Source organism: Dromaius novaehollandiae, chromosome 1 (assembly GCF_036370855.1).
Source record: "Dromaius novaehollandiae isolate bDroNov1 chromosome 1, bDroNov1.hap1, whole genome shotgun sequence".
Classification (NCBI taxonomy): Eukaryota; Metazoa; Chordata; class Aves; order Casuariiformes; family Dromaiidae; genus Dromaius; species Dromaius novaehollandiae.
The window spans coordinates 172315257-172387345 of record NC_088098.1 but is presented as its reverse complement, the minus strand read 5'-3'; the positions used below and the strand labels follow the sequence as shown (position 1 = coordinate 172387345).

General features: G+C 36.0%; 1 protein-coding gene across 3 annotated transcripts; it reads right to left on the bottom strand.

Annotated features, from left to right (window-relative positions):
• Positions 1-12900: 12900 nt before the first annotated feature.
• On the bottom strand, positions 12901-69834 carry RBM26 (RNA binding motif protein 26). 3 transcript variants are annotated; one of them, XM_026120885.2, is made up of 22 exons: positions 69294-69834; positions 54602-54720; positions 53933-54069; positions 52934-53022; positions 51985-52196; positions 50225-50485; positions 48027-48266; positions 46508-46675; positions 46009-46149; positions 44875-44986; positions 43935-44094; positions 42387-42551; positions 40264-40395; positions 38627-38698; positions 35339-35467; positions 33049-33123; positions 32208-32378; positions 27234-27338; positions 24365-24574; positions 21925-22011; positions 18339-18452; positions 12901-13734 (listed from the first exon to the last, which is right to left on the bottom strand). In XM_026120885.2, the coding sequence occupies exons 1-22, from the start codon at positions 69362-69364 to the stop codon at positions 13645-13647; spliced, it is 3060 nt and encodes a 1019-aa protein (XP_025976670.1). In that variant the 5' UTR covers positions 69365-69834; the 3' UTR covers positions 12901-13644. The 3 variants fall into 3 exon arrangements, with proteins under 3 accessions (XP_025976670.1, XP_025976671.1, XP_025976672.1); XM_026120886.2 differs by having other exon boundaries at positions 46535-46675; XM_026120887.2 differs by lacking the exon at positions 35339-35467.
• Positions 69835-72089: the final 2255 nt, after the last annotated feature.

The window sequence follows — 72089 nt, the reverse complement described above, 5'->3', positions numbered from 1 at the left end:
AGTCTGTGTAGCCACAGCACTCACTTCAGTGTTTTTTTGCCTGCATGGTAGACCCAGAAAGCTGATTAAGCAGTTAAAGTATTCACACTACTTTGACAGATGGGCGTGTGGCTGATGAAATATAGGTACAGACACAGAATATTTCCACCGTGTACGTGCAAGTAATTTGGCAACAAAAAATATCTGGTCAATGAATTTTAAGCTGCAGAGGGTATAATAATTAAGGTGATGAATTGTACTAGAAAGCATACTTGAAGAGATATAGGACAAATTATCTGTGTATAAGCCCCCCCTTTGTCAGTTTATAGGAAACTGCAATATTACTGGTAGGTTTACAAGAAAAATATCACAGCACCAACGGGGCACCATTGCTTACAGCATTACATTTATGCTAGGTTAATTTTAAAGATGGCTGAAAATACTTAGAGGATAGTTCAAGAGGCCCCCAATGACAGGAAATTTTGAATACAATGTATTGTATTCAATGCAATTTCTATTTCAACTTTAAGGTTTTTATTCAGTTTCTTTAATGCGGTTTCTTCTAACCCTATACTCATGAGACCATCATGTATTTTACTCTTCTCATTAAATCCAACAGCTGCCTCCCTTCTATAGTTTATAAATTTTTGGTAGCTAATTGCCATTTGTATGTTAGCAAAAGCACCAGGAATTAAAAAAAAAAAAAAAAAAAAAAAAAAGTCAGTGGCAGTGCTTCGTTCATTGCTAGAGACCATGGATTTCTTGCAGAACAGTGTTGCCTATTGTCACTGCCTTTCCACAGAATAGACTTTCCTCAAGACCTCAGTCTACTTATGGAACTAGACCACATTACCTGCTACTGTTGGACAGCGCTTGGCTTTTGAAGATATTGTGCAACTGAGGCAACCTTTATTAGTAAAATAAGGAGGTCCAGCATATATTTCTGGGCACTGGAACTTCATTGCAAATACTGTTAAGCTGTTAGGCCCCAGCTCAGCTGAGACCTGGATCAGCTATCCCAAGCCACAGACCATTCCCAGTAGGGAATGTAGATGTGGTTGCCCTGTTTTGAAGCTTAATAGTGTGTATGAGAGTTGTTCCATGCCAGTTGGCTTCAGCATCAGAGAACATTGTAGTCCCAGCTATGTTTAATTTACTACTATTGATGTAGACTAAGAGGCTGAGTACCAACATTCAGACAGGGAACAAGACACTGAAATAACCTGTGTCTCCAGTGAGTTCTGCTAAAAGCAAAAGCTACAAAGACATGCTGAAATGTGATAGTGCAGGATAGGCAGCAGACTAAACCTCAGCATGACTGTATGACATTAAGGCATTCAGAAGTCGCTGCAATCTACCACCCTCCAAAATCAAGGTGCTGCATGCAGGAGCAGTTTGTGTTGTAAGAGCGTTGATTTTTTTTCTTACTTGATTCTCTCATTTGATTGTTGGGGTAGAAATGCAAGTTGTAAACAATCATTTGACCTTTGTCCTACAAACATTTGGTGTAAAATTCAGAAGGACTTCTGAATTTTACAGAATTCCTACAGAATTCCTAAATTTACAGATTCCTACATCAATTAAATTTTCACTCAGTATCTTTGTAAACACAATTACAGAAGTTATGCTGAGGAATCCTAATAGAGTCCCATATGTAGTAAGAGAGAAGACTACCCACTTTTTATTTGGACACTTACAAGGAAAGAGACTGCTGAGTTCTCCGAAATTCAGTGTTTATTTTTGCAGAGAACAGCACATATTACATTTGGTTAAGGCATCTGGATACACTTTTAAAGATTTAGGATACACTTTACTATAAGCTTTGAGATCTCTGCAGATTGAACAGTGGATCCATGGAGACAAGAAAGTAGAAGATAACTTACTCTCATTGTGATTTTTGGATTCCAGTAAAGATGTAAGATTTTAGTCCACCTTACCTTTCATATTAATATTTTCATTATATTTCATTTTGATTTTTATTTTTAATTATCTGATTTTGAAAAGGACTCATGAAAACAAGACTTCTCTCAGATAAAGACAGTACTTGGTATGGCTCCTAACACTTCAACTGCTCAGGTCAGTTCCCAATCTTTTCAGAGGAGGAAGGGTAAGAGAGGGCCATTGATTCTTCAGATAGCTGGAGAGATGTTTGAAAGGAGTTAGCCACTGAAATGCTTTGCACTGTGTTACCGAAGTGTCCAGTTCTAATGGTTCAATTGACATACACACTTACTAATATAATGATATCATTTTAGACTCACATCATCTTTCAGCCTCTGCTACAGCCATGATAACCAAAGAGTATCCCCAACTCCAATTTTACAGTAGCTCATCACCATTCATTTTCCAACCTGAAATTACGACCTGTCAGTTAAACTGCTCGTGTAACTGCTTCCTAATTTGTTCACTCAGTCAGCAGGGTTAAACAGCTTAATAACAGCAAAGACCTATTACTTGACCTGTTTAAATTAACCTATCTTGCTCTGACAAACAGGTGTGATCACACAAACACTATTAGATTAGAAGAGAGTAGTTGATCAAAACAGCAACCGAATGACAACACAGCATTCTCCATAGGGATTCAGAATAAGCAACACTCAATTCAACACTAAATTGAGATTCCTAAGCCATCCAGAAGGGAACATCAAACCAAGGTATATCTAGACTGTTAGGTATCTTGGATGCTATTTCAAAGCTCCAGCTGAGAGCTTCTGTGGAACCAGAACTCAATAACCAGTATTCCCTTGGCCTATTTTGTGGATTTGGCAGTATTTTCCAAATCTTTTATAGCAAGTCCTCTCTTCTGCAACAAGTTGGGCTGCCCCCCCAACACGGCAGACAGCGGATGGATTGTCTGAAAGAAAACATGCATAAAACCAATTGTTTGGCCTGCCCCAGAACTTGAAACCCCAGCTTCCATCTGCCTCAGTGCTTCCTTCTTCCAATTTAATATCGGCAGTTTATTTCACCTGCACCCAAAAAGTTTCAACAAAACCAGCCTTGACACTGTCCAACTTTATCATCCCCAAGTCCTATACCTCATGGTACATCTCTACATAATATATTCAGCTCTATTCCAACATACTTGGTTCCCCGATTGGCAAAAGTCCCTTTGCACTAGATGCCATCAGAATTGTCTGTGTTCCTCTCCAATGGTTTAGCTTGTCTACACAGATCCAGTAGAGGAAATTATCTCCTCCTGCTGCAGCCTAGCCTCAGGGCTGTTTTAGCCAGCTGGCAAGTCTGTGTTCTCCTAGGAAGTGAAAGCACATGCACTGTGGCCCATTCCTTCAGCTCAGCTTCCCACAGAAAACTGGTGATTCAGAGGAGGAAGCAGCTCATAAGTAGCTTGCTGCTACTGCATTAGCAAAGTCCTGCCATATGAGTCTCAGTTTTTGACACAAAACTGCTTTTCTCATGACAGGCAGAATGAAGATCCAAACGGTCTGATTAAATTCTCCCAAGGCTTCTCACACCTCCTTTGGGGGCTTTCCTTACCCCATGTCAGAGCCTGCCACTGCACTCTTCAGAACCACTGAATACAGTGAAAGAAGCCAGAGCTCCCACAACAGAACTCCCTGTCGCTAAGTTTATCAAGACTACCTTTTTACTGACTCTCAAATGGGCACAGAAGGTCAGCTCAAAGGTAGAGCCATGCAGCTTTCAATTTAGAAGGTTATTTTTGAACCATAGCATGCCTCGTATGTCTAAGGAACCTGTGCAAGTGCCACGCTTCTGTTCTCAGTTGGTCTTCTCAGCAATTGCTCTTCTGACCCACTGTGGAAGCTTCTCAGCTTCCATATTCTGCTTGCTAAATGCTTCGCTAAATGTTTTGTCCTGGATCCTGTAAATCAGGGAAAGAGAAGAGAAAAAACAAGAGCTGAAGCCAAACACAAGTAACCAAGAACCGCACAGTGATGCAAGGTTTGCAACTAGAAGTAGCTCAGGAAAGAAAGTTGAATCAGATTGTGAGAAGAACTCTACTGATCCCAGCTGCTCGTATCTGCTGCTGCATCCCCCACTACAAATATTTTTTTCAGCCACATGGTGAAGCAGATTAGGACAGTGATTCAGTTTAGACTATCTCATTTTTAAAAGCATGTCTTAGTTCCTCAACTGAAGTCACTATGTGATCACACAAATACATGTGTGCCAAGCACACAGGAGGGGCAGGCGTGATCATCCAGGCTCTTTTTAGATGGTGGTACAGAACAAGACTGTTTATGAGAACATTTTGTGCAATGTAGACCTGGCCATGAAAGTGTTACTTCTGTACTATCTAGAAAATGAGTTCTTGAAAACACTGTAAAGTTCAGTAGTAGGTAGAAATTATTTAAATTTCCAAAGCTAAAAGATAGCTCAGTATTTGTTAATTCAGAGTGACTCCAGAGAGTAATTCATAAGCTTCTAAATTAATATATTTAAGGAGGTCATAAAATGTGAACTTCAGTAACTGCTACAGCCAATCAAGCTACCATCAATTCTGGATTAGACTACTAAAACACTAGTAATTACCTACTGAAATTACTTTAAAAGTTTAACAAAAGCTTATCTACAGATAGTACTGTAGCATGATATATTGTCATGTTAAAAATGGTAGTGAAATGTTATTGGTTAATCTTTTTATTTTTTTCAGATTCCAGTTTTTGCAACTTATTCTCCTAACACAAAGCTAATTCTCTAGTATTTTCCTTTCCTAAAATGAGCAAGTAGTCTTCAAAAAATTCAAAATATAATAAATTTGCAGGCATGGCCCAGGACAACAGCAAACCCATCAGGAAACGTTGCAGTAAATGAGGACGGAAAAAGAAACACCATTTACACAGAATCACTTTAAAGGATGCTTAGAGATAGTTCAATACAGAAAAAGAAACATTAATACATTTAAAATGCTTTTAATATTAAGTTATCAAAATATATATTTAGTGAAGGAATACAAATAATATTGTGGGTTATTAATCAATACAAAATTGCAAATACAGACAATATTGACCTGTTACAAGTTAACAAACTGTAATGATTCTATAGTTCTTGATTATATACTGTCAGAAAAAAAGTGTTCAGTTTCATTCTGTTATACTGCCAATATCCTTACATGATTCTTATGCAAAAGTTATTTTGTAATTCAGGTCAGGAAATAAGTCACACCATGGCCACACACGTGGGCCAGCACAAGGCCCAACTCTCAGCTCCTTCCACCATAAAAGACAGAGGTACTTCTATTGCTCCTAGCTCTTTCATCTCACATTTTTCAGTAACAGAATACTCCCACACTTACATTTGGCTACATCACAATAACACATCTAAATATGCAATGTACAGGATGTTGATTCTGAAACAAACAAACAAATCCAAACTCTAAAATGAGAAAACACCTTTCTTGGCTTCCAGTAGCCAGTTTTGCAAAAGGACAGATAAAATTCTAGCACAGGAAAAAAAGCAACAGAACTAGTTTGTAGGAGCCCCAGTGTTCAGACCCCTGAATACTGGAAACATATTTACCGGTTATTCTCTTAGCATTTTAAAAGTAGGCAGATTTTTTCTGAAAGATATTGAATAAATATTCCTGGATATAACAGCAAAACAAGTTTTCCGCTCTGTATATGAAAAGATGAATTGATTCTGAAGGAGTACATAAGCAATTAGAGGCTCCATATCCACACCACTTACAGGAAAAACACATGGAAGCAAAGTTTTAAAGTATGACCAGATAATATTTCCCTTCACTCCAAAAATTTATTTGGAAGATGTTCACAAGTCCAATTACTGAGCTGTGGAAAGCCCATCTTTTTGCATATCCATACTATGCAGTTCTATACTGCAGCAGAGTTACCTGAACTTGCTCATTTGCAGCTTAGTTGGTTACTTCTAATTTTGTGTTCTTGGCAAAACCTTTTTGCCTTGTATATGAAAAAATGGTATTGCTGGGGTGGGTTAAAATAACAACAGCAATGAGAAAGGTTAAGATTGTAGAACTACGTAAACAAATAAATAGTATCCTATCATTTCTCTCTGTTCTCTAGGGTAAAATATTCTCCATGAACAATGGGGGGTGGAAAATACCATCAAAAATTGTATCAAAATATGTATGAGCACAGTATATCTCTTTGATTTGCTATCAAAATGGTAGAAATAGCATATAGGAATATATTATTTGAAATATTATCTAATGCCTCCCTGAGAACAGCAGTAGGAAAATGTTAAGCATCTATCAGATCTGGATAGTTATATGATTGTGATAAATAAAACCAAAGAATTTTCAAGTATTTCTTCTCCCACAGACCTGTTGGTACAGTAACGATTCCTTTTTTAAGTGGATTCAAAGATACTGACTTTTTAGTTTTCCAGGACTCAATGAAGTCTATCCACAGGTGATCATGAAAATGAAAAATGCATAATAACCTCCACATAATTGAATTTGTGGCTCAAACATAACAAAATTAGTGGTATCTCAGCACTTTCTGATATTGAACTCAACTAAAAGAGGTAAGAAAACACACAGAATGAGTCAAATGGACATCCTTTGTGTTGCTACCCCAAAAAGGACTTGTTTGCATAGATGTTGCATATTTAGAATTCCAATTGTAAAGATTCATGGGTTTCAAGTAGCTTCTGGACGCATTCAGGCAGGACAGTTACAGATAATATAACTCTATCAGAAGTACCACTATGAACAAGTATTCCATACTGTGATTGAAAAATTATTTCATGTAGTTACACTGCACCAGTTGGTGTAGTTATAGTAGTTAATTCCTTGATGTATTTAACATGAGTCTACCTTAAAACAAAGATAACTGGCTATGGTTGTGGAATTTCTTCACACCATGGTAACCCAGTGATTTCTTTTGTAGTTTATAAAAAAAGCATAGTGTCCTCTGCCACACACATTTTTCAGCTGGGAGTTAGTTTTCTGTTCACTACATATACTCTATTCTAGAGCATAAACATATGCTTAAAAGATTGATTTTTACAAAAAGCTTTGACAAACAGGATGTAGCTGTTTTCTGTTACCTCAGCTGTAATCTATGAAAAAATATTTCAACTCCCAGAGCAGAAAAGGAGATAGGTATATGTCTCTTGCAACACAGAAATGTTCTTCTATTTTATCCAGATTTAAACACTGGGAGTCATGTTTTATCATTGCTACCTAATTCCAAAGAGAGATAACTTGTATCAGTTCACAAAAAACAGAATTTCTGCTGACATGCTAGAGATGTATACAGGTTTCAGCAAGAAATGCAAATATTAGTATGAGAACTGAAACCTGGGAAAATATCACAGAAGTGTTGAAATGGGAGCAAATTATTTCCCGTTACTTCCAGTTTCACTTGTGTAGCCATAGTGCCCTCTAGCATTCAAAAGAGAAAATACAGGGCTTCAACTCAAAAACTCACAAACTCAGAACTGCCTTTTTTAAACAGAGAAAGGACAGTTTGCAAATGTGAGAAAGAACATTTGTTCATGTTAAAAACAAGCTGCTTTAATGGAAAGGATACTTTTTGCAGCTTTTAGGGAGCAAAGTCCTGCAGAGCCAAAGAGTTCTGTAAAATGAGAGCTCTTGTACACTAAAGGCATTTCTGTGCTTTTGTAGATCTCACCTACACCACATGCATTAGCAACATGCACACAATTTTGGCATAGGGATATGGATTTTTACATGCACAGGTCAACATAGTATTTGTCAAGTCTTTATTTTCTCTACTAGCAGGAAACATTTTGACTCAAACATCTGTATTACACAAAACTGTGCAAGATGAAGAACAAATTATGACCTTTAAAACCTAAGAAACTTTTCTCATTTCCCTAGAGAGCAAATTATTGTATAGAGAGGCTGCTTAGCATGTCTTGGAGCAGAAAAATCTTCTATCTAGTTGCAGATCATTAGGAAAACATCTCGGATAAGTTAGTGTTTCTTTTCACCTTTGCAGTTCAAAGAACGCTAAGCCTAAGAAGCAAAAGTTATTCTTTGTTAACTGAGAAATAGTCATTTGAGCTGTTCCAGTTTTGAGGTCTATAAATAAAAATACATATAATCGCTATAGCTTTTCAGGAGAAACTTTAAATAAATATATATATATTAAAAAAATATACGCTAGATGACATAAGAAGACATGTTTTTTAAAAGAAAACATTTACCATCAAGTTACTGTTCAAAATCTTACATGAAACTGCAACACAGAAGAGTAAAATATTATATACATACAGTTTTAAAAAGTTTGAATAAATTAAGTGATTGGGTCATGCTAACTTTAAAGAAGACTTTACCCTCTCTGTATCCAAAAGGCCAAAATAAACAAGCAGGTCTCCTGCGGATGTTTCTCAGAAAAGTGAATTTTGGAAAAGTGCCCCCAGTTTTTTTTTTCTTCCTCCAGTTGGTAGGCAGGAAATGTTAAAACTCAGTTCATCAACTAGCACAGACAGATTTGCTGAATGTAATTTTCTAGTCTTTGTCAGAGAAAGGTAAGAAACTGAAATAGTCTGTTGGGCTAAAAAAGCAGGTAAGATCCTGGAATGCAAGAATTCATCAAAATTGTCAAAAACATTGTAAAATACCATATGGTCAGATGAGATGATTTTCAAAGACATCAACTGGTCGCAGCATTACAAGCTTACTGTAACAAGAAGAAAAGAAGAAACCTTCACTCAGCTGGACAAAGTCAAAAGTATCGGCATTCAAGTAAGCTTTAACAATAACACATGCAGAAGGAATTTAAAAGTAATGATCCATTAAGAAAAAACAGAAAAATTCCTTGCACAGGATGTTCTTGAAATCTCTCTAATTAGTGATCCAATTAGGTCTAAAGAGAATTAAATACTGAAATCAGCAAAGTCCCTATTTTGTTACAGGCATTTTTGACATTACAGATTCACAACATGGTTCAGAATGAAAAGAAACATATTAAAATAAAAACTGAAAATAACTATTTTAGCAGAAAACAGTATTTAGGCAACTGTGTAACAAGCACACTAGAATGCTTGTAAAGATATTTATCAGTCCCCAAAAATATAAAGAGTTTGTTTTCACCAAGAACCAGTTTACAGATTTTTTCCTCAAAAGAAAACATAATTTTGTTTTAGAAATCTTGATCAAGAGATTTAAGAAATATTTAGCTTGTCTGACAGAAATTAGTTTGAAAGTAATTAAGTGCTGTTAGATCAACACAGTAAGAATCAGCCCTACTCCACTTAGAAACAGGATGATTTAAAAAAGTCAAAATTGTTCAGATTTTCAAAATTTAAAAAAGTAATCTAGGATTAGATCTGACATTACCTTTGGTAGCAACATTAAAACAATGCTGAACTACAATAAATGGGGCATGTCTTTGGAAGTTTATGCTTCTTTCTGTTACTTTGTGCATTGGCGCAGCAGTTGTGTATCCAGGGGGAAGATTCCCCCAGCTCCTCCCATCCCAAGTATATTTAGTGGCACCTACTAGTTCAGGGATTAATTAAAAAAATACAGGGGGACAGGAAATTTCTAATCAGAATCACTTCTTTGAGTCAAAAAGAAATTCCTGCACATCTGTTGGTGTCCTAGGCTCATTAGACAGCTGACAAGTACAAAACCAAGAACATATGAAATGCTTTTTCCCTCTTGGAAAAGATATGAAAAACTGAATTACAAAAGTCTATACTAAACTACCGTCTTACCTGAAGAAATATCTCCTTTTTCAATAATGTTAAAGTACATGAGCATGTCTGAAATGCTACATTTTGCTTAATGCTATACAGAGCATTAAGCCTCCCCACCTCCCCCCTAAATAGGTAAATCCTTAGGAAAGAACTTGAAGCAATTTCTTTCATAAAAACTGAGGTCAGGGAGAAATCCAGAAATATAAGAAACAAATAAAAGAATTAGGCAGTTTTCCTCAAAAAATACTTAGGGTGGGGTAGGGGGTGGGAACTGCGGCGATGGTTACATACAAATACAAATGATATTGTCCAGTCAATTTAGTATAATGACTGTGCCAACTCCACCCAAGAATCCTCAAATAAATATACAGTAATTAAAAGTTACCCAAGGGCTGACAATTACAGCACACTTTACTAGTTTGGGTACCTCTTCAGAGTAGATGCTCAACAACAGAACTGAATGTTTTACATTAGGTATGCTCGTAAGTACTCGTGCTAGGCTCTTCTCGAATACCTAAGTTACCTGGATAATGTTTTTGGATTCCTCATCTAATGAAGGATAGTTTTCAGAGAGTGGTTTAGAACAGCAGCATAATTTAAGTGTCTAAAGTTATATGAATACTTTCCAAAGGGTGCCTTTTATATTTAAGAAATAGTCTTGCTTGTAGAATAAGTCATGTACCTTGTTTCACTAATGAATAACTCATGTGTTTCTTCTCTCGGTTTTTTGATTTGAATTAAGTGAGTTTTAAGAGAAGAAAAAAATATTAACACCACTAGCTGTAAATACTGCTTGTAAGTGGTATGCCTGTTGTTTTACTGTTTTGTAGATAGACTGTAATATAGTTGCAATTACTGACTTCTGTTACTTAACACTTTTGGTAGTTTAGCCAATATGGTTTACTACAATATTGTCATTGCAGTACACATCAGATCACATCTTGTTCAAGTCATTTATTATCTACCTAGAAAAGAAAATACCTTCTTAAATGTTTACCTTTTTTTCCCCACAGAAATTTGGAAAAACTTTTTGGGGAAAAAAACAAGGTAACTCGTTCTCGGTGTTTCACACTATCGAAATCCATTTGCAGAACTGTTTAAAAAAATAGAATGATTTAGCTAATCATAGCGGAGACATACTTGAGGAATACATTCAGCGGGATCAACTAACAAGGGAATGAAGATCAGCAGGATGCTTGGTTGGTTCAAACAGGGGAGGACACTGCTCCAGATGACAGAGATTTCATTGAAGGAGATCTTAATAGGGCTCCAACTGAACTGAAACAACAGAGATGGTTAAGGTAGCAGCAAACAATGGGGAACACAGCTAGGCAAAGAACACAAGGACAGTGCAAGCCAAAAACAAACAAAAAAAATCTTATCAAGTCATTTGATAAGGACAGAAATACATACAGAATCAATTTAGACTGAGACAGGGAAAGGAATACTATCCAATCACAGATTGTTTTTGACTGAAAACTAAACATCTGGGTTTGCTTCTTAAAGTGAAAGTAAACCAAACCTTTCTGATCCTGGTGGTTTTCAATAATTCAAAATGACATAAGAAAATAGTAGGGGACAAAATACACGTGAGCAGGAACTCCCTCCCCTTTTTTTGGTGGTGGTGTGGGTGTGGAAAAGTACTTTAAAGGATTTATTCCCCTTACAGGTAGACTAGGATTCAGACAGTTATTAAGAAATGAAACTTGCATGGATGCATTACCAGTCTGAATTTAAAACAAGCAAGCAAACAAGGAACGATCATTCTGAAGTACGAAATCTCTAAAATACAGAAAGATTAAAGTAAATCATTACACACTAATATTCATCATCAGCTTAGATTATGGTTGATGGTCAGTGAAGAGGCAGGTTTGAGCAGCAAAGCATGCTATGCAATGACCTTAAGGCAGCATGCACAGTCCTCTCCCATGCTGTACCTGTTCTGCAAGACAAATAAAAAGCTTCCAGCTCCTGGCACCCTTCAGATGTACTAAGTTATTAAAAAAAAAAAGTAGGAAATCCTGTATTTAAGCCAGTGAACTAGAATAGCTCATTCAGAGCACTGGATAAAAGGGTTCTTAAAATATTTTATTTTGCCTGAAATTCAGTGTAAAAGGAAATCATTTTCCCAAATACAGCTCCTTATGGCAAGATTTAGAACTTACTGTAACAAGCATGGCAGTTGATTGTGAAATTTCAATGTGAAACTTGTACAAAAATCTTAAGTGCATAATGTGCAACAAGATATGCATAAACACAGGGACATTAAAACAAAAACAACCACAGGATCCAGGCCTCCAAAACCCCTTAAACAAGTAAAAAGCACAGAACAAAGAAAACACCTACCGGGGAAGTCCTATCTCTGGGATAATACTACTTCCTGCCATTTCTGTTTTGGAATTATAAAAGTGAATTTTTTTTTTTTTTTTAAAAAAATAAGTTTAAAGCCTAGCAGTCCCTGTTCCCACCCCCAAAAGGAAAAGAACAAGTCTTAACAAAAAATTACTATTAACTGAAGTACTGTCCTTGACATCTATTCAATAAATGAGACAGATTGTATTGTACTCATTAATGAGTTGATGGAAAAAACAGGAACTCTAATACCTAGTAAGTGGCCTTTCTGGTAAAAAAGCAGGAGCAGAATGCCACTTAAGGGAAAGAGAGACAAGTTCTTTGAGACGAGAGAGCTCCTTTACTGTAAAAGACTGGGGAGTTCCTCTTTCTAAGCAAAAGATGAACTTTGGATCTCACATAACAATATCCTCTCAGAAAGCACCAAATAAGTAAAACTATAAAGTCAGAACTGTACTAATACTTCGCATGTGTGCTTTAAAAAAATAATGAATATATACGACATAGCATGAACTGAGTATCTGCCACTTACTGCTTTTGAAATGGAAAAAGGTAATTACAGACATACAAGAATAGAAAAGATACAATAGCGTGTGTAGGCTTAAAGTTTTTAGACTAATACCTACCAAATATTTCACTTAATGCATTTTTAGACTACATTTCTGTAGTGCATGTATCTTTGTGGGATCAAACTTTCTTCTAGAGTTCCACAGTGTAAGTATACAGAATGAATTCCTTATTGTTGAAACATTATTCTATTTAGAGTTTGATTTAAGTCAGGTTTATAATTCAGATGACATGCAAAAGCTTTTATATGGCAGTAAAGTACACCTGTGTGTAATGGAAAGGAAACTTCTCTATTTCAAGTTTTATTTTTTTATAGTCAATGCTATGTTAATGTGAGAGATAGTGATTAGAGCTCCTTTTGTGAACATGGGGGTGGGGGTTGCCATTTGGAATGGTCTTTTTTCTTTTTTCTTTTTTTTTTCTTTTTTCTTTTTTCATTATGAAGGACCATTGCCTTAGCTTTTTTGGTTATTGCTTTTTTTTTTCTTTTTTCTTTTTTTTTTCTGAAGACCATTCCATTTCTTTATTTTTTTAACATCTTAAAGTCATAAGGACTTATATGCAAAGCAGTCATACACTTTATCATTAAAACCCATAGGTAAAATACGTACACAAATTCAACAAAAGGCTAGTACATAGTAAAGCCTAAGCATACTACTATGCAATATTATGAATACATAACTTTAGAGACTTCGGTTTAGTACTGTTATCTATTCATTTCTGAAAACATTCACAAAGATTTTAAATGCAAATTTTCATTCCGTATCTGGAATAAAACAAAAATTATCTATGTTATAACAACTTTTGGCCATTTGTGTTTGACCAGTTCGGTAAATTACAAAGAACCCAAAGAATTCTGTAACTTTCTGTAGAACTATGTAATAAAAACATTGCATATGTTCCTAGTATGATGTCTTTAGCAATCATTTACAGAAATGTAACTCAAACATCAATCTCTCAAAACATATAACTGATCAGCTGCTTTTTAGTCTATATCCGAATCCAACTTCACCACATTTACCAAAACCCTTCTTATTACAAAGATGCAGAAGTACATTAGGTAATACTAATGCAATGCAGGTGCAGTTCTAGCATTATCAGTGATCAGCTGAATCATCTTCTCCATGAACGAGATTCATTATCCTCTTCCTCTTCATCATCATCTTGAAGAAGAGAGTCATCTACCAGAGATTCCTCCTGAAACTTCAAGAAAAAAAAAAGTTACAGTCTCTATGTTAAGCCAGAATATGTAAGAGATCAAAAGGCAATATATTAACTTCTGATTCATGAGATTTAATAAAGAAAATGTGTTCATTCTTTAAAAGGTAAAAACACTGATGCTTTCAAAAAAGTATAGTGTGTATACATATATATGTACACACACACACACACACACACACACACACTTTCTTAATAGATGGCAAATGCAATTTGGTTTTGTTGTTTTAAGCAGACTTCAAAATGACCAGGAGGTATGTACCTTTCTGATTCTTCAGTATATCATCCATGCTCGAGCTGTTAATGTTGCCAGGAATTTAAGATGCTACACTGAAAACTAATGTTAGCTTTCCCATGTTTGTAATAACTTTGCCTCTTTTCACTCCTGAGGCGCAGGTAGATTAAGCTCTTAACAGCACAAAGTTTGACTCAGAGTCATTTTGATTTTGACAGCTTAATCAAGATCAAAACTGATCTTCCTAATCTTTATAGTATCAGGGGAAAAAGAGTCTTTACAGCAATTCAGACAAAATACATTAACAGATTTTCAATTTCTATACTGGCTTTCAGCAACAATAAAACATGTCATAGACTACACAAATACAGCTTTGGCTCACCAAACAGTTCAGGTCAAGAGTTACGGGTTTCAGAAAGGCAAAGTTAAAAAGAAGAGATGGACAGAGAGTTATGTTTCCATTTTTGTCTAATTATAGACACATAGCATCTATATGAACTATCCACTGTCTCAGAACTTTTTAAAGATTACACACTTTGCACCAGTTTATGCATTGGCTACAACAAAAGGACGAAAACACCAGGATTTGCTTCCTAGCAAAGTCTCCTATTAGGTTACAGTTATGCTCTTCCTTGCTTGTTCCTCCTGTCCCATGAACTGTAGCCTTTAGTACAGAATTTCCAAGATTCACAGGAGGAAGGCTGAGGAGTGAAGTTAGGAAACCTTCTAGAGAGATGTGAGGCTCTAGGATGAGAAAAGCCTTTTAAGCTTTTTTTTTTTTTTTTTTTTTTTTTTTTTTTAGATTATAACTAGCCTATAACTAAGCTCTTTTCAGTAGGCTTTTCTACAAGCGGGAGAAACTACTATCTTCTTTACCTTTGCTTATGGAAAGTTCATTTTAAAAAGGAGCTCTGTTTACATGTTGTCTGATCCTACCACCGTGTGCCAGGGATACTGTGGGCCAATCTAATACATAGCAGCCTTCTGAAGATTTAGTCTCCTCATGTGTCTAGATGTCCAGCAGGCTAAAATATAAGAGGCAAGGAACCACTCAGCACTGTCAAAAAGGAGCTCTGGGCTACTGTACAAGGCAGAACTTGAAGGTGCCCAAGAGAAGGGGACATCGAGGATGATCACAAGCATGGAAGTACTGCCCTATAGAGAAACAACTGAACAGACCAGGATTCTCTGGCCTGGAAAAAAAGTAACTTGGGGGAAGCATGACAGAAGTCTATAAAATATTAGGTGTCTTAGAGCTAAGGTGAAGAAGGAATGATTATTGGGGTTTTTTGATACAAGAGCAAGAGAGCATCAAAATTAAACATGAAGGTGGAAGTCCAATATAAAGGTAATTATACTCGGTATATAGAGTTAAACAGTAGCATTCCAGGACATTACAGATGCTAAATTTATTCAAGTTGCAAAGAAGCCCAACAAATTCATAGAATAGGTACCTATAACAGGCTTTTGACTACAGAGACACTCGCTCTTTCACTCAAGAGTTCCTTGAACTGCAAACTACTTACGATGAGAAGAGTATCTCTACAGTTGGGTCTCAAACTCTTTTTCCCAGGCATCTGCTGTTGACTCAGTATAGTCAACTCTTTTCTTAGGCACCCAAGAGTAGCAAGAAAGACGTAGCCAGTTTAGGTGCTTTCATAATTAAGTGGCTGCTCACCAGGAATTTTCTGGCTGCAGTTTGACTCTACGGCATCCAAGTCTAAAAAAGCCTTGCCTCAAATTTTCATAAGCAGAGGAGGAGGCCTGGTTTATTACTCTTCAAGAAAGTCATTCTGCTGAATGATCTAGCTTATTTTCTTTAACACCAAGGTATTTCTTAGTTTTACTCAGGTCTTAAGCCTGCTAACCCTATTTATCTTACTATTACTTAGGTGAACTAAAACCACAGTGTTTAGACATGGAAAAAAAGAAAGCAAGCTTTTTCTTGTGTGTATACAATAGCTGCTGTAAAACAAAGTTATATAAGTAGCATGATGAATTGCAAGTCCACATAAACTCAAGTCATTTTACATATTTAAACAATGCATGATTGAAATTCAGGCCACTAACTACAGAAAAAAAACACCCTGCTCTAATACTACATAAGTAAAAATTTTAAATTGTTGATGTTCTTGAACTGGTCCATCCAGGACCTTGCAATCATAACACTACACTTCAAATAGTAACTTCACCAAATGCTTGAAGCAATACAAAGGTCACTCAGGGAGAAAGAAGTGCAAAATTTCCCAATGATCAGTAAGTAAAAAGCCATTAAGTATAGAAATTTGGTGAAGGTTGGAGGGACTGATTCAGCTGGAGAGAGTTCAAATAAAATACAATCCTGTCAAGCAAACAAAGCAACATATACCTGGACCATTATGGAAAATGGAGGAGGGTCTAAGGTAAGTACTTAGATATATCAATCATGTTAAATAAGAAATCTGTAAACACCGGCCCAAGTAAGATTCCAGGAACACAGCTGACAAAAATATAGGTAAAATAGTATTTTTATATTAGACATTCAGTATTGCAAAGATTTCAGCAAGCACACAAAGGAAGCAATCATCTAGGGTTTTGATCCAAGATCAACTCTCATTCATTTTCCACAAAAATCATTAGCCAAGGGCTAACTGCAGAAATAATCCAGACACATACAGATGAAAACAGTTAAATCAAAAAAAAACAAAAACAAAAAACAAAATTAGATCTCAAGAAAAGTATTAAAAAAAAAGAACACCAGATAGCAAAGATCTACAATAAAGGTCAACATCCAAACCATGAAATTACACAAAGTTTTAGATGGGTCCAATAATTCATGAATTACAGAAAACAGTCTCATGCAAGTCTTATCCCTAAGTTTTCTTTCCATACTTGATGAGTCTTGTTGAGGTGGACGAACATCGCCTAAAACAGATGAATCCCACTACCAAAACCATTTTTCAACAGACAAGAGCTGTCAAATATCTAAGGCCTCAGGTCTTTTCAAGAGTGAATAAATCCACCCTCTCCTTTCACTAGGGTGGCTAGTGCGTATAGGCTTGTTACTCTCTTTCCCCCTTCCCCCACTTCCTACTACAACCAGGAAGCTTCCTTATGTTCAGAATCTCCAGGTCGGGTTAATAAATCTCACTGTATCTCACCTATCAATCAATTTGCACTTTCCTTTCTTTACTCTGCTGAAATGTTCATATATTCTTGAATGACCTTTCCTTTGTTAAGTAAAATAGAGAAGTCTCAGTGAAGTAGCTTCTCAACGAGACCTCTCAATAAAGTAGACTCCTTCTAGTAACAAACATTGCTGTCAAACTTCAGAAGCAAAATATCCCTGAAGGAGAACTGACAAAATACCTAAGATCCTCTGCAGATTCTCCAACACAGCCTCTTGCTCACTCACACCTTATTAAAAACTGAACACCACAAAGCGCAAAAACACTGACTGAACTTGGTCATATCGAAATTTAATCTTGTGAAACAGCTTCTTTGGTAGGTATGCCGAAACATCATACAGCAAACACGCAGACAAAATATTATCACAAAGTCAGTCAAGGTGTACTTCTATTACTTCAGCTACTCTACAGCTATCACGTAGATACAGTTAACTCACAGCAAATGAATTAAAAGGAAGATTGCTTAATTTTTTCCAAGTGGCATTTATTTTTTCACAGTTCACAACTATAGATATTTTGAACATAATGAGCTAAACACATCATGAGATCTTTCCCCACTATTTCTAGATTAATCCAGTAAGGCTGTTTGGTCAAAGTTTTAGTATCTTTCAGTCCAAGACCACAAAGCATCAACTTTCTTTTTTTTTTTTTTTTTTTTTTTTTTAAATCTATGTTGAATCCACTATGACTCCTTCATGTACTAAGACGAAGACTGCCACTCATTAGGGGTACTTTAGCTGTCTGAATGATGTTACCAAAAGCTCTAAAATTATTCCTTCACCTGTATCCCCCAAAAGATATCCATCTCTCTATAAAGATTCTGAACTTCAATCCTCTAAGAAATTCATGCCTAATGTAGATTGGACAAATAACCGGTTTTGCATAAAATCCTCAACTTTTTTCAGGCAAGTTCACACCCGTGCCTCCAATTTTCTAAACATACTCCCTAGAACTTTTTGTTGTGTAAAAGATGAAACATTGCTGCAAAGAAAAGTAAAATATCTGGACAGTCAACAGGCTAGAAAACAAGTAATATATCTAGTGATAAATCTATTTACTGATATCAAAAGATAAGAGTCAAATTCAGGAACAGAAGCATGAATCCAGACCATTTTCAGAAAAGAAAAAAAGAGACAGACATTATTTCACCTTAAATAATAAAAGGAAAAAAAAAAAAGCAAGCTTACTTCTTCTTCATCAGGTTCAGCTTCTTCTGTTTCAGCAGCCGACAGGTTAGCAACTGGTTTGTTCCATGCCAGCTTTAACTCCTGTCCTTTAAACCGAGATCCATGAATTGCGGCCTAAACCAAATTTAAATTTTTTAGTTTAATGTTTCTTAATAGAGGAATATAATTTTCAGTAAAGTTTCAATGCCAGAAATAAAGCAACGGTCTGGGGGTTTTTTTGAAGAAAATCTGAGTTTCAGTAAGTTCATAAACTCTTTTTGAACTACTACTAATAGGTTAGATTTGAACATATTTATTAACTACACAGAGAATTCACATATCCTTTCAGGAAAATGACCAAAATATAACCATAAGAAAATAAGCTTTCAAAATCATAAACCATTTGGTGATGTGGATAGCATTTTGAACTTAACATCTTCCTGCTTTTTAGTATTGTCTTTGTGGGTTCTTCACATTTCAAAGTCTGACACAAAAGACGAAAAAAGTTAATGCATTACTTACTGGAAAAAATAAAGCATCCCACAAATAAAAATGATTTGATATAAAAAAATACACTTTGTGATTACAACTTAATCTACTGGAAAATGTTCCACTTCTTGTAAAGCCTTTGTAATTGAAATGTAAAAATTTTTAACTTATGGGATATTCATGCCTTTCTAAGTACCAGATGCATTAAGTGGCTGCTTTGGAAATAGTATGTTCAAATTAAAGTAACATGAACTAGCATAAATCAGCGTTAGCAACATTTCGAAATAACCGTCACAGTCACAGAAGATTTATAGTACAATCTGAAAGTACAGCATAATGTGAAATGTAGAAACAATTACATGTTCAATGACATCTGAACATGAATTGTGTGATATTAAAGTCCCCAGGTATAAATTTTAAATCTGTACATATAAATTTATGATAAATTTAAAAGATTCTATGCCTATTAAAACGCAGCTCAGGAGCTTTTTGTCCATGGTCTCATCACAATGTCACACAACTAGAATTTTTAAAAGTACTTATATGTGACATTTAGGTCTAGAAACAACTTGTAATCTTTGGAAGAAATTACTACTACATAAAAATGCAACATTTTACAGTAGGGAATCCTCCTCTTCCTTCCAGGCTAAAACATATGTGGTCATAAAGCTTAAGCCTTTTTTCATTTAAGAAGGTAAAATATTAGCTACATTTACTTCACATTCAGCTTCAAAAGAAGTTTTAATGATTGCATTCTACTTTTATAACTTCTCTGATTACCAGTCGTAAAGTCTGTTTTACTAGAACATATAACTTCCAGACAAATATATTTAATATATTAGAATATCTTAGGTAAAATATAGAAGTTTACTGTATTTTATCAAGCACTTTTCACAGAATTTTAACCTAAAAATGATGGTGCAATTAGGCACAAACTCATAGGAACATGAAAAGTTTTAACACTATCTTTAACCGGAAGGTGAACGACATCACATATCAATCAGGAATTTTGACCCAGCTCAAATCTCTTTCTAAAGCATGTATTCAAAACTTCTCCTTGATACAGCTTGGCAACTTCCCCTATTCTATTTGAGAATGACTGAAGCAAAACATGCTGTAGTTCATATGGAGCAAAACAAATCACCAAAGAAAATGCACACAACGTTGACTTCCCCTTCTCCCCCAAACACGTCTCCCTTTCCCCTGCCAATACCTTTCTGCATGCCCTGCATTAACCCGTCTCTTTTTCAGGTGCTTCACATCTCTAGGCTTCCATGTTTACTTGCAAAGTACTCCTGTTCCCTGCTTTATTGGACACACAAATTTAGCTCTGTAGTGCTGATCTGAAGAAATTCTCCATACCAATTTTTAACAACAACAAAAAAAGTTGTAACAATAAAAAAACCTGTACTTTGTTGATAAAAAGTCATCTCAAGAAGAATTTTTGTTCATAGCAAATATCTGGTCAATCGTTGTGAATCATACTCAATCTAGCATCAGTAAAGACTTTATTTGGATGGTCTGTAACAATAAATTATTGTTCCAGGTCTCCTAGTTTTTTAAGGGGCAGTGTAAATAAGTTCCTCTCAATATTGAATATATTTCTTATGTAAGCAACAACTTGGAAGTTGCAAAACCTAGTATCCAAAGTTAGGAAGTGCCAAAATTAAAACTGCAACCTTAATTCAGTCTGCTTGTGCATACATTAATTATGACCACTTTTACCTGTGATGAGGTATTTCTCATTCTCCATAGAACTCATCTTGTTCACTGTCAAACTGCATTCCTTCAACAGACAGCTGTACAACTCTTTTTTCCCTTCATCATTCAGTGAGAACACATATATACTATGCACCACTAATTACATTTCCTTTTTTACAGAATAATTACAATCTCACTATAGTTAGTGCTCATCACTATGGCATCTATGAGCTTCACGAGCAGTGCTTCTACGCTTCCTTAATTCATCTTTGGGAGATGCCTCAAATTATTTCTCTAAATATGTAACCATTCTTCTGATGCTGTAAGCATTCAAACTACAGCTCCCATTGACTTGTATTATAAATACTGGTATTTCTGTAAATCAGGTCCCTGGTCTCTCAAGATACAGCATACAAGCAAATTTTGGCCAGATATGAAAATTCTTTTTGAGTAACTTTCACAAGAACAACCTCGTGGAAAATATAAACATAAAATGAAATCTTTCTATACAACCATACTACAAGCATGAATCCATTTTTACTTCCTTCTGGAGTCCCCATTACTTTCAGAATATTCTTTTCCAACAACGATGTAAGAATTTCATGGAAAACAGAGTATTTTGCAGAACAACTATGCTCTGGGCCAAATGTGTGTGTGTGTGCGTGTGTGCGTGTGTGTGTGTGTGTGTGTGTGTACACCCCCCCCAAGTGTGTGTATATACATGTATATTTAGGTATATATGTGTATGCGTATAATCATATGTAATCTATATAAATAATTTATATACATATAAAAATTAAAAAGTCCTAATGACCCATATGTAAGGATGCTGAATTACAACATACCTCAACTCTTGAACCTACCTATCAAATAATTCATTTTAGTCTCTAAAAGTTACTTCTTCCATTTCCTAAATTTTTAAGAAATATCCTAAAAAAGGAAAGTCCCATCATGTAAAATTACATATACACTATCATAGGTCTTCAAGAAAATGTAACTCTGATTCATCACAAACAGAATATATATAATATAACAGGATCACTCTGTAGGATGTCAGTTAAAACTTGAGGAAGATGGTGAGGTACAAAGTCTTCAGATGAAAACAACCGGCAATTAAATAAAGATAAACCAAGATATCCAGCCATGAATTCCTACATATTCTTCTTGACTTCTCTCTTGCATCCTGTACTTGATTGCTTCGTTATAAACTTCCTCATTTACTAAGAATTTCAGTAATATCCTGGTTTGACAGATTTGTTCTACATTGTTTAATCTAGAAAAAAACCTTTGTGTTAGACTTGTTTGAAAATACTCAGCAGCATTCAATTATTTTGTAATTACAGCAAATTACTATATTTGATTGAATTTAATACAGGCAATTATGTAAAAATATTTTTGTAGCAAAGACTATACTCACAGCTTCAGCTTCTGCTCTTGTCTTAAAGGTAATCACCGCATGGAGAGAAGAGTCATCTATCTGGCAATCTTCAATTTCACCATATTGCTTTTAATAAGAAAAAATTAAGCTTAGTGAAATAGTCCTCCCCCCTACAAATGTTGTCCTAAACACAGTACCCTAATAATCACTTAAAATTACAATAGCGTACCCTTTTACAGCCTTAATGCTGATCAGAGCAGTTATCTTTGCAAGGAATGCTATTATATTTATATGCATTGCTAAAACATGAAGTGCTGTAGCCCTTGAGATTCCTGATTGTAAATATACAGATATGAAGTAAAATTCTGACAGATAAAGAGGTTCTTCTGCTTCAATACTTCTGTTCAGATCAAAAATAATGGAGCCAGAGATGATTTCATCAATCTATCATGAGGTGCTTCCACAAAAGAGATTTATTAAATATGGCAAAATGAGGCAGAAGTTTCAAACCACCTGATTTCAGCATCTAAAGACCCTGTTTTGATTCTGTAACAGTCTCCATGGTGCTGCTACCTTTCTGCTACCATCACCAGAAGCTGCAATGCCCAATATAATTGCACAGGTGGAGTGCACTGTTGAAGTGCAGAGATGTGATACCATAACAGCTGCTTTAGAGCTTTACAAGAGAGAAGTGTATCTCAATGCATTTCCATGGAATTTGAAGTAGATTTAAAAAAATAGCAAATCTCCAGCTTTTGAAATGAAACAACTAACAAACTTTTCTCCGTGTTTAATTACAGTATCAATACATTTACATTAAGTGAAGCTACTAATTTTTTTGTTATTTAAGATTATTAAAGTCAGTAAATTTAATACTGCCTGCAATAAAACCACCTAAGTATAAGAAAACACCATATTATGAGCAAAATTATGACCATAAACTGATGCCACACAGCAAGTTTCTAACAGTGGCAGATTTTTGCTCTTCAGAGGATTTTTATATTTTTTGCAGTCAGTAAGAGAATACTATACAGTGAAATGCAAAATATGAATTGTGATGAGCAAAATTTAATTTAGCAGTATTCACCTGGCAGATTAAATCACAACATAAAGCTTTATATTAAAAAGCTTTTTTTCTGTCTTTTGCTCATTATTCAAACTGGCCTCACAAACATCCCATGGCTGACCAAGTAGATTCATTTTAATGTTTAATGCTCAAATGTTCAGTCTATCATTCATATCTGTAAGAAGCAGTCTGCTTCCCTTTAGTAGATCTCGTGTGTGTGTGTACACACGTACAGTCTGTTACTGGAAACATGACTCCTAAAAAAACCCAATATAATATCTGTATTTTTCAGTACAGCCAGCTCTTTTGTTGGCTCTTGATCTTTTTGAAAAGCTGTTTGCTTGGCTGCCAGACTGGAAATATTAAGTACAGTCACTGGAGTAGAATTTACTGAACTTACTGGCTCTTCCACACCTACCTTCAGAGAGGACCACTGCAATTAAATATTGGAAAAAAAGGAAGAGGGGAAAAAAACTCACCCATGATTTATGCCAATTCCATGATATTCTCAGCATTCATTCAGCAAAAACAAATTTCCTTTTATTGTAGAGTTTTGAGAGGACAAAGATCTTTTTTCCCTTCTGTTCAATTCTCACTTATTACATTTGCACATTAAAAAAAATTGCTAAATACTATGTCAATTTTTGAATTATCATTTTTTATAATTAAAAAAATAGAAAAAGACTGTAGAAAGAACTCTGAATTCTCAAGCTTATATAGATGAAGGGACAGAAATTTGTACCTGTCCTGGCAAGGTCTACCAATAGTTGCACAGTTCTCACCTTTAGTCTTAAATTCAGAAGGTTAGGCAAAAACACGGAAGATTTTCAAATCAACTTGATATCATAACAGATGAAAAAGGTATTTAAAAGATTACAGGTATCACGGAAAAAAGCACGAATACATGCAACTATGAGAATTATTTCTGTAAGTGCTTGTTAAGAAATTTTATGGAAGATAAATGGACTACAGGGTATTGAAGGCTGAGTCCCAAATTTTCCTTTGTTCACATGATCGCCTCAGTTATTTTATCTTTTTATGTCTAAAGACTGCTATAATTTTTACATATATACTATTCTGAATATTAGAAGTCATTATTTTATATCCCAAATTTTTCCCACTTTAAAAAAAAATAAACAAACAACCAGCAAACAAACCCCCCCAAACCCAAGGTTTGTAGATGGCATGCGGTTGCTACTATAACCAGTTGAACCAACAGTACAACTTCTCATTTTTTCACCTTTTTGTGATGCACCCTCTTTTTCATGAACAGGAAGACTAAGACATAGATTCATTTCTAAATAATATTACTAGATAAACTGAATCAAGAGAAAACAATTCATTGATCAAAATAATTCATTTAGCACTGAAGAACGTCATCCAAAGATCATAAAAAGTGAAAATACCACATACCGCAAAATGAGGAAGAAGATCTTCTCTATCACTCTCTGTAAATGCAGATATTTCTAATGCTCTAGGTCGATGATCCACCACTGCATGCACAGGAACTCCTCTGCCTCTACCCCGGCCTCGTATTCCTCTACCTCTGCTACGTGATGCACCTCGACCTCTTGCATGAACCCCTCTACCACGAACTGAAGAAAGAATCCCTCGTTTGGCAGCCTAAGATGTTTATACATAACATTGATATATTACAATTCATAATCTAAGTATTTAGTCAAAATTAATACAAACACATATTCTCTGTTTCCTAAAAAAGCCCCACATTCCCAAGCAAGCCTCAGAAAGACCAACTTACATATCTTAAAATAACAAAAGACGAACATATTAATAACATTAAAAAATAGCTAATACTGATAAATTATTAACAGACCAAAGATAGGATGGGAAAGGAAAAAAAGAACAAGGTAGAAAAATCAGTTGTCAAGAGTCCTTATGCGTGAGAACATGAGGAGATTGGAACTGCAGTCCAACATCTAAACTTCATTAACAAATTATTTTTGTTGTGGTAACAAACTACTCAATTTTTTTCCTAATTCTCTGCCAAGATTTTTAATCTCATAAGGACAGAAGCAGCGCAGTGGCTGTTGACCACAGAATTGTGAGATATAGAACAGAGGCTCTAAAGAGCACCTACAAGGACAGAGTATTCTCTAAAAATTCTGCCCTACATAGCCAATCACTTCAGTTCCCACAATACTTGTGTTTCCCTTCCAGAGAACAGGCAGGCAACTCTCTTTAAGAAAATTCATAAGGCCAATCACAATATCTGACAGTTTACTATTTTGTTTTCAATTTGTAAAAGTTACTTTAAGTTTTAAAAAGGCAATTTTAGAGATCTAATCTCATGCACTGCATAAAAATATATTTTTAAAACCAAATAGGTCTGATTTAGGAATCAAAATGTCAAACAAAATCACCACAACGATTCACCACCACAATTTTAGTATATATCCTACACAGTGTTTACAAATGAAACATTGATGGCAATATTCTAATGCACACAAATAATATTATCTACAAGCAGAACAATTTATTATGGCTTCTACATTCATGACATTATTCAGATAACTATATCATGTCAATAGTTCACACTTTTTGTAAAAGTAAACCTGTTAATCAACTATTTTCAAGGGTATGATAACTGGAAAAGTTAAAAAATTATGCTGCTTCAACAAATCCAAATGCATACTGTTTGCATTTTCTCACAATAAATTCAGGGACACCTGGAATAGAATAGTAAGTTATAAGCCACAGAAGCAATATGTAAATACTGTAGGATTTAAGGTCAAAAAGAGAATGCGTGGATAAAAGTAGTTCTAAAGAACTCATAGGGGCAATGAAGATTCAAACATGCATAAAATTAAAAAAAAAAAAAAAAGCAGAATCAATGCTCTTACAGATCATAAGAGGGATACATTTCATGTTATTCCTTGAAATGTACTGGTGTGCTTTACTTATAATCCTAATTTTTCTGCATCTGCTATGATCAATATAAGCTAAAAGGCCTCAGAATATTATTAGCAAGATTTTTTATGAAATAGCTACATTAATTCTTCTTCATAAGCAGAAGTATAAATAGACTCAATAAGAGATGGAGTAGGATTAGCCTGTCCAATTGGCATTTTCCTTTATCCTGTGTGATTATAGAAGTACTGATATATTCCAGATCAGTCATTTTGTATAATTTTTAAAATATGTTTCTTAAAAATAAACTTTTAGTGTATCTGTGAAATACTTATACAACATGTAGAGTACATATTATGTACGCTTTCGTGTCATCTCTATTCAATTGACTTGGCTTATTAGCAAAGATACTTTAACAATTACCCACGCTGCGTAACTACTGCAGTTTTAAAGCATGATGCAATCTACCATACGTATGTGCACTGTGCTCATAGGCACTCATAAAAAAAAAAAATCCTTTATATATTCTCTCTATATTCACTATTCTACAGAGAATCTCTCTCTCCCCTATAGACTAGACTACTTAACAGTAAGATTTCAAGGTAAAAGTTAGCTGGGGACTAATAATTATTACTGTCAATCTGAAAAGCTAGAAGACATGACCAAACTTCCTTAAGACAAGAGTAATTTAAGCAACAAAGCAGTCTGCTTAAGAGCAAAAAGAGGCAGAATATTGTGTAATTAAGTGGATACTGCACAATCATATAGGCAAAAAAGTGTAACATAACACAGAACAACCCTCAAAACCATTCAGAATTGATTAAGATAAGACACATCTGAAAAATCTTACACAGCCTTCTGATTTTTTTTAAGCAAGTCCTTTAACAGAAAGCATGGAGTTCTATATATTGAACACTTCTTAGGACAACATGTTTGCATGTTGCAAGTCTACCTTTTCTTGAAACTAATTCTATAATAATATTACTTTTGGGGGCTGTGACTATTTTGGTTAATAATAAGAGGATACTGACACTTAAAAATACAAGAATACAACACAATCAGGTAGTGTTTTATATCAAACACAGCACCACCTATAAGCAGTAATTTAAAAATACACCATGATCTTGAGAAAGTACTACTACCACAAATCTATAAAATCTCATGTCATCTAAACAACTACTGAATTTAAACTGATTAGTATTCAAAATTAAAGACACAATACTATTTCTCTACTTGAGAGGAATCCAGAAATTGGTATTGTAAAATATTCTTGTTAAATGCCTCCATCTGTAAGCAACTTAACATTGTGTTCTGGAAAAAAGACCCAGCTTACAATACACTACACGAGCTAAGAAAAATTATGTGAAGATGTGTGATTAAAAGGTAAGTGTTACAAAGTAAGAGACAAACATACTTCCAACTGCAGCTCTGTGTATTTTCGTCTTAATTCAGTAACTTCCTCCCCAGCTTGCATCTTCTTGTATAAATCCAGTTCAGTATCTAGTAACTCTTTCTGCATCTAAGAAATTGTTATGGTAAGTTATTAGTTATACAGTTCACATTCTCTAGTGAGGAAACAATTTTGTGATAAAACCCAAGAATCTATTGCTATACTCCTATCAGTAGACTATTACAGAAAAAATACAGGGTCTTAAGAATTGGCTACTGCTGGCCTCCATGTAAGGTAGAAGTCTGCCACAGCACTTCTGCCTGGAAAACAAATTCCTAGAAACACAGAAAGGGCACCTGAAAACTAGAAGATGGACTGAAATTTTAAACTTGGCTAAATTGCGCCTTATTAATTTAAATCACAGTAGGTATACTACTTGCTATGCTAGGTTTCCACCTTCAGAAACAAATCAAGCACAAGCTTAGAAGCTGTCTTGGCAAGACAAAACCTCTCGGTGTAATAGTATGCTTCTGAGATTGGTGATGTTAAAGTTTTTAATCTACCACACAAAGCCAAAGCCAAGGAATTTGCTCTGAGCTAGAGATACATAAAACAGAAAATGCAGAATTATATGGTAGCGATGATGAGATAAAAATGGATTCTACCAAAAAAAAAAAAAAAAAAAAGCAATACAATTATGGATAAAAATATAATCTACTCTTAGTAATGGCAAATAACTCCTAAGATTATCATACGTGCAAAAAGCACAAATGGTAGTTCTGTCCAGACCACAGTGGAACAAACAATGTGTAGTACAGTAACAAGACCTCTGCTAAGAAAAGGCTGGTCTCTGATGCACCTAGAATTACCTCCCAGCATACAATACCTTAAAAAAAATACAAAAAAGTGTAAAAACATACATGAAACTGAAAAGTGTCCCTGAATCTAAATTCAGACATGTTTACTGTAAAAACTGAGGTGCAGATGCTGGTGCAGGTGCAGGAAAGAGCTTAGCGTGACCATGAAAATTTTACTTGTAATTTTCTTCCAATTTGGAAACTTTTTTTTTTTTTTTAATGGAAAGAGCAGCAGCCAAATGTTCAAATGGTATCACAAATGAAGAAGAAAATTATAGATGATCGTGAAACACAGTTTTACATTTACACCTGTTGATTCAAAACCACAGCATGTAATGTATTCAAGGGCTGGTTGTCAAGAGATGAAGGTTTCGCAGTTGTGACAGTTGGAAACCAAGTATCACCAATGAATGATAGAGAAGGGGTTTTTTTGTTTCTTTGTTTTTTCCCCTGGAAGCTTTAAAAGAAAAAAAGCTGGATTATTCAACTGGCAACTTCAATCTGAGCCCATTTCAATCCCATTTTTTAGTTATCTACAGCAACCACAGAAAACATCATCCTCTCCTGCAATTAGTTTCAAAGTTTTCAAAATTGTGAAACTGTTTCTGTCAAATCCCATTGTGCTGCAATGCATCAATGACATGGCAAAACAACCACTTCTGAAATTTAATAATGACCAGTAATTAGAACTCACAAATCAGCCAGGGACTCTGGTGTTATAAGTGTCTAGACTTTGTGAGGTTTATTCCTGGTGCTCTTAGTGAAGACTTTCCTTTTATAGAGCTGTGCCAAGTCTCAAGAAAACGCCTCCTTCAAGATATACCAGGAGGCAGCAAGATTTCTATACTCAGAGAGAATATTTTGTAATCCGCATGAACTGCAACAAGATAAAAATAGGTAAAGGCAAAGGCACAGTCACATGGGTCCTACGTAACTAATGCTGTAAGTCTGCAGGGTCTTGTGAGCTGCCCAGGATTTGCATGAGAATCTAGAGCAAAGTCTTTCAGAAAGTTGTCAAAGTAGTAAATTTTAATTGAAGGATCTGTAATTCCTAACTTGCACAAAGGTCAGATAGGACAGATTCTTTTCTCCATCTCTTTCAAATGTTAACAAAACAATGCTTGCGGATGCACAATCTGCCTGAGAGGAAAGCTACCTGACAGACACTTCCAGGCATTTCGGTAAAATCAATTCTTCTACAATATGGATTTTTGCCCATGAAAGGCAGAAAATTTGGGAATAGGCCTTAGAGTGTTTCTTCCCTTTCCATATTTCAAGATAAATAGAAAACCAGTTCATGAATTGTATCAAAATTGTAATTCAAAGCATATCATCTTTCTTTATCAAGTATGATCAAGCAAGGAAGGTGGCAAGCAAGGGGTGATAGGAGTTGGAGAGATCCCACGATCAACAGAACAGGGCTGAAAGGGGACCACCTCAAGCACATGCATATCTAGTATACCAACAAGTGCGCACAAAACAGTATCAAGGGGTAAACTCTCATACCTTTTCTGAGAAATCAGTGCGACCGGGTGCCTCTCTGAAAAGCCTGTGGGCTAACACCCACAACTTGGGAAACAAACAGTATGAGTTAGAGCTCTGCACACTTGCAGGGCTGCGATCTCATTGGGATTTCAGAGATGTGGTGGGATAGCTCACATGACTGGAGGGCTGCAGTGGATGTATACAGGGATTTTAAGAAGGACAGGCCAGGATAGCGAGGAGCAGGGCAGTCACGCTTCATGCAAGAAAGCAGCGGGAATGCATGGAGCTCTGCCTAGGGATGGCTGATAAGCCAGCTGAGAGCTTCTGAATCAGAATTAGAGGGAAGATCAACATGGGCAACACAGCAGCGGGTGTCTGCTACAGACTGCCTGATCAGATAGACAAGGTCTTCTTCAGATGACTGAAAGCAGCTTCAGATTTGAAGACCCTGGTCTTCATGAGGGCCTTTAACCACCCTGGTATCTGCTAGAAGGGCAAAACACAAGCAATCCAGGAAGTTTCTGGAGCGCACTGATGACAACTTTCTGACACAGGTGATCAAGGAGCAGACAAAGAGAGGCACTCTGATGGACCTGATACTAACAAACAAGGGAGAACTTGTCAGTGATGTGAAAGGCAGCAGCAACCTTGGCTGCAGCAACTACGGTACGGTCGAGTGAACTGGACAGGGCCCCGAGCAACCTGCTCTGAGCCAGGGGGGCTGGACTAGATGATCCCCAGGGGTCTCTTCCAACCTCAAACATTCTGCACAATTTTATGTTATAGTCCTATTTGCTTGACCACTTCAAGAATTTACTGGACCACTCTCAGGACAAAATAATTATCATGGGCTAAAATGCTACATTTAAGATTTTCTAGTCAAGAATTCACCAAGCTTTAATGACACAACTTGTTTCTTCATTTCTATGAGTCTGATTTCTTTTCTTTGCATGTGACAAAGACACAACCAACTGCTACTCTTGAATCAAAACTGATATAAACTCATTTTACCAGTTCAAATTTATGAAAGTGTCCATCCATAGAAAAGAAGTATTTCTAAAAAACATCAGGCTTTTGCAGGTGTTCTCTACAACCAAATGAAGCATTGAAAATATAGTCAATTTCTGGGACTTCTGTAGTTTGAATTCCTGCTCCAAACAGAGATCTGCCCCTAAGACCTCTAAGAAACACTTCCTAACCAGACAGGGTTCAATATCTCTCAAAAACATCATAAATCTCTTTTCCAATCTCTAAAATGTAAAGAACAATTCAATCTTATTACAGAAGTGTATGAATTCTGGAATTATCAGCTCTAGTCCCCCCTCTAAAACGCAGTAGGGAAAATAATTTTATTTGCATTGCAATAAAGACATACCAACCCACTACCAGTAATTATGATCTATGCCCATTCTCAGGATAAAAAGTACGCAGCTTAAGCTTTTGGCTGACTGAGGAATTGTGTAAGAAGCCACACTCAATACATACAGGTCATTTTGATAGTCCTTTTTGACTGTAATTTATACTGCAGTTACTTTAAATGCCTGCATGTCTATTAAAAAAATGTAGAAATACAGCTTCAAAATGAAAGCTAACGATCCATTTAAACTACATCTGGTTTGTAGTGTTACACCAGCTTTTTAAAATAGTATCCCAAACATTAGAAAATTAAGCATTCTGAAGATTCAAGATCTGAATGAAAAAAAGGCACAAAAAGATCAAAAGTTGTTGTTTCCTACAGGAAAATACACTGTGCAAAAATCTGTTCTTTCATTAGTATGCATTTCCTTACTTGATAAAACAAGAAAAGGTTGTGATGTTTTTATTTAAAAGAACACTTGTAAAATCCTTAAAATGTTATTTCTTGAAGTCCTTGCTGAATTCTCAGTCACGCTATGATCTATTTAGGAACAAATACTTCTACAAAAAGCAAAATATTACGTTTAAAAAGGTGACACAATTGTGTGTTTAAGCAAAGGGCAGGAAAACTGATTATAGCTGTGCAAAAGACCAAAATAAGTTACCAAGTCTTTTATACTGACAAAACAGATAGCAGAGAATAGAAACTCCTCTCACAGGTACAGCCTAAATATGAGTAGATAAATCAAAAGAAAACTGACCGGTGTGATCGTGAACTTTAAAAGTTCAGAAAATTGAAAAATTTCACTGACATAAAGAAAAATTCTGTACCACTACAGTAGCCAACTAGTTTCATGAAGCAGTAAAGGTTTGTTTCACATCCTGAACCTAACCAGTAGATATCTGTGCTGAGTAATGATAACCCTTTTGCATAGGAAATACTAATTTCCTGACTTCCATTAAATATTTAAGTAAGCAATAGACTATACACAAAAGATTGGATAAAACAAACAAACAAAACAAACAAACAAAAACATAGTATTTTGTTTATATATCTTCCAGATATCATACCTCCTGTGTAACAGTGCATAAACCTTTCAGATGACACAATAGTTATTAAATTAACAACATGCCTTCAAAGTGAGGGCAAAGAAAGAAAAATCTTACTTCACAGAAGACTTCAAACTTAAAACAGCATGCTTCTCAAAACTTCTACAGTGGTTGTTTATTTTCATTTTTCATTCAACTGACATCAGCACGTAAATGAATCTTATCAAAAAGCTGACCAAAACTTGAGTACCTGAGCCTTGGTTTTCATGCTTTTTAGAGGGGGTGTTCCTCCTGATGATACACCTTTTAATTCATCCTTTAACTTGGTAATGCTATTAGTCAAAATTTCCAGGGTTTTCATGATTTCTGCTTTGTCTTCTGACTTCATGGCTTTATTCTTCTCCAGCTTTGAAATCAGCATCTGTCCAATTTAAAACAGTTTCTTTTTACTTTTCAGCTACAACAATATGTGTTTATGGATCTGTTTTCCAGTACTCATTACAACTAATGGAAAAATAGAATACTGCATTTCTTTCACCATGATTTTCAAACTCAGTATAGAGGGCTTTTAACAGTTTATATTCAAATAATGATTTTCATTTATTCTCTGATTAATTAAATTGCTAATAAACATCTGACATACCGATTTTTATTGGACACAGATTGTTCAACATACCTGAAGTACTTCAAAATCTGTATTCGGCCTTAATCACATTTTGGCCTTTTTTCCCCTCTTAAGTCTGAGCGCTCTCATGCATACTTTTCTACAACAATCTCACCTTCTGTTGTGAAGTAGGACTCTCTGGATTTCATTCCTCCCAAAAAAGTACACATTTTGCACTCAAATTAGGCAATCTCATCTAAAATTGTATCTAAATTGCAGAAGCCTGTAGTTTTGAAGTGAACTAGCAAGACAAGTTAGATTAAAACTCTAAGTTGAAAATAGTACAATAATATCATTTCTAAAGAAAACGGGATTATTTTATAGGTCAGTTATTATAATCTCATGCTTACAAATTCTGAAAGATTTTAATAATGTGAATGTAGATTTTGCAACTAAATTGCCCATTTCTTTAATGTTAACATTTTACCTTTTGTGTTTCAATGTGCTTCTCTAAGATTTCTTGTTTCTTTTTTCTCACATCTTGTTGAAGTCGTAATGCTTCCTAGAAGTATAAAAAACATTAGAGAAAGTTTCTGGATTTTGAAAACAATGTCAGAAGAATAATATACTATACAGCACTAACTGACTAGGATTTTTCTGATAACAGCAAAAAAAACCTCAGTATCAGAAACTCGAAGTACAAATAGGGAATATCTAAAACTGTATTTAGGAAAACAAAGCAACACCAAATTAGTGACAGATGTAATGATCTGTCTTAGCTACATCTGGGCTGGGAAACACTAAACCTCACTATTACTTATTTACAGAGTAATCCCTTATACAACTCCAATAAAGTTGAAAGGCAAAATAATATACTACCACAAGAGCTACAAGCATACTAATCACATACGAGGGTTCAAACATGCAAAGACAGTATCTTGAAAGCAACTGTACATCAAGCCCATTAATTAAACACAACCAACAGTACAGGCCCAGGCCAAAAAAAAAAAAAAGTTACCAATAGAAAATCATCTCTTTTGGATCTGACTAATTTAATACGGAAGTGACAAGTACTATCGCTCCAATTGCTACAACCAGAAACCTGACATGGCAACTGGCAAACAGAAATGAATTGTAACTGACAAATTTGTAACATTTTGCACTCAGAAGGGGAAGCAGATCATAGCTGCTGTGCGCAGCTCCTACTAATGCTGCTTGAGAGAGAGCAACTGCTTCTTGCTCTTGGATACAGAATGAAAAAGGTTTTAGATACCAAGATATTTGAAGAAAACAACAGAGTTTTGATACCAACATATTTGATAGGATAAAAGAGGAGAGGCTGAAGATGATTTTGCACTTCCAGATCACCATTCAGCTGGGATCAGATTGCAAGTGTAAGTACCTTACACAAGGAATGTGAATGCCCAATAACCATAAAAAGAAACAGTAATAATGCTTGTGTATGTGTCCTCCCAAATACTGAAAAGTTCTGCTAAGTGGAAAGTTAGTTTTGCAATATAGTGTGCAATCATTTTTTCTGATGGGAAAGGGAAGATAAGACAACGGGATGAATGCTAAGCAAAACCAGAGACAGAGGAGCAAAGAAGGGAATGAGTCCCACAAAACCATGTTTTTCCACAAGTACTTGTATATTATAATGGAAATCTTTAAAGACAGCAAAAGCCGCAAGAAAAAAAAGAACAAATCACATAGCAAGCCTTCAGTGTTTCCTCTCCAAAAAAACCCGTAACTGTAATAATGAGTCAGTAATTTTATTCCAAGTTTTTTTACCATGTTAAAAGCTTTTAGTTTCTTACTTGAAAAGTAAAGGCTCTAACTTCCGAAAAACATGTTTTAGGGGACAAACATGAAATGAAATCCCAAAATTAGAAGTGGTTTCTTGAAAGTCTTGCCCAATGCCACAACTGACATGCAGCTACAAACTGCTATTTCAAATTAAATTAGACATTAGTTAAAGAAGTTTACCATTGGGTTAAATTTTTTGTTTAATGGTTAAAATGCTCTCAATGCTTCTGTTTGAAGCTCAGATGATGTATTCAACTCTGTTTTGTAACTGGAAACCAGTAAGATAAACATGGTCCTATATTTAATTTTTCTAAATTATAAGAAACTAAAGAAATTTCAGTAAGAATTTTTTTAAAAAAGCTTAACTGGGCTCTTCTGAAAAATCTAGCTAAGCTAAACTACAACTAAGTGACCCTTTCAAAGAAGGCCAAATGCATTTTTTTGTTGTATTTCCTTTCTAGTATAAAAATTAAGGAGAAAATCTAGTCCTATGCAGGAATAAAAATGCATGGCGAAGAACCGCAGTTTGGAAATGATAAAATACAGAGTTATACAGTTCTCTCAAGCAAAGAAAGAATTTGGGTCACTGCAAATTCATAATATGATGAGAATAAAGGCCAGTTTCAGAAGGGCTTAACAGAGAAGGACAGGGATTTTACTATATTCCCTTCTCACTCATAACAGACAATTCATGCCTCAACATAGAGATTCTGTTTCCAGGAAAAATTCTTTCATATTCTGAACTTTTAGAGAATTGTAAGCATGCTTACACTGCCATAAAAAACACTAAAAAAAATAACAGAACCAACAGTGAATTTTCTTGTACTTTGAAAAGAAAGCATAACAGCAAAATTTAATCTTATTAACTAGTTCTATCTATGCTCTTAAGATGACTATACATAGTGCAGTATCTCTAGTGGTCAGAAATTCGCTATCTAGGTCCATTTTGTAAAGAAGTGTATTTAATTTACCTGTTTTTTCTTCTGTGCTTCATTAGAGTCTAGCACGGAAGTGGAAACAACAGGCAAAGATTTCTGTGCTGCCTTCAAAGCAGCAGGGTTGTACACAGTTTTTGTCAAGCCAGTAGAAGTAGATAAAACCTATAGAAGGAAATCATTTTACTTTTTGCCAGTGAATTTCAATTTTTTTAAAAAACATGAGTGCTTAAAAATATATAAGCATCTTTTGTCTGTTTTGATAATATGGAATATTAAAATTTGGTGCAATAAATATGTTTGGAATAGTTGATGTTAATTTTTTTAAAAGGTAACAATATCAGATATATAAGAATTATGAGCAGATTATAAATCCTTTATATTGAAATTTCATATGTACTTCAAAGTTTAAAATAAATAAAAACTTAAGTATTTGAGCATAATTAAGGAAACAGGAGACAGATTTGCCCAAGCATAACTGATTTTTTAAAAATATATTAAATTTAAAATGCAATTTCCATAGCTGCATGAATTTTTAAGCAAAATTTCAATGCAATTTTAGAGACTAAGGCCCAAAGTAGATAAAATATGAAAGCTGGTGCAAAGTAGATCTTGCACAGTCAAGAAGAATTACTTGAATATTGGGAAGTCTTTAACATCGTACAGCAAAGTAAGAGACTCCTATGTCTCTCTGCTATCTTTTCTATATTTATAACGAGGTATGGAAATTTCTTTCTAACTTATGGACAGCACAGTTGTTTCTGCTTTACAACCTCTCTAAAATATACTTCATATATCTCTACAATACTTGAGGATTTGGGCTTCTCTGTTTCTTATCAATTTCCTTAACGGCCATTTTGGCTACATTAGTATTGAAAAATCCACAGCTAACTGCTGCAGATGATACTGGCACAATCTTGTCTGCCTTGTTAGCAAATCACAGCAATTATACAATTGGTATCAAATTCTAGGAGTTTAAAAATACTTTATGCATAAAGTGAAAATTAAAAGATGCATGCAGAGTCTATTGGTCACCATGCACTCCATAAAATCGACAACAATGCCCAACAACAGGAGAAAAAAGGGACAGCCAAGAATCATTAGAAAAACAGAAAAGATTTAGAGATCAGAAGAATTTACAACAATAATGCTTCATACAAAACCTTTGCACTTCATTGTGCTATAGATACTAATTCTTCCAACAATATTTTCTAGAGTAGACAGTGCAGATAGTTTTTTTAAAAAAAAGGCAAAGCATGTTATGGGGTTATTATGGGCTATTAGAAAAGGAGATATCAAGTCCTTTAAAGCAGGCCATTAAAAAGGACATGAAGTAATTTTTTAAAATCTTTTTTAAAACACATCACCATACCAATATCCTAACCACCTAGCTGCTTTACAAAGTAGCTTTAGGACAGGCCACATCACAAAAAAGCAGAGGACCAAGTAAAGAACAAAAGTATTGACACACTCCCTTATCCCTGAACTCTCTGCACAGCACAGTGAACCAAGCTTATTCATTATCCCTTCTAATACAAGAAGCAGTGATGCCACAGCAGATGTACCTGCTTCCACTAATACAGAAGAGCAAGAAGCAAAATACCAACATCTTCTAAATGTCTTAATAGCATTCATGAGAAAGAATACTGTGAATCTCTTCACGAGTTCATAAATTGCAAGAAGAATCTCTATACAGATCTTAAAAGGCCTCACCATGACTGTTCCACCTTCCTTTCCTCCTGCTCCATGGGAGGCAAAGCCAATCAAAGCTAGCTACATTCTTAGTGGAAAGTTGTCATAATTCTCTGCACTCAGTCAGAAGCGGAGAAGCATCCATAACATGACATCTGTGATTTGTGACAGCTGTCATTATGTTCATTCCTAATCGTCATAGACCAGAGTCAATGCAAAATAAGCAGGGCATTCCCTTTAGAAGGGAAAACAGTAGCCAAAAACAGGTCAAAACAAATTTTAGAATCCTACTGAACATGCCAAGGAAAATGCTGCTTCACAATCAATCCATTAAAGAGCCCAGCAGCTAATCCCAGTCAGTCTCTCCTATAAGACAACACAGCAGAAAATCATTTCACCATGAATTTGCTCTGGTGTTTCAGGATAACTCAGCTCTTGTGGAAAGAGAAGAAACTATTCCTACTCGAACTGAAGCAAACATTATTATTGAAGTAACTATACAGTACACTGTAAAATGTAGTTCACGAATACACTTTAAAACGTTTATCTGCAACTAATTTAGGGCCACAAGAATGCAACTAATTAACTCAAAACAGAATACAGGAAAGAAGCCAAGATCAGTGTATTCAAGTGGACTGCTTGGCTCGACTTGGAATGAGTCAAAGAGACATCCTCTACATTTACAGCTGAACATTAAATACTGCTATCTTTGTGTGCAAAATAAGTACAGCACTGTACTTATGGAGTGAATTTTACTTATTACATTCCACTAAATGCATTAACTGGTACACTGCTGGGGAAAAAAATAAACAAAATGCAGAGGATGCTTGACTCACTTCAGATCAAGCCAATTCAGAAAAGAAAAGGTACATACCCAGGCAGAGAAATCTTGATACTGGGAAAAACTTGCTGCCTTTCTACCAAAAGTCTTCTCAAATTAATGCTATAAATACTGGAGAGACCTGACCCCCAAAGCACTAAATAGATCTGGAACATGCGTCATCAATTTTATTACTAAGGTAAACACATCAACAAGTCCATGTTCTGAAAATTGTGACCATCGGGCAAAATATATAATAACTCATAATCATCATTCAGATGCCTTTCCCACCTACCTCACCTTTCCCACCTACCTCTCTTTGTCTTTTGTATATTAATTTTCTCAAGTAAGTACTGCAAATTATAAGACCAACCAAACAAGAGGGTAAATGTTTACAGCATCACCTTTCAAGGGACATAAAACCCCCCAAATGTTTTTACAGAAAGGCTATGTCTATAAATTCATATGTAATATCAAAATTAATTTTTATTTAAAATTTACTTCTACTTTCTGTCAACAACTCAGGATCCTGGATATTCCTACACATTTTCATGACTGAACACATGAAATCTATTATATTAAAGCAAAAAACACAGAATAGCAGCTTCTGTCCTAGCATGCTTTATTCTTACTGTAATCATTTAGCCATTTGCTGAGTTTCGATATATCATGGTTTCTAAGATTAGGCATTAGCAAATAACTTTACTCATGCTTATGAAACAAACTGAATATTCATACAAGGGATTTTATAACAAAATACATTCTACTGAAAATTAAATGTGAGAGGAGGGGAATATGAGACAATCACTTACCTTTTCAGTTGTTGGAGTAACTGGTTTTGCCATAAAACCTAGTCTATCCTTCACAGATAATTTAGTCACATTCTAAGAAAACAAAGCAAAATTATCCTCCAAATATGTTTAACTTTACAAATATAATAATTTGTTTCCTGTATAGTTCCAAATGTTAATAATTTAGCAAAAGCGGATTTTAAAAATCAATGAGATAACAGACTTTTGGGCAACGATACAAGTAAAGTAATACTAAAGCATCTTACAGAATGTATTTTAGATATATAATTTCACTGATAACATACACCTGTATCTTGTAAATAGGTTGGCACAGACAAGGATATAGCCAGACATGGAATTAGAGACCAGGCCAGACATTTTTCTGGAAGAAGCCCATAACATGTTAAAAGGTAGAGGATTATCAGAACAGGCTCTTTTCAAAACATTTTTAAACTCCATTTACTGCATTTTTATAAGCTGTGATTTGGAGGCATCAACTGTAGGATGTCGCAGTTCGAATTTATGGAACAAACAGGTTGTAAAATGTGGCTTTCCTCCTTTTCAGAAGAAAAACACAAGTAGTGGTACAGTGCTGATAATCAGGTACTTCCAACAAAATCAAAATTTAAAGTCTATTTCAAATTGAAAGTAACATGCTAAATTATGTCATGATTCATACTGGTACTAAAGTTATGTTCGTCCTTGTTTTAAGAGAGATGTACAAATACTGAAAACTCTTCCAGATGCTGACCATTACATTAGTCTCCAATGGTTTTAGTTGCTTAACAGATACTAATGGAATTGTTGACTTCTGAGGAGTTCAGTTATCACAGTTTTTTTTTTAAGCAATTAGTAGATTTAACAAGCGATTATTGGAGTCATTTAGTTGCCAGCAATAGCATATACTGATAAAATGTTTGCATAAACAGGCATATTAACTTGCAATGCATTAGGTAGTTGAGAGGTTTTAATACAACATTTCTCAAAAAGAAATCACTCTAATGTTTTTGGTAAAATGTGGGAATTAGAAAGATAAAGTCTTTATACTATAAAAAGAATTGTTTTTTTCTTTAGTTTTGATAAAAATTCTACTGTAAAATCCAGAAGTGAGTAAGTTTGCCAAGTATTGTTTTTAATTATGTGGTTAGGGATTAACAAAGGGCAAGAAAAACTGGTGAGTCACGCTCAAAAGATTTACACTGACCAACAAGGCAACATATGGTGGGGGGGGAAGAAAAAAAAAAGGTATTTTAGTATCTAAGTTGGCCTTTAAAATCAGCTATGCTGGAATCTTGAAAGTCAATATGTAGCAATATATCCTTTAGATAACGAAAAGGACAGTTTTCACTTTATTTTAAAATCTGAAAAATGCAACTTAAATATTTTGGGTTTTTGTTTTTTAAACAAAATAAAAAGCTAGGACACTAAAAACCTGAATATTGCTGTTGGGTTCAAAAGCCAGATTTCATTGCGTTTAGAGAAAACTTTTTAATATAAAAAAAATATTCACAATCAAATTAGATGCACTTTGATGTGGTAAATGCCTATTTCTATCATATGAGTGACTGTGAGGAATACATTTCTTGGCATACATTTATACACTATAGAGCCCATTACAGAAAAAAAAAGTCTTCATTGCTTTGACTGAACATACATACCTGAGTGACTTCCGTATTGGCACTCTGTGTTTCTGCAGGTTCAATATTACTTGCAGGTACTGGACCTAATCGCTCCTTGACTGATTGTTTCATTACTGGTAAACTAGGTTGCTGAACTAAGGGTTGTATTACCTATAACAACCCCCACCCAAAAAAAAAGCAGATCATAACATTAACAACAGAAGGCTGCTACATATGCAGTTCAATAAATACATGGCAAGACTGCTACAATGGCATTTGGATTTACAATTCTTCCTTTCTACCATTCACAAGCTTTTTTGCCTGACAGCAAAAATAAACAGTTCATGAGATTTAGGATGCTGTGCTGTGTAGCGCGCATAGCAATAACATTTATTGTTGCATACACAGCTAACAGTAGTGATCAAAACTCTGGTCTATTTCCATTCATCATGTCCACTTAGCCTACCTGACTTTCTATCTCCTATAACTCAACAAAAAGCAATCACCAATCTTTCATCCGTGGTGTGTTTCAGTTGCACAAGCCAGAAAGAGGGGCAGAGAGAGACGCACACATGGCACTGAGGAGCTTTAGAATACAGAGCAGCTTACCTTCGCAGCCTGCTATAGATACAGCTATATATCTGTATCTCTCTATATATCTATATATCTATAGCATCCCGAGAGCTAACACCTTTGCCTTTTTCTTTGCCAAAATATTACAATTAAATACTAAGACCAAAAAAATGGTTCTGAACACACTTCCTGTCATTTTATGACAAAAACCAGAACTTGAAGAGACCCTCAGGAGGTGACCTAATTCACTCCTCCACTCCAGGGCAGTCAGCAATACCTAAGCTATTACTGACAGACATCTATCTGGTTCTTAAAAGATTTTCAGTGAAAAAGACTCTATTACTTGTTTAGGCAAAAGTATTTCACTATCTTTTAGAATTAGAAAAAAATTTTTTAATGTCTAATCTAAATCTTCTGTGCTACCTTTCAAGCCCGATACTTCTTGTCTTATCTACCAGAGACATGGAGAACAGATTATTTTCACTTCTTGGCAGAAGCCTTTTATTTATTTGATGTTTTATTATGGTTGACTCTCACCATCTTTACTAACTACCTCTGCTCCTTTAAGAATTTCAGAATCTTTCTAAACTATGGTGCCAACATACTTGCGTTTTGCCAATAAACACTTTTGGCTAGTTTGCTAAACTAACCAAAGTAATCCTGTTGAGGCAACAATGGTCAACAAATTGTGTGGGACCAAATATTACTGAAGGGACAATCAGTCTTGGGAAAAAAAAAAAAAAAAAAATCAAGTTTCCATTAGCCAGGAGCTAACTGACAGACTTCCATCCAATAACCTATATAACCCAGAAGCCAAGCTTCTCTTAAGGTTTTAGTAGAACCACAAGGCTTGCTAAGAAAGCGGATTTGGTTTGCCAATAGCTTACCAATAAGCTCCACTACAGTAATTACTGTTTCATATGCTTAAAAACTTGTCAATGCTACTATGCACTTAACAATTACCAATAGATGCTCCACTGTGCAATTCAGACAGCCCCAAAATGCAAAGTGTCCCTAATCTGTTCCCATAAAATTAGGCTAATGCAGGTCTCCTGTCCTAAGTGGAGATTACAGTGCAGAGTACTTCTGTATAAAACAGACTATACTGCTCCTTCCTACTGCAGTGTGCTTGCTCAACAGGAAAGGAAAAAGGAAGAAACTGAAAAGAAATGAATCTTTTGGAAAAAAAAGGGAGATTATCTTTCCAGAAAAAGAAATATAAATCCGCTTTCTCATGCTTACTAGAAGAAAAAAAAGTTTATGTCAGTTAAAACAAAATAGCGGTTATTTGGCACACAGTAGCATCAAATATTGCTTTGCATAAGATGACAAGTAACAGACTAATTCTTTGTAAGTCTCAGAAAGCCTTTAAGTACCTTCAGTCACACCTTGCTAATCAAATCCTGTACCCTCTATCTGAGGTCCAAGAAGCTACAATTAAAGTGTAACTTCTAGGGGGAAAAAATGACTTTAACTACTTATTATTTCAAGAGTACTTGGTTTACTTTCTATAAACACTTATAAAACCCAATAGTTTAAAAAGAATATATTTTACATAAAATTCTAGAGAACAGACTCAGATCTTCTACCTTCTGTGTAGTAGTTTGCATTTGTGGTGTACTGCCTTCTCGATGCCAATAAACTTTAATAAAACGATTATTTAATACTGCTTCTGTACTTGATATAGCTTTCTTTGCTTCCTCGTGTGTGGCAAACTGAATAAGGGCACCTTCTGGATCACCTTGATATGCAACCTAAGATTTAAAACACAAGAACGAAACTTACTGCACGTAGAATTTTTATTTGTGTGAACATTATCATAAAATCACTAGTTTCAGAGAGAAGCTTACGATTTAAACACAATATGGGTCAGCAGATGACTATTTCCTATTCATGATTCAGTTTGAAAAGTCTGCTGTTAAGAAGCAATCCTGAGATTAAACTAATAAACTTTAAGAATGATTAAAAAAGCAAAAAAGATGAAGCAAAATACCTAAAGTCAAACAGAATTTCCAAATCGTGAATATGAGTAGCTTTTTGAAAGACAGAAGGGAAAGCAATGCTCAAGTAAAGATAACTGCTGTAATCAACAGACGAGTCAGTTAATAAATGTCCTTGTCTAACATCATAGCTATACAAAAAAGTATTTTCATTTTCCTCCTTTGGATGCTGATATATTATTTTAGATGCTTTCAAACAACAAAATTATACCTTTGGGAAGAGAAGCAGAGTTTACTCTCTCTCTCTCTGTATATATGTATACTTGCCTTACTGAATCATACCGTTTGCTAATACTCCCATACTCTTAGGTACACTGCTGAATGGCTTAAGAAATACTTAGGAGCAATTAAGAGAGATTTCAGTTCTCTCAGTGTTAAGGTGGGTGCAGAAGGTTCATTCTGTACTGTATCAGTACACACAATAAATATTCTATTACCACCTCTTGATCCAACTTCTCAGAACAAGCGAGCAAGTGTACATGAAAACATCACGTACATAGCATCTGAAGCTTATCACTGCTGATAAAGAAACATGATGAAAGATCAGAGTGAGCAGCATAGACGTTGGGTAAAAATGCTGACATTACACTTGCAGCCTGCCATATGTAAGCTTCAGTTCCTTGCATCTCTTTTGTATCTTTCTCTAATTGTGTGCTTATTTCTGTTTATAAACACTTATTAAAAAAAAAAAGTGGATCACTCAGATATACCAGGAGGCAACTATAAGGGATAATACCACAATTATGGGACTAGAAAGCTATTCCATACATAACAGGGACTGTTTTCTGGATGAAAAATCCAGGTCTTCTCTAAATATGATTTACCTCAAAAACTACTAGAGGTTTATGACATCAGATACAAGACTGGGGAAAGGGAGGAAGGAGAAACATTTAATCTTAGAAGTCTGATTTGTGAGGAAAATCTTTGTTCAAAATTTAGACAAAGACTGAACATTTCACTTCTGGTTCTTCAATGACAATTTTATTAAAAACAAGGAAATCATGTCTAAAAAAACAAGTTAGGAAAGTAATGAAAGTAGTTTCAAGGAAGCAGTTACAAAGCACTTCGCATTTTCCTTTTAGCAGATTACCTTTAGCATTAAGTCAAAGTACACTGTCTTTTTCTGTTGACTCTTACCTGTAAGTTGACTAAGTTTCCAAATTTACAGAAGTGCTCATTAAGTTTGCTGATATTATTAAGTTCTGGGGGAACTTTCCTCAATTCAAGTTTCGTATTTTCATTTCCAAACGGTACCTTCTTCTGGAAACCTGGACTATTTGTTCTGTTAAAATTTTGCCTGCAATAAGATAAAAACCAAGCCAGAAATCCATAGCAAGCTAGCAAATACAATGTTAAGTTTTATTCACCTACACAGAAGCATGACGTGGGTGGGTGGGATATTTGCAGACCTAAACACCGCAGTTTTAGAAGAGTTTATAGGAGCAAAATGCACAGGTTCATACACCTGCTGTTTCCCCTACCCATACTCTCAGCATACTCTAGTCCATAAATCTGCAAGATAATTCCCAATAATACCCTTTTATCAGTAAATTTCTAACTCTTTCACAGTGTCTCTCTCCAGAAACTATTTTCCAAAATCCCCTGAGTCCCCCCACCAGTATCTCCTATTACTCCAAAGCTCTCCTCAGTCCAGTTATCTTTTGTCACCTTCCACCCTTTTCTCACCTCAGGTAAATGTGCACTGCATATTTTATGTCAGTAACATATCCCAAAAACTCAATCCAAACCGGCAGTGATACAGTTCACATTTCAAAACTAAAACCAGTCACCCTTAATGCCTGACTATGACACTGCAGCTTCTCTGTTTCTTAGATCATTCCAGCTTTCAGGGAGTAGATCTCATTATCATCCAAAGCAACTTCAGTTATCTCTATACTGTCTTTGAGAGAAGATTGCCAAACACAGACCCCTCTACAGCATGATTGATTTTAATATACTCAGCTCATTCAGAGTTAACATTGTTGCAAATTATACTGGTTTATATTTGTTTCAGATTACAGAAAAGAGCTCCAAGGAATTCCAACTATGAAGGCAACTTTGTTTAATGACCACTCACTTGTCAAACCAAGTCTTCTTTGTAGGAACTCCACCATCCCCTGCACCAATTGTTCTTTTCCTGGACTCAGCATCTACCACTATTCTCATACTACTTTTATTAGAAGGTTTTTCTGTAAACAGATGAGAGATTTTGTATTATTTTTTGTATTTTCTGTGCATTTGATTGTAAAATGGTATTTTCTCACTCACTGACTGTGCACTGAAAAACAAACTGTTTATTCTGAAATGACTATTATCCTTGTTCAAACTGGACGGATTCTTGGTCACAGACTCTTCTTCTTAATCTTAAGCATTAACAGATGTTGTGACAGATCAGGATAGCTAATAGCTTTAATTTTAATTTTAATCTCAGTAATATCATACATAAGGAAAAAAAAGAAACGTGACAGAAGGCATCTGCCACAGAATGATTTCACTCACTCCCAACGTCCCACAAAATACTCTGCCATTACTCCTAACACCTCCATTCTACTATTACATGACACACACGAAAAAATGCTAATGATAGGAAATGTACAGTACTCCAAAGCATCAACGTCTACGAGCAAGCTTTGGGGTGAGGCAGGGCAGGAAGGGAGTGGCTCTTGCTGAAGAACATGAATCAAACTGGGGAACTCTACACTGAAAATATATTAATAAAAACTTAAGAAGGTTAAATACAAGCAAATAAAGATATAAATAAACCCATATCATAAGAATTCTTATCCACCTTCCCATTTCATATGCTGCTTCTTTTTCTCAGGACCATGGCAACGATAAGGTAAGACCATCTACGTGTAGCTGTCTACTATCAGCTAAAATGACCCCATCCCCTCCACAACAAAAAAATCCTAAAATTATATTACAAAAATGTAAGATTTTTCTATATAAGAGGTGTACAAAGTGACTGGTTGTTAGGTCTAAGAAGTGTGTAATCCATATGCTACTCTACCGATAGATTTCACTGTACCTTTAAAAAAGCATATGCAAAACAACTTGTCAGTATAACTCCCTGTTCAATTATATTTCTCTTAAATCCAAATGATTCACAAAATTGCAATGTTTTCCAGTATCACATTCTCTGATAGCTGCCTCAATTTGCATTAATGTGAGAAATCTGCTAAACTAAGCAAGTATAGCTTTGAGACCATACCTCTGGGTGGTAGATCCATATCACCTGATGTGAGTCCTATCAAATTTGGTCTTTGAGCATGCACTCTGTGTCTATACATAGGTCTTGAAGTGTTTGTTATACTTGGAGCTTCTGGATTATAGCCATCTGTGTCATACGTTTCTGATAACAAAGAGATAGTCTAATTAAAATAAATTGCAGTTAAAAAAAAAACGACTTGCAAATCTAGTATTTCATTTAGTTACAAGATTCAATTACAATGGAACAGACTGTTGTATAACATTACTATCCTAAAAAACTGCCATGACAAGTTTTTGCTTAAACACAATTAAAATATTATTCCATATTCAAGATTCAGATTTTACATGCAAATTTTACTTCTGTCCTGACCTAAGTTAGAAAAAAAAGTGTTAAGTTACTGTAACAGTTTAAAAGATAAAATTTATTCTCCCAAACAATAAAGTTACAATCTCTAAAAAGCACAATAAAATATAAATCAATGTTATTCTATTTAGCAAACCTTGTGGGCAAAGCCTCAGTACTACACCTGCTGTAAAAAGAGAGGGTGGAGCAGGAGGCGGCTGGTGATGAATACCCGTTGTAACAACAGTAGGAACTGAGCTAGTTGCTGAATTTGGGGGAGCATCCATGCCAGCAGGCTGTAATGGGGGAAGTGGAGGAGGTGGTCCTTTCAAAAATAAAGGAAAACACTGCATTCACACACTGTCCACTACATTTATATCGCACTCAATTCATAAGGAATCTGATATGAAATGCTTTTATAGCTGTTAAAATACACATATATTTATACAGACACGATGCTGTACCATTCATTCATATGAAATCATCCTCAAAGGCAAAAAAAGATAGAAATTACACTACAGACAAAAGCATTCGAATAGTTGAACATTCTTCCAAATACCTTCTTCCTATAAACAAACTTTTGTTGCTAACCCAGTATTTATCTTCACCAACTGAAAATCTTAAAAGTTGAAGAAAACCTCTTAAGGAAACAGAGGTGAATTTTTACCCAGATAGAGTACAAAAATATCCTATGCTGACAATAATTAACTTGGTGAAGTAATTTTTCCAAACACATGAGAAGAAACCTATGATTCATGTTGAAAGTCAAAGTGATTCCTCTTACAACAGAGCTTTTTTACAAAAAGTAACATGAGACTTTTGAAGCTGAGCAGTCAAGCCTGACGTTCAAATTATTTGTTGGTAAAAACACTTTTTGGAAGAAGAAATAAAGTGACACACTTTAAAGCCGGCTTAAGGCAGATCTGAAAATATTATGTAAAGCAGAATCGATCACCCCAGCAAGATAGTTACTCTCTGTACCAAGTGAAATACATGTATTCAGTTCTTACTTGCAAATACTATCAAGTGGAAATGAAAACTGTTTAAGAAACTTCCAAACAATATCAAATACCAATTATTCTTGAATAATTTGACCAATTGGGACACCTAGGTTATCAAAAAAAACAGAATAGTCCCATGGAAGTAATACATCAGACAGTTTTTAAGCCACATAAGGCATCTGAACGCTAAATTGCTATTTTATAAATGATGGCCAAGCACACAAGTCTTCAGGTAACTTTCAGCACTTGAGCCAGAGTACTTTCCAATGCAAGAGTAAACAAAGTGGAGAGAAGATTTTCTTTTTTTGTTTTAGGTTTCACAATTAATTGCAAGTGAAACATTTTCAGGTGCAAGTTTAATGTGGTAATGAACTCTCTTTAGCTTTATATTAAAATTAAAACATCTGTTGTTTCCAGGGTTTCCCCATCTTCCCTAGGTATAGCTGGTTTCAAACTTTTCCTACAAAACTCAAAGCATTCAAATAGCACAACCACCAGCATTACACGCTTACCATAAAAACAGTAATTCTGGGGTAAGGCATACCAACCTGACTTGAGAGCATATTACAACTTTTTAAAATGTACTTTATTACAATAGCTTTTATTACTGCATACCACCCAAATAACACAAAGTTTTTTGTATTCAAAAATGGTTTTTAACCTTTTTTAAATTACCTGTTACAGGTGGAAGGCTAGGTGGTAAGGGGCCTGGTGGTGGTACTGGAGGTCTAAGGTTAACAGGAGGAGGACTCAAAATTGGTGGAGGGGGAGGAAGTCCAGGAGGAGGTGGTCCTTCAACAACAGGGGGCTGTGCTGGAAAAGGCAGAATGCCAGGGAGATTCACATCTTCCACCACTACTGGATCACTTCCATGATCAAAAGGGCACATGTCCCCTCTCATACAGAAACCCTTTTCTGAAACATCAGAAACAAGTGTTATTAGTATTCAGCAGCTGAGGTTTGATTTTGAATAGATACTGGATATTCTATATATAATGCAGGAGTTTGTAAATTAAGAGGTTTGCATAGCAACAAAAATTTATATTAGGATATGAAATTGTCTGTATAGCTTTAGTTCAACAGACAGCACATGAGAATATTGCAGTGACATTCTAGCAGAACAAGAGTTTGATTTTTTTCTAAAAATTATTTCTGTGCTGATTTGTAACAAATTGTATGAAAACAAAGAAGGAAATCTGAACGTTATTACAATATTAAGAACAGAATGTTTCTAAGTAAAAAGTGTAGAAACTGAATTGAGAAACCTCTTAGAGTTGGAAGTTAATATTATAGAATTCCAACATGAGAAAATTCCTTCCAGTTGTTCTATGTTTTGTCTTCTGCAACTATTTTGGAGAGAATTAAAACATTTTGTCATAGTTTGTGGTGCTTATATAAGAGTAAAAAACAGTATTTTTATTTATATGTATGTATTGTTTATATATGTATGCATGCATGTATACACATACATACACACACAACACAAACAAAAATACATATAAACATAACACAAAAATAAACGATCTTCAGGGAAAGTTACAGAGCACAGAAACTGAAAGATTAAGGAAAAATATAAGTTCTGAGGAGTGGGTGAACTAGAAAATGTGAAAGTGCAGATAGGAAGAGCAGTATGACAGAACAAGCTAGCTACTAAGGAGAAAGATGAGTGTATGAATTCAGAACACACAGCTATAGGGAAAGCAATTGTAAGAGGCATCTCCCAAAAGACTTCAGTATCAGTCAGAAATATACAAAACCCCACTACTGATTTGAGACAACTATAACATAATTTTCACACTGAGCACAATTTGCTTCACATTTGGAAGACTGGAAACTGCTGTCTAAGAGGGACTATTAAAGATAAAAAGTTCCAGTGTCATGCCTGAAGATGCTATTTCAAAAGTATACTAGTCTATGCATTCTTCTCTTTCTAAAAAAAAAAAAAAACCTGCAGATGGGCAACCATGACAAAGCATTCTACAACTCCACCTGTATTAAAAGAAGATCTCAAAATATAATTACACTTTCACAACTCTACTGCCTTCACAGCACTGCTGTATTGCTTGTGCTCATTAAGAATAGCTTTACTGTTATAACTCTGTCAACACTTAGGAGTTAAGTCTCTTATTTTGTTTACTTAAAAAAAATATTATTCTAATCAAAATTCTGAATGTACACTGTCCTAGATTTTCAACAGATCACTGTGAAATACAACCCAAAAAAAAACCTCAGAGAAAACTTTACAGGGAAATTAAAATGTTCTTGAGTTAACAGGTTTAGTGGCTGAACTGAGGTAAATCACTGCAAATTGTAGCAGCCTCTTGTGCTGACTGTGGCAAAAAAAAAAAAAAATCCAAATGATAGTGCAAGATACAGATAAGCAAAAAAAAAAAAAAAAACCACTAAATTTGAACAAATGCCGGCTTTGACAAAAACAGAAGAGAGTCGAAGAAGTTGAAGCTCTAGACCCTTCTAGCTAAAAATTATTATCTCTAAGGATGGAATAAAAGTAAAATATGATGAGGTCAGTAAGGTGCTAATCATGATCGAAAGCATCAAATATCGTACTTGGCTTGAACAAGACAGAATACAGAAAAACTGTATAAAAGCCATATTTACATAAAATTATATACTATTTTTCATCTACATAATGGAATTCTAATAACTAAAAAACTACACTGATACTAACACAGAAGGCTGTTTAGAAGATAGATGATTAAAAAGTGAGATCATATCTAAGAATTTTGCTAGAAAACTGGCAAGTTGTGTAACAGGTAAAACACAATATTAGAGAACAGGAAAAAAAAAAAAAGAAAATGACTTGGATCATGTCAGAAAGGCTGTAGGAAGTAATTTTAAAAGCAAAGATTTACCATCATAGTCTCTACAGCGTTTCTTTGGCAGCGGAGGTCTTCCATAGGAGTTGTGGTCCAGCTGCTCTTCATGGAACTCTGACCAGCTTTCAGTAGTGTTATTTCCATGGTGAGCAGGAGCAATAACGGTAATAGTGCTGCTCAGTGTAGGGACAGGGTAGTGGCCGGATGAAATATTTGTTACAGAAGAAACAGGAGTATAATTGTTCTCTAATGGATCTGTTCTATCCATATCATATTTTGGCTTTCCCAAATCTCTTTCTGTAAGAGAAAACAACTATATTGTGTGATTCATTCTACACGTTTTCACCACTAACCTGTACAAGCATCTTTATTCCAAAAGAATTCAACTCAAAGCACAAAAGTAATAATTCAAACGTCCTACGAGTTGCCCAGAATGACTGTGGAGTCTCCATCCTTGGAGATATTTAAAACCCAACTGCACAAGGTCCTGAGCAACCTGTTCTAGCTCACCCTGCTTTGAGTAGGGGTCCCTTCCAACCCCACCCAGTCAATGATTCTCTATATTCCAGAGCTTTAATCAGAAAAAATAATAATCTTAAAATTATATAGTAAACCATTGGGGTACTTTTAATGATAGCCACACCCACAACATTCAAATTATTGTCTTAACTTTCTGTCACACTGTCTTTATTTTCTAACATTACCATCAATTAAACAGTAAGCATCCAGATTAAGAAAGAAGAGTTCCATCATGAGAAAAGTCAGCAGACTCAAATAACCCCATATAAAAGAAACATTAATAAAAATATCTTATAAAAGGCAAAGGAGTATGGGTAAAATATTGTGAGACTAATGGATTGGATTCTGTTTTATTATAAGCTTTACTACGCGCCTGGATAAAGAAACAGAGTTTTGTCAAGCCTATAAAATATTATTGGTGTAGCATATATAGAACAAACTTTATATTACGACTTGACTTAATACACATCTTTTAATCTTAGTTAAGTCAGTACATTCTATTTAGCTTGCTTGTTCATAAGGTGTTTGCAAAATATCCGCTCCCAAATTTTCAGGAATACTGCATTCCTACTTTTAAGGCTGTGATAGTGAGGTCAATACTGCAGAAGGAGTAATACCATGTAGGAGACGTAAACTAGACTATTCTTACCACTGTGTTGTTTAAGTCAGGACAAAGATATAAAATGGCACTCAGTGCTCTTTTTCAATTTATCAGCAACAGCTGCAAGAGGAAAAGCATTCTTTTCAGCTGAATAAGCAGTTTTGTTTTGCAAGAAGTTTAATTTGAGGACCAAAACTACCGAAGCCTTAAGTCATACAGATATGTGTGCTAGTGCACACACACTAGATAATTTCAGTCCCTCCCTATAACACCAGGGAAGGGGCAACACAAAAAATTAAGCTGTACTGGTCTGCTTGACCAGCCGTTTGTTACCAGACAAAAAGTAGTTTCTGCTAATCTCCGTGAATAGGTAATTATTTCCTCTGTCTCCTCAAATCAGATTCTAAGTTTCCTAAAACGTAATGAGGTGCAATCTGCTATGATATTTGTCTCCCTTTCAAAATTGTTTAAAAATGGTGAACACGTTCAAAAGTATTAGATGAGAAAAATGGGGGGAGAAACAGAGGACAAGTAATGAGAAATTAATTGTGTAAGTCTTATTTCCACTGAAAAGAATGTGAATAGAAATTTTGACACATCTTGAAGACAGTGCAAAAATCTGGCATCTAAAAATGTAGGCAACATCCACCATATTTTAGAGACCAACTATAGGTACCTCTGCTTCGTGTTCTGCTCCGGCTCCTACTCCGGTCTCGATCCCGGTCCCGCAATCTCTCTTTGCTCCAACTTCTACTTCGACTTCTGCTGTAGCTCCTACTTCGCCCTCTTCTTCTGTTATACCGATCTCTATAGGAATCTCTTCTGGGAGGGTTTCGGTCATAATCTCTCTTCCGAGAACGTTCATCTTTTTTCCTTTCATCACGGCTTCTAAATATGCAATTTTGTTGGTTGTAAATTACATGCATTATGAAGCCATGATTTAAAACCTTAACTTAAAAATCTCAAAAAACGACAATGGAAAAAGCTTTGGAGACATTATACAAATGAAAAACATATAACACTGCAACGTTCTACTCAATAACCTAAAATTATTAAGTACAAATATTAAAAAAGCCAGGTTCCAAGAAAGCACTGGAAACATACTGACGTTGATATTCTATTTACATTGACTGTCCGCCCCTTGCATAGTCCTCTAAAAAATTATTAAATTTAACTATGGTCCTTTCTTTCTTCTGAAAAGACTTTTATATTTTTTTTACTTGGATTAAGTATTTTATTTTTAGCATCCACAAGATTTTAAAATGTTCTGCACAAAAATGCACCTTTCCCAAGTCAGAAATACCAAAAAATAAGGAATGCTTCTAAATTAAAATTAGCACTGTTCCATTTCAATACAGAACAGAATAAGTGTTGTAAAACAAATCACAAATTCAACATCAATTTGCATCATAAAACTGAAATCTGACAGCTGTGTACAACTTAGAGACAGCTGAAACTATCACTCAGTACACTCGCAATTTGACTATATAGGCATAAATGCAATAAAAGTCTTTAGACTTATCAAGTGATTGTATAGAAATGAAATACTTATTATAGTAAAACTACGAAAAAATCAAATATTTTCAACTCCTGAAATAATGCAAGGGTTAAGCAAAATTTATTACCTGGTATCTCGGTAACGAGAACTTGACTGAGGAGGACTATGATTTAATCTTCTGGAAAACTTTTTCTCTCGCTCTTCCTCTTTAACTATCTAAATTTTAAGGTATATACATTAGATCAAAACATGAGTATACTATAGCAAAGACTTCTGAACAATTAAGTAAAACTGAAGAACTCAAAACATTGAACAAAGTCAGCCTTAACACTCAAGTTGACAGTATATACTGCCTCTAATGCAATTAGATAATCTTCATAATGAGTGAATTCTGTAATTTCTGGGAATATTCAAATCACTGTTTGCAAGAAAATATTAGCTTTTCTAAGAAAGTAAAATAAACAATCCTGGTTGTGCTGCAATCAAAATAAATCTACTTAGAATACAGATGGACAAATCTGTACTGGGACGCTCTGAGAGACCTGGGAGCATATGATTGGCACAGTATGGTCTGTTTCTTATCAGCAGCTTAGCTTGTTCAGATCATGGTAACACAGTCACATTCATTCAGCCAAATCCAGGCTGCTGTTGAGAAGTGTCAAATCTTCCCTTCTTTTCCTCTCCCTCTTTTCTGGCTCACAGAACCACATGGACACTAGAGCCAGCATAAGGATAAAGCCTAGATCATGCAGCTGGAGGAACGAGGATTGTCATTTTGAATGCCAGCATTGATTTACGCTGGATTAAAGGGGTATATAACTACTACAGTATCTTGAGCAATGAAGTGATGCAGGCTGCACCACAACTCTTACACTGTTCAGTAACATTGTTTATCTCTGGCTAGTGAGAACCATTTTGGCTTATCTACGAAGTACCCACTTCTTAAGAAAAATTGTGTAACAGTACTCAACCTACTAGGCACAAATCTAATAGATTTTACTGCTGTACTGTAAGTTTTCTGACTATTACTGATAAACACACAAACATGATGAAGTTGAACCACAGGAGCAAACTACAGGAATGAGGAGAAAAGACATACATTTAAAATAAAACCTCAAATGCCTACCTCTTCCTTTTTTGTCTCTTTTTCTTGGTGCTGAAAAAATTCTACTTTCAGACTTCCTGATGATGGCTGTTCTGGTGGAGGTAGATAGCTTTTTGTATTCACAGCATCAAACAGCTTTTCCACAAAGATCTGAGTTTCTAAAAGAAAAGATTGTATAAAAACACATATCCAATATTCACAACTTCTGTTAACACTGAAAAAAAAAATCCAACCTTCACCAGAAAGTTAGAACAATGTCAGAGTTTGCATCTCTTCTAATTTTTGTATTTAAAAAGAACTTTTACGGAGTCAAGAAAATGTCCATAATGATAATGTTTCATAAAGGTTTTCAACCTTTAAACTACTTAATGCCTTTAAATAAAGTATCTGGGAGATTATTTCTGGAATACAGAGCTCCAGTACTTCTATTCTGGCAATAATTTTTAACATCCTTAATTTCCTTAGCAATATCAATAAACAGCAAAAAAAACCACTTAATGCAATATAACACATATTGATCTATATACCTATCTTTGTAAACAAATTACTTCATGCAAATTGAATTATATAATTCCAAGTAGCAAAGCTTATAAAAAGATAAATGCAGAATTCTAAGTTGAAAGATTGTTTGCATTAATTAAACAAGAAAAGCAATTCACTGAAGCTTAATGGTTATGACAAAGACCTTACCTTTCTGAAGAAATACATCCAGCTGATCAACACACAATGCTTTCAGCTCTTTTTCACTTTTATCCTTCTTTACCAAAGCCAGAACATATTTAGCTAGTGCAGATGGATCTGCATCACATCTGCAAACAGATTAATGCAAAAACATTGGAGTAAATAAAATATACAAGCAAGTATCTGAAACTGGTATCAAGAAACAAAACCTTTCCCAAAGTTGATGAAAAATGCCCAGAGGTATTTTTTAAGACAGAGTCCAGATATGTAAGATCACAAAGTATCACTTTTTTTCTTCAGAGGAGAAATGGTTCCCTGGAAGTGAGATTTCCACACTGTATTTTACAGAGTACTTCAAACAAACTAGAAAGAACTGACTGCTTACTGTGAAACAGCTTCAACTGCCTAGTTAACTACTAAAAATACAACAAACACTTTCCTAATTTTCCAGTGATGAAATCAGTGAAGATACCCCTCTAATACTTAGTGACTGTTAATGGGGAAAAGAGAGTTCATTTAATTACAAATGAATACAATCATGCAGAAGTGTTCTAAGCTATTAAAAAAAAAAGCTCACGCAAAGATGTTTTAAAGGAATCTTATCGCTACCTACATACAAATATCATAATAAGCACATTAACTGAAAATCTTATTCTCAAAAGACTAAGAAAGAAGTGTTCTCACAATATTATCACAGAAATCTGCATCAGAAGTGCACAGACCATAAAGGGAAATTTGGACGATTGTTACTGATTTTAGGTATCTAAATCAATTTAAAATTAAGCTTAGCGCACTTAAGTGCAGAAGTTGATGGTATTGTGAGAGAAGTCTGACTGGCACACCATCTCCTCTGTCCACCTGTGCACAGACGAGCTACCATCTGAACTGGCTGCTGAACCACTGCAATGAAAACTATATGCTATGACAAATGATCACCTATTTTATTTTAAGTTCATTTTAAATATCTATATTGCAAACTGCAGCAGCTAAGTAGCTAGTGACTCAGCTGTTCAATAGTGGGATATGGACAGACAACTGGAAATACTAATCTCATCGACCAACCCATGTGCTTCCAACTTGATGTCAGTCACAAGAAAGAAAGCTTAATGTTGCATAAATGGAAGAGATTAAAGGTCTTAGATGCCTGTCCCAAGCTTCTTTCAGTAGCTGCTGTTCCCAAGGAGGTAAAAAGCACAGTCAACATGACTGAGAAGCAACTCTTCAACTGCATTTTACAGCGCAACTTATCACAGTGAAGTAATTCCCTATTCTCTTCAACATGCCTGACAGTAGGCACATCAGCCATACAGGAGATGTTCAGCCTTCCCTTTCACGCATGGAGGCAAATGAGTGGTGAGGCAGGCAGCTGGGACAAGCGTCACTTCAGCTGTCCTAGTTTAATGCACCTGCATTTGTTGGCAATTGCCTTAGGTCTCTTGGTATGAAGGACGCTGGAGTTTAACTGAAACTCTTAGCTATGGCATTTCTACAGAACAAGGTTTTAAAGTATTGGCATACTGAGGCTAACCACACACCCTGAAAATATCCCACAGAGACCCCAAAGAATAATGGCACAGAGAGTGCTGAAGTCTCACAATAGTCACTGAGCCAGCTTGGCAAAAAAAGTTAGTCTGGCAATTTGAGAAAATCACGACTAAAAAAACAGCAAGATGGCTATAGCTTTGTATATTGGCAATAGATCTCAAAGCATTAAGATTAAACTCTTGAGCAGAAAATAACTTTAAGTCTCACAACTCCAGTGGACAACACTCCTAGACTGAGAAGCCTAAGCAGAAAACAAATGTGCCTATCAACAAAGAATGTTAGAACCAAGTAGGCTATACATTAACATAAAGCAAAATGTTATTTACTATAACTGATATTTTATTACATTTCAGAAATAGGAATCTACAATGAATTTTGAAATGGAGTTATAGAATAAAGCTACCAAAGCAAGAGAATACTGCAGAAAACCGTTACTTGTTTTGTAATTCCAGTCCAGTAACTAAACAAATGGTGAAGCACTGGTTTATCAGGCAGAACAACAGCATTTTATTCACCAGTTTTTTCCTACGATTCATCATAAGCCAAAGGAAGACACAGGCCCTCCAACCAGGAAAGATTAAACACACACACACGCGCACACGCAACAAGGATAAACTACCTTGTTCAGATGATAATCAAAGTTAACAGTGTTGTTTTAAAAAACTAAAATAAGAGGAAAACATTGCACTGATACATCCTAGCTGTACATTCTCTCTAACAAAAATAACTGAGAAATTAATAAAATTAAATGTGGTTAGGGAAAAGCACTGAATATGAATATTATATGAATACTGTTCCAGTGAACACTCATAATGCTAGCAGTAGTCCACTGGTCACAACAACTGAACAGAACACAGGTTACCAATCTCTTCTGCATTTTAAGGCAAATGAAGTTTTAACACTGAAGATTAATTATAAGTCTGAATGTTTATAACTGATGTGTATTTTTAGACTGTGGGCAGAAGGAAGCAATTCCTTCATGATACTCCTCTACCCTGTTCCTTTCCCAAAAGAAGCTATCTCCGGCACAGCAACCTTCATCCCCAGTGCAAAGAGATCCACTAAGCAAAGAAAGCAGATCTGTGCATCCTTAGCAGATCCTCTGGATACAGGGTGCTCTGAAGTTAAAGGTCAAAACTTAAAACATAATTCAGTTTCCTCTAAAGAGCAGGCAACAGCAGAAATTCATGCTGTAAAAGCAATTTGAGCTGCTTGGGAACTTTTCGTATTAGTTTGCATTATTCATAGATGTAGGAGATGGGAATTCATGAGCTCCAGAAGAACCTGTACCAACTAAACTGACAAAATGCAAATACCTACTGTTAATCGAAAAAGAGATTGTAGTCACTGAAAATCCTTCAAAAATGTTTTCTTCCAACTACCACATCTGTTTTGCCTCTGTTTAAATTTAATAATTCTTTATCCAGAAAGAAAATTCTGCCTAAGCCCCAAGTCATCCTCAAGACAGCAGCAAGGCACAAACCTTGTACAGCAATAGAGAGGTAGAAGTAGATGGTCCCTTGCACAGCACTGGCACCTAAGCACATCATCTAACCAGATTATTTGGAAGCCAAATGTCGAACAGATTGTTCTTCATAGGCTGTAGTGAGGGTTCTCATTCAGCACAGCCTCCAGGAGGCTTTAATTCTAATCTTTCTTAACTTCTGAATGCTTGAAATTGCAAACTTATTTTGTTATTGTTCCTTAACACAACTTCAACGTTGCTACAGATTTTCATTCCTCTCCCTTCAGAGTTTCAAGCTGAATCATACCTCAGAAAATGAATGTGCTATTTCCATATTATCAACAGTCATAAGAAGGGGAAAAAATTTGGAAGAAAAAATTTTCCACAAGATAATGCTTAATTTTTTCTACTCCTTTTTATTATCCTCAACAATCAGATAAAAACATTACAGATTGAAATTTTTATTCTGATTTCACAAATTCAGTTGTCATCTGATAATCTGAGCATCAGACCATATTATGATCAGATAATATTATCTGATCAGAAATCAGTCTATAACTGATTTACATGACACATGCATGCATTCAGTGAAGGAAAAAAACAAAAAAACCCCAAAACATCAGACTAGAAGGTTAAAAAAAAAAAAAAAAGCATTACTGTCAGCTACTGCAATTTATTTTATTTAATTCTCCAACTCCTACAGTAGTGACTATACATATTCAGTTTAAAGTAATTCCTCTTGCATGAGCAGAGTAGAAAACAGGGAGTCTTGTCTGGAAAGCCATCTAGACTCCAAAACCAAAGGTAAGAAAAAGCACATACTTCTTAAAAATAACAATTTGCACCTTTTTTTTTTTTTACTACTGATGATTTTGGAAAGTTTGATCTGCCTTTTTTTAAATATCCAATGTTAGCAATACTGCCCATTCCACAATGACCTCAAAATTTCATTCCATCCACCCAACTCCCAAAGTACTCTCATGAAAATAATTACAAAAAAGTATATAAATGTACTTTTAATTTCTAAATACAGCATCACTGTCTTCTGTGGCATTGCCTTTGCATTTATCATTCTATATGCTATACTGCTGCACATGAACAATGCAAAAGGTTATTTTACTCAGCTCTATTATTATTCTTCAACACGTTGTAGAAGCTTCTACAGTTGTAGCTGTAGTACAGTTGTAGAACCGCCAATGTACAGAAAAGCAAGAGCTTACACGCTTTCAAGTTAAGAATGTATACTTATTTTGGATATTCAACAAATACTATTTTTTTAAGATATGAACACTGGTGAATTACTTCAAATTGATGTTAATTGAGCAGTATTGGATGCAACGTATTCTGTTGTAGAGCAAGACAGAAAAATGCCTTTGTAAACAGAGAGAATTATTTTAGGTGATTTCTTTTCACCTTTTAAAACTAAACAGCAAATCATCTCCATGCAGGCAAAGGCTGACTTCCTTCTTGACAAACTGACTTGAAACAGAAGTCTCCTACGTAGGTTGTTCAAAACTAACAAAAACCTGGCTCATCTGTTTTCTCCACATTACTGAAGATCATGCTTCTTTCTGTAACTAGTATTTTAGATAGACTTTTTATATCTTATTTGACAAGGGCATAGTCTGATCTCTCCTGATTTTCAGGTTCTTGTAAAATGCTGTTTTCTTAAGATGCTGGAAAAATTAATTTGCTAACAACATAAAGTGGTAGAAAAGTGGAATAACTGGTCTCACCAATTCCCCCAAAAAACTTTACAGAACAGTGAATACAGGAGGGCTGATGATTTATGTTCTTTATAGCTACTGGAGTTCTGAATATTTTCTTGAAGGGATTTTTGGGGGTGGGGCGCAGGAGGGAGAGGTGGCTTTTTAAAAAAACAATTCTCCTCTACTTTTTCATGTGGACAGAACTCCTTGAAAAATGCATGCAAATTCTCCATGCTTCTTCAGTTTAATTAAAGTTCCTGTATTTGATTTTAGGGGGTCAAGTTTTTCTCATAACTGACAAGTTTCTTTTGTTCTGTAGTCTGACAATATTTTTTTAGAGAATAGGATGCTTCATGCATGAATAGTATGCCACATGCTTGTAGTATCTTTGCTATGCACATTTTTTTTAATTTATTATTTATTTATTTATTATTTTTAAGCCTTTCTGACTTGCTTTTTATATTCTTATAGTTGACAATGCTTTATTAATTTTTTTCCTGGTGATGTCACCTTAGAGAAAACAGGAAAGGCACCCGTGTTGATAGCAGCAAAATGTACTACGTAGTACACGGACTTTGCTTTGCAGAAGCACATCATATCATCTTCTTGCAGATTATAAGATCAATAAAGTAACAAAGGTCCTTAACTGAATATTTAGAAAAACAGGTAGCAGTCTGGCATCAGAATACTACTTATGCATGTTTCAGATAGAAATTTATCTTGAATTTTGAAATGCCAGTTAAACTATTTCAATAATTTCTTAATTATAGTGTTCACTAAATGATACATATTTTCAATTCTATTAGATACAAGTTTGAATCCTTATGTTAATTTGAACAAGGTGCAGGATATTACAGACCAGAGTGTACATGGAATATGCCCACTAGAAGTGTGACAGAAATCTAGCTTTAACTCCATTTTTATGCTAAAACTTGGGAAAAAAAATACCTTCATGCATTCAGAAGTGTAAAATAATACCTGCAGGTTCCCCAGCCTCATAAAGAATCTTCTTAGTTTACTAAAAAGTGAACTGGTTCACTAAAGATAACAGACTCTTATTAAAATTAACATTCTTCTTAGACCTATTTGAGTCCTTTATATAATAGGAGACTACATTCCAGAACACTTCAAAAAGTTGGTTTTGGTTTGTATACATCTTAGATGTTCACACAGTACTCAAACATCCAGCACACTGCCTATTCATTTAAAATCAGAATAACCAAATTTAACAAAGATAGAACTGAGCCTTATGTTAAGAGAGTACGTAATTATGAAACTGCTATGCTTTTTTGGCTCTTCCTGATAGTTGTTTACAGTTGAAATAGTTACTGTAGCTATATATATGGCTACAGTATAAAATATGAATACACAGTATAAAATACATATCGCTATATATTTTAAATCATTTTGTATTTCTCAACTTTGATTCCCATTTCTACAACCCATTAACTTTTTGTAGGTATGTGGTGCAGAAATCCATAAGCATTAGCAATCATAGATTTCTCCTCCTTTGTTTTCTTTCATGCTATTTTCTTTAACAAACAAAAGAACAGTTGGCATAAGTAATCTAAACTGATTTCCACTGTAGCAAGTACATCCCGATGCCAGTTAGAATTAAACACCAAGCACGTTTTCTTGAAACCACTTTCTGATTATATGATCCTAAAAAAGGTTTTACTTTTGCAGAGTCTGTATCATATTAGTCAGAGAATAAGCAGTACCTACCTGCTCTATATTAAGCAAGAAAGATTACTCTGGAAATCTTGCTTTACTAAAGATTATTTAATGCATAGGTATGTATAGAAGAGTCCTCTTACTAGAGCTCTACACATTCTTTAGAGAACATCTGAATACTTCCAACTGCTAACCGCCAAAGAAAACCTTCAAAAAGAGAAGCAACAGCTTATAGGAGCAAGATTTTGCAACTGCAACTAAACTCATGGAAAAGTTCAACATCCCTCTTTCTTTCAAAATCATTTCTTTCCAATCTCTTCAGGTTCTGCAGTGCTGACACCAAATTATTATTTCAAACAAATAAAATAAAGCAGAAGAGTAAAGATGAAGATGTAAAACTAAGCCATAAGCAGCTTTTTTTTTTTTTTTAATAACGAATGTTCGGGCACGGAAAAGTAATTTGGCTGAAGAGGATTCAGTTCTTAGTAAAGGCATGGTTTTTTTAATTGAAAACATTGATTAATTTAATATAAAAAAACACTCAACCTATCTGTTTCTGGATCAGATTTACATATTTCAAAATATAAAACACTAAATATGTTCTGAGAATGAACTTTGATTTTTATAAATACTATGCAATTACAGGTAACAGCCTTAATCTACAAATTCAGCAGATACGGAATGCACTTGCACATTGTTTGCAAAATATTCTTACTGGTGTAGCTGTATCCGTGAAACCTCTTACTAACAGTATAGCTTGTACTGATTAAAAAAGACTGACAGCTATAGCTAAAACTAATTTGACAAGGAAAAAAACCCTAAACCAGTAAAATATCTTTGTATCCATAAATATTGCCTAAGAACCACTTTAAAAGATACTGAACAGAAGCATACGGTAAACACTTTCAAAGTCTTAAGAGAGAATAAACACAATGAACTACATGTACAGTATACTGAAGCCATATTTTGCTAGGTGAGTGCCCATGAATGTTTTTAAGCATCGATATAAAAATACATATTAAACTGAAGCACAAAACATGCTCTTTACTTAAATATTTTTATATAAAAGGTATCAGAAAGGAAAGCATATCTGAAAGTCTCTGTTGGACTAAATATCCCACCATGAATTGAGAACTTTGGGAATCTGTCTCCCACAGGGCACTGAGCCTCCCGCCAAGCAAATACTGAATATAACACCACAAAGACTCATAATATTAACATCAGCTGAAAAAATGATAAACTCTTAAAAAATAAAGAGGAGGAACATACACAAGGAATTAAAGAATCGGCAAGCAGACTTAAGAATGATCAAGAGGGTTGTGAGGTTAATGAAAGCTTACCTGAAAAAAATTGCATATTTAAATAGCTTATTAATGTTGCGTGTCCTGCTCTAATCTGAACTCCTCAAACAATGTTTTCCAATTTTGAAAGCACAGAGCAAGCAAAGATACGTATTATAGGTATCTTATGCAAATACCAAGCCGAAGCCTTTCAAAATACTACGCAATTAGCATGAGGAAAGAGGTGAAATATCTAAACCCAGCTTCTCATCACCAAATTTCCTCGGGGTGGAGGGGAACAAACAAAAACCCCACATCTCTAGGGCTACAGAGGTCCTCATGCTACTGTTCATCAGTTGAGTCAGTAATTCATTAAAAAAAAAAAAAAAAAAAAAAAAGAGAGAAATAACCAGTCTGAAGTGGAGCTTAAAAAAAACCCAACATGAATAAACATTTCTGGTCAATTTTTCAGAAGTAGTATTCATAGTATTTGGAGGAAACATGATACTATGGTGCTGTAACAGATGCTAGAGAATTCAGTTTAACAAGATGCTAAACCTTAATTTTGCTGAAAACCTCACTAGCATGGCAAAGCAAACTGACCGCTGTTTAAATTTTACAGTAGTTGGAGAGCAAGTCCACCATAATATAGAAAATTAGTTTAATTTTTTAAAGCTTTTTAGCAGTATAACTTAATCCACATTTTTCTTCACATTTTTACTATAAAGAAATATCTAGTATTCCAAAATCTACCCTCTGGTCACAATGCTTGGCCTTCACACGCAAATTTCTGAAGGGAGCTATACATAAGTGGTGTTTGACTACAGGGCACATAGCCTTTTTACTACCTGGAAAAAATATTTCCCAAGCTGAACCTCTCAAATTGTAATCTGATGGTTCTCACAAAATGAACACTGTTACTCACTTGGAGAAAAAAAAGTGTACTTGGGAGGAGGGGCAGAAATGAGGAGAGAAAAAAGCATCCATCAAATCCCCTTGTAAACAAAACATGCCTTTTTAATTTCAAATATATTTCATTGCCTTTATTTCAAGCTGACATCAAGAACCTGAGCCTACAGTTCACTTTGGAGGCAGCTAGTGCACACACACCACTTCTTTAAACTGGTAAAAGCTACACCTGTTTTTCGTTTGTTCATTTTTTAAATGAAATGTATAGACAAAAAGGTGCTGCAAGTCCTGAAACTAGTTTCTTGACAAATTTTAACTACCACAGTAAATGGAAACTGCAAAAGCATGACTGAAGTCCTCCGGGCGGTGAATGATCTTTCTTTAAAGAAAATAATATGTAGGTGCATATTATTTGTCTCTCTCTGGTACACAGAATTTACAACCTAAATTTCAGAGTCTAATTTTGTTGCCTGAAGATTAATATTTATATTTCTTTAGGATACTGTTCAATCCTTGGCATTAACCAAAGTGGATATGGATATGTTTGAAGGCTGAGGAACATGTTTTATATTAGCAGGGCTGAGTGCACACAGAAAAGAGCACCTCACATTTAGGGCTAGTCTAAAGTAAGCCATCATGCCATTCAATTGTGTTGCTACCAATTAGATTGTACATTCAAAAATCCATGAAAAGCTACAGTGCTCAGTAAGTAAAATGAATTACAGACTCATTCAGCAAGATCTGGCTGTTATCTGGAGCCACTACTGCAGATGGGAGGGACTACTCTTGCAATGCTCTCTTTCAGTAACTCTTTAAAAGTAGATAAATTATGGGAATTCATTGAGGAATATAACAGCCTGCAATGCTGCTCCACAAGTTACTAGTTCTTAATTATGATGGTACCCAAGCCTGACATGTTCATACTTCTGCAACTAGTAACCAACAGCTTTAAATGCCACCTCTAGACTCAGACAGCTTTCATGAGGCACAACAGCTGTTGACTTGCTGGTTGTCCAACACACCATTCGATGCGGAAAGCAAAACCCATCAATTTTGTCTGTGTGACTTGAGAGGCAGCCAAAGGGTTCATCTTTGCTGAAGTTGCTCAGAGTAAGAAGAAGAAAATTTTACTACAACAGGAATAATTTTCTCCTATTTTCTGCATTCAACTACTCCTTCTTTATAATACCACTATTTAAATTCTACCATAGCACTTTTTTGAATAAGCGTAACAGAATCAGCACTGAAAGTTAAGAACTTTCCATTCTCAAATACAGCAGCTCTCTGAGTCAGGTGAGCCAAATACCAAGTTACAAACTTGTAACATCAGCCACTTAAAGAGTAACTTCAGTGTTAAAACAGAGTAAGGTACTAATACTGTGTATTTGTGCTTCATTTATACCAGTTATAAACACTTTAATGTAAAATGTTAACAGAGTAAGTTAAATAAAGATAAACACATATTGCTTTTAGCCTTCTTTTGTCTTGGTAGCTGATGAGCGTTACTGGTAGCACGGTGTGCAATACGTATGTGGAAAGGAATGCTCACATTTTTTAATTTATTTCTGTTCTTTCAGTATCTCGGGTTATTACAATATTACTTACACCATTGTTACGCCTCTCTTGTTCACTAGGCTTCTTAAGTAACTGGGTGAAGATAACTAACCGCTAACCTATTAACAATTAAGCAAAATCCAAACACTGAAAAAACACGATGAGCTTTTATTAAGAAAGGTTGGGAAAATAAGTAATACTGGGAAGGCACAACGGAATACCAAAGCATCCTGACTATTTCATTGACATAAAATATTCTAATGATATGTAAATATATTCAGCATATTCTTTAAACAATTTGGATTTTATTCCCTCTGTCATAAGTAGTTACAATACCATAATCATTTACAGAATTAACTGATGCAAAAAATTCCTTTCCATTTTAATGAGGTATGCTTAAATAGTGCATGAACATTGCTTTAGTTCTTTTTTTTTCGTCTTTCCTGTAAGTCTGATATAGTAAACTGAACAAACCTAAAAAAAGGGTAAATACAGCAATACAGTGGAAAAAAATTAGATGTGAGAGCCTTAATCAGGTAAAAGTCAGGGGGTCAGCGGATTTTAATTAAATTTATTTTACACAGAACAATTGAAAACAAGATATATCTCCACTATAAAGAATTAGGGCAAGGGGGACAAAGACTCACCTAAACTTTACAATTACTTATGGGGCAAAATACAGGGCGCAGCATTTGTACAAAAAAGCAGATTCTTCCACAGGTAACGGCTCAAACAAAGAAAATAAATGGAAAAAAACATACCTACTTGGAACTTTGCCAAGCCAGATTCTGATGTTTTAGCCAGTATTAAACACTTGAGTTTATACAGGATCTGGAATGGACTTATAGGAAAAAAAAATCCATTGCATTAGATACAATGCAGTAAAGGACTTTGCTAGTATAGAAGTGTAGAGGTGACAGACATGAAGGTTTTATTCCAACTTTAACATTGCTTTCAAATACTTCACTCATGAGAGATATGCCACAGACAAGGACAAAGTATACAGCACTAAAAACTGCAGTCTGTAATCAATGAAAGGACAGATGTCTTCTTTACAGAGCTAGTTTGAATTACACATACAAGACAGTTCTACTCAAACACAACGCGGCCACAGAGCAAAAAAATACTTATTACTTTGTTTATGCTGGCACTGTATTCACACAGATAGGCTGGTGTGCATATTTTGTAATTCTCTGTGCACCGAACAGAGCAGCTCAATGAGTTATTTCCAAAACCACAAAAGCAGCCTCTACCTTGGAGAACTGTAGAAAGGTGCTGGAGAACCACCATCACTCAACTAGACCTGGAATGCATAAATGCTCTGGCATGGTAGCATTTGCACAGTCCCTGTCTTACTGCAACACGACCAAGACAGCGGTGTTTGTGTGGAGGATTACCAATGCTTTGCCAAAGGCAGTAGAGTAATTAAAAAAAAAAACCCCAAAACAATAACCCATAACATCCCTACCATCCTAACATTCTTGCCTACAAACAGGATTTAGGGTTTCCCAGAGGCACCATGAGAAAACAATGTAACAACTAAATTATGTCCAGCTCATACAATTATATACACTACGTGTTCCATTATGCTGAAAAGTTCGTTCTCTTGATAATGCTTTAAAACGGTTTGAAAAAAAACTTTGTGATGAAATGAAACAAGCTTTACGGATACTCTTTTTCTAGTTCTAAAGCACATGTTTGTGTTACGGCCTTTGAAACATGTTATTGTTAATAATTGTCTTAATCCCAATTAAGAATTGCCAGCTACTTTGAAAAATGGGCAACTGGAAAAAGCAAGCATGTTCCAAGTATCTAGCTTAGTATCTAGTACATAAATCTAGACCTATATACAAATGTATGTAAAATGTATTTACGTAACTTCTTAAATATATTTCCTTCCTTACAACCACAAAGGCAACACTTCCACATGTATCCAGTATGTTGATCCAATACAATGTCCTCCTGAACCTAGTTAGAAAAAAACTCTGGTGTCTATCCTACAGCTAAAGGTTTCTAAAAGAGCAATAAAAAGAAACAGTGGGTGCATTTTTGTTTCTTTAAAAGGAAAAGACAAGTACAAAAGTATTTTCAGGCTATGGTGACACCTCCAGATGACCAGCACTTAGGTCCTCTTGCACTAATATTACACCAACTGCAGTTATTGTTCTTTACTTTACAAGCTACACACTAAAATTTTCATATAGTCAGGAACCGTAAGACACACATTTCAAGCAGAAGCAACTCCAACAGTAGCAACAATGATAATACCCCTCCACTAATTCCAACATTTATTGGAAGGATGAAGTTACACAGGACACTGCACAAAACCGAATGGCAGGCCAATGTTGATTTTAACAGTTCCTGGTGGTTTGTTTCCTCCCAGAGCAAAGAATTCGTAGGACCCTCCAGGTCAGCAATTCCCTCCCACATGATGTATTTTTCCAGCATGAGAACCACACTTGAACTGCTCACACACTACATGTAACTTAAGAGCAACAGGTTAGCCATCTCGGTACCACAAAGCAAAAAAATGTACTGTTTGCGAAAGCTGAAAATCCCAATTTCACCCTTCAATTGCTGACTAGCACTAGCAGACTGCAGCCTAGTATTCAAACAGATCCAGGAACACTGAACAACCTATGTTTGTTACCAGGATAAGAAATTACCGTTATACATCACCAAGGAGAAAGAGAATCATCCTGACCTCTAGCTTAATGGCATCTGGCAAACTTTGATAATTTCTAGATAGTCAACAAGAAACTGTTTTATAATACACTGGTAAAGTCAAACTTGAGCTGCTGACGCACAGTAAGAAGAAACAGATACAGATCTTCAAAATCAAAAGAACCTAACAGATTTACTCAGTGAAATGAGGGATTTTGAAGCCTACCAAAGCCCTACTGCAAATGTCACTGGCAGACTTCCAGTTTTAGATTTCCCATAATTTAACAATACTTGCAAATATCAGTCTCCAGCTACCGATAAACTGAGAGGTAAGTGTGCAGGATCTACCACTTCAAATTACCAACACGGATTTTGAAAACTACAACTTCTTCCAAAGTTAAAAATTACCTGTCCCAACTCTCTGGAACAGTACACGTTAAATATTGATATCAAACTGCTGATTTCCATTAACAGAACATACATGCAAGAAAGCATCCAGAGACTAACAGGGAGCATTCTGCATCAGAGGACTAGCTGGATCTATTATTACAGAACAGAATGTGCTTTGTTATTGTAATACCACCTTTTTCACAGTTACTCAAAAGGAAAATTAATTCAGCTTCCACAACTACATCTTTAAATTTCACAAGACACTTTATTGCAAATAAAAAAATTCCACCATAGTTCTGCAGGCCTGATACCAAGCCCACTGAAATTAAGTTCAAGACTCATCTATTTCAGTGAAGTTCAGATTAGGCCCTAAAGACAAAAAGAACAAACCCCAAAACTATCACAAGTGAAGTTCTCCTAAAAAAATTTCCCAGTTTCAGTTCTTGAGCCTTATTCAAGTTATCTCAACATAAGCCACAGAAATCGTATATGTACATAACACATGCATTATTTAAATCTTTTATTCCATTCAACAGTGTTAGAGCCAATGGTGCCCAAACATCTCAGAAGTGAATGCAAGAATTAATTTGTAAGATCTCATTCTAGTGACTCAAATCAAGCTCCAGCAAATTAATACACACGTGTTAAAATGGTGTTTCTGTGTGACATAGTGTTTCTGTGTGACAGGTCAAGTGCATGCCTTAGTCCAAGGTGTCTATACAGATCCTGTACTTCTGGAAAACAAAACCTTTAAAACCAAGTCCACATCCTGATTGTACAAAAATATTTATCCAGAGAAGACAGATATGTATTATTAAATGGACTATGAGCAGGAGTCCTAATTACTCACAAGAATGTTATGCAGAGAGGCCAGGCAGGTATTCACACATAGGCAAATTATTCTGCAGGGCTTTTATTCCCAAGAGCTCTATGTAACTGATGCAACCCTTATTTGGGCGGAGGGAAACAAACGAGTGTCAAGTACTCAAAAAGACTAAGAATGAAGTGCTACAAGCCTATGAATGCGTTCAGGGATCTTCTCGGTAGCACTTAAGAAACGTATCCTGGGAAACGGCCCAAATACCCGCAGCCTCTCTCAGAAGAGGTCACCGCACAGGGCGGCAGGCGGTAGCTATCCACCTGGCCTACACGGGGAGGGAGGACAGGGCACGGCAGCTCTGGGGCCGCACACGCAGACACATCACCTCCCGATTACTCCAAGCTACAAAGGCAGAGAGAGCAGAGGCGCTACCGATGCTCGCGGTCGCTAGGGGGGGGAAGCTGCATCCTTAGGAAAAAGACGGTGCTACCTCTCAGCCGAGGACTGCGCCGGGAGAAGTGGGGGAAGGCGCACGCCCCGCGGCGGCCCCCAGGGAGAAGCACCGGCGGGGAGGTCGGGCACGGGGGGGGGCCGCTCACGGGACTCCCCCGCCCAAGGCGCCCCCCCAACCAGTTCCATCTTTTCAAAGGGAGGATTTTTGGGGGGGAGGGGGGGGGTCGCGGCTACTCACATGGGCTCCAAGGTTTTGCTGAGCCAGGATTTCAGCGCCTCGAAGTTTTCTATGATCATTTTAACCACCATCCAGAGCGGCCCGGGCCCCCCGCCTCCCCGGCAGCAGCAACAACGGCGGCGACGGGGTCCGTCCCGCCCCGCCGGCCGGCACCCCGGCTCCCGCGGCGCCTCGCCGCGCCCCCTGAGGCCGAGGCTGCCTCCCGGTGCGGCAGCGACCGCCAGGCAGGGGCCGCAGGCCCAGCGCCACGAAGGGGGCGGAACCAGCCGAGCGGCGGCTGCTCCCTGCGGGCCCCGCTCCTGCGCCGCGGCGCGCGGCCCGGCCGCCCCACGGCTCCCCCCGGCCTGGGCGCCGGCGGCGGGCGGAGAGCAGCAGCAGCAGCAGCAGCAGCGGCGGCGGCGGCGGGCAGCAGGAGTGGCGGGCCCCAAGCGCAGTCCCGAAACGCGCCACCCCCCCGCTCCCCTTAGCCGCAGCGCGAGACAGAGCAAGCCAGCGAGCTAGCAGGTAAGATGGCGGCGGCCAGCTGTCGCGAGAATAAGGAGTCTCGCGAGGGCGGGCGGCGCGCCGGGAGCGCCGGGAGGCGGGGGCGGGGCGGCGGCGCTCGAGGCCCCGCGAGGCCGCGGCGCCGCCTCGGGGCCGCGGCGCTTCGCTGTGCGCCATGGGCGGGGGGGGCGCGCACCGCGGGGCGACAGCGAGAGCTTCCCCGTGACGTGAGATACCATAAGCATTGGCAGCTGGGGAAGGGGAGGGGAAAAATGTTGGAGTAAAAAATTCCTCTGAAAAATCCTGGTTCGGAGCCATGTTCCGCCTTCTCCTGGCCCTTTCGTTAGTGAAAGAGGCAATTTATACCCTCCACAGCATGTCCGTCCTGCTCTAATGGACGGCGTGGTCGGCGGGACAACCTTGTAAGCTGATGATGTGGAAGGAGGTGCCGCCTCTCTGAAAGTGTGGTACCGGAAAATAATAATCACCATTTCGAAATCAGTGTTGGTAATGGAGTTCAGACCAGACAGGTGGAGGCGAGAGACGGGAAGCAGCCCTTCTGCCTGGTCGCCCAGCAGCGGCTGCTGGTGTACAAACTACAGGAATCAGCAGGCAAAGGACCCCCTTAGAGTGCTTTCAGGTTAAATATTCATATATGCTGCTGCATTTGTCCGGGCCTCAGGTCAACTGGCTATTAAAAGAAAATGAGGCGAGTTTATCTCACTAAACATAGTGAACATCCAAAAAAATAGGCATCTAACTAAGCTCATAAGTGGGGCTTTTTGTATAGTCAATAAGCAAAGGCAGATACTTCACAGAAATAACTCACTCTACCTATCTCAAGACAGGACAGATAACTCTGTAGAGCCGTCTGCCTCTTTTCTCCGCTGTAGAGCAAGTTTATGTAATCAGATTAGACAGCAACCTTAGTCTTCGCCAATTTGTCAGTTTATGAGCATCCTGAAGTCATATCTTTGCTGCGTGGAGCAAGGATAAAAGCAGAGGGATTACTAGAGAGTATGGGTGAAAGAAAGCGAGATGGCATGTACAGATAAAAAGACAATGTGGCTGCATCTTGGCATGGGAAGGCTTTCAAGATTCATCACAAGCATCTTTCTGTCTGTTGGAGCCAACCACAGGGCATTGGTACTTAAATTCTTTTAGAAAATCTCAACCTTACCTCTTTGCATTTGTAGTATAGCAAGGGTGATACATGATTACAGCCCTTATTTACAATTTTCCTTGCTACTGAGAAGAACTTTACCACAGCAGAGAGGGTGTCAAGAAATACACTAACCAAGACACATAAACAAGAGCTGGTGGAGGTCATGACTACCTCTACACAATTATTTGTGCCTTGGTTACCACCCTGATTGCCAGCTTCAGAGCTGAAGCTTGTTGATATCTGGAGAGTCAAAGTCAACCAAATAAACTGCCAGTTTAGTGGATACTTCTGTGCGGGTTTTCCAGTTGCAAAGTATACTTTGATTTCCTTGCGTAGTGGTGAGTTAGTGGGATCTGATCTTCTCTTCCAGGAAGTAAAAAGAAAATTTCCAGAGGCTGCAATTCTCCGGAAACAGCTCGTCATCGCTGACCTATGGCATTGTGTTGCCACTGAAAGATGGTCACCAGTACTGAAAGGTACTGTCTGCAAAAGCAGAACGATACACTAAGGCTGTCATGACTGTCAGCTGCCATGAGTCCTGTGGCCCTCATCTGTCGGTCATCTGAAGGGGCCTTTGGAGTACACAGTTTTCTTGGGTTTCTTTCTATGAAAACCAGAGCTTAAGTGGAAGGGAGGCTTCGTGTTTCAGCCTTCACCCAAGTTTGAAATCAAAGATGTATCTGAGGTGTGCACTTGGGCCCAGGAACTTGGAGGTGCCTGGAAGTTTCTTAATCTAGAAGTAAGTTAACTCCCCTTTAATATGTGAAAGGGATCACTTAGCTTGGGATTCAGAATGCTCTTTGTAGGGCCAGGCACACAGGAATTAGGTACTGTGGTAAGAATCTAGATTTCTTCTGTCCCTTAATCCTCTGCTAAAACCAGTAGCCAATGGAAGTAATTCAGGCAAACAATATTAATAGCACTGCATCAGTCTGCATCACTCTCATCTTTATAACTAACTTTGATCCTTGTATACACAACAACCAACAGAAATACACAGTCTCTAAGTCTCCTCCACATAAAATGTGGTTTCTAATAGCCCTTTTGGCTATAAAAATGTCTTAAGTTCCTCAAAGCAGAATATATGTTTTCATATATAATAACTCTAGGTTTGTTTTGTGTCTAATTTGCAACAGTCTTTATTGAAC

Coding starts and splice junctions, on each gene's coding strand:
- RBM26 (XM_026120885.2), bottom strand. CDS start 69,364: ATGGTGGTTAAAATGATCATAGAAAACTTCGAGGCGCTGAAATCCTGG. Junction 44,987..46,008: donor TATGGATCTACCACCCAGAG/GTATGGTCTCAA, acceptor ATCTGTTTACAG/AAAAACCTTCTAATAAAAGT. Junction 32,379..33,048: donor AGCACATTGAAACACAAAAG/GTAAAATGTTAA, acceptor TAAATTGGACAG/ATGCTGATTTCAAAGCTGGA.